At 40.6% G+C, this 72,089-nt stretch overlaps 1 protein-coding gene across 1 annotated transcript in view; it reads left to right on the top strand.

The window, feature by feature from the left end:
- Nucleotides 1-71,367: 71,367 nt before the first annotated feature.
- Nucleotides 71,368-72,089, top strand: part of LOC138886128 (uncharacterized) — a 2,314-nt gene continuing 1,592 nt past the window's right edge. Inside the window, exon 1 of the mRNA XM_070167162.1 lies at nt 71,368-71,758. Coding sequence (XP_070023263.1) covers nt 71,368-71,758 — 391 coding nt within the window. The remainder of the gene's footprint in view (nt 71,759-72,089) is intronic.

Genomic DNA, 72,089 nt, shown 5'->3' with positions numbered 1-72,089 from the left:
CAACCCTGCATCCTCAATACCCCATCATCACCAATAGTCACATCTTTGGCATCACCATGCTAAACCTTGTCCTTGAGGACAAAGAAATGAGGGTCATCATACTGACACTCCCTGATATGATCAAATAAGGAAGACTAAGAAACCACGCAAGCTAGAACCCAACTGGGATCCGAAAGATCCAACCTCACAAATTGGCTGGCTAAGGCATGAACATCCATCACCATAGGCCTCTCCGATGCTGGTAAATAAGACAAACTCCCCAAACTCTCTGCCCGAAAACTCAAGGCATCGACCACCACATTGGCCTTGCCCGGATGATACATAATAGTGATATTATAGTCCTTCAGCAACTCTAACCACCTCCTCTAACGCAAATTCAAATCCTTTTGCTTGAATAGGTGCTACAAGCATCGATGATTAGTATAAATCTCACAAGGAACCCCGTACAAATAATACATCCAGATCTTCAGGGCGTGAACAATGGAAACTAACTCAAGGTCATGGACAGGATAATTCTTCTCATGAACCTTCAACTGTCTGATTTTGAAAGTTTCACATATAGATTTCATCAAGTCGCTATTGAGGTTGGAGATATTATCAGTAATGATTGACTTTGGAATTTTGAATCGACAAACAATGCTGTCGCGGACAAAATCTACTACGACTTTCTTAGTTACTGCTCTGTAAGATGCTGGTTCGAGCCATTTTGTGAAATAGTCGATGGCTACTAGGATAAACCTATGTCTATTGTATGCGGCATGATTGATCGGTCCAATAACATCCATCCTCCAAGCAGCGAATGGTCATGGTGAGCTTGTTGCATTAAGCTTATTTGGAGGTACCTTTATCATGTCTACATGTATCTTACAATGGTGGCATTTCCGGACATACTGGATGCAGTCCGTTTCCATAGTCATCCAAAAGTAACAAACCCAAAGTATCTTATTTGCTAACACAAAACCGTTCTAATGTGGATCGTATGTCCCAGTTTGAATTTCCTTTAGTAGCGTGGATGCTTCTTTTGCGTCGACACACCTTAGTAATCCCAAATCAGGAGTCCTCCTATACAGGACTCCTCCATTGTGAAAGAAGTTGTTGGACAATCTCCGAAGTATGTATTTCTGAGTAGGATTTTCAAGCTCAGGGTACTCTCCTTTTGCCAAATATTCCTTGATATCATGAAACCAAGGCTTTTCGTCTGCTTCTTCTTCAATATGGGCACAGTAAGTTGGCTGATCATGGATCTTTACTGGAATGGGATCGATGAAATTTGTGTCTGGATGTTGTATCATAGATGATAGGGTAGCCAATGCATCGGCAAATTCATTCTGGACTCTGGAAACATGTTGGAACTCCGTCTTTGTAAACCTCTTTCTCAATTCCTATACATGATGCAGATATGAGAGTATCTTGGAGTTCTTGGTTGCCTATTTTTCTCGTACCTGATGTATAAGCAAGCCTGAATCTCCAATTATTAGCAGCTCTTGAACATTCATGTCAATGGCCATTTTGAGCCCTAGGATGCAGGCTTCATACTCGGCCATATTGTTGCTGCACAGGAACTTGAGTTTTGCAGACACCAGATAACGCTGACCTATTTCTGATACTAGGACTGCTCCTATGCCAATTCCCTTGAAAATTGCTTACCTATCGAAAAACATTCTCTAACCGTCATAGTATTTTGTAATATCTTCTCCTATAAATGATACCTCTTCATCAGGAAAATACATTTTCAGGGGTTCATATTCTCCATCCACGGGATACTCAGCAAGGTGGTGGGCCACTGCATGTCTCTTGACCACTTTCTGAGTTACGTAAACAATGTCAAACTCACTTAATAGGATTTGCCACTTGGCTAGCTTGCCAGTGGGCATGGTCTTATGAACGATGTACTTCATAGGATGCATACTTGATATGAGATAAGTAGTATAGGCACAGAAAAAATACCTCAGCGTCCGAGCTACCCAGGTCAAAACACAATAGGTGCATTCCAATAAAGAATACCGAGCCTTGTACAGGGTGAACTTCTTACTGAGGTAATAAATGGCCGACTCCTTCCTCCCCGTTTCATCATGCTGCCCCATAATGCAATCGAAAGTTCCAGCCAACACTACAAGGTAGAGTAGTAAGGTTCTAACTGGATCGGGCGGGACTAAAACTAGTGGTGTTGACAGGTACTCCTTGATTCTATCAAAGGCCCTTTGGCAATCATCAGTCCATTTTGTAGCGGCGTCCTTCTTCAATATCTTAAAGATTGGCTCGTAAATAACTGTAGACTTTTCTATGAATCGACTGATGTAGTTGAGCCTTCCTAAGAAACTCATTACATCCTTCTTGTTCTTTGACGATGGTAGTTCTTGAATGGATTTGACTTTTGATGGATCCAGTTCTATTCCTCGGCAACTCACAATAAACCAAAGTAATTTTTCAGCAGGAATCCCAAATGCGCACTTTGCGGGGTTCAGATTCAGGTTGTACCTCCGCAGTCTATTGAAGAACTTCCTCAGATCTTCCATGTGATCAGTGGCATTCTTGGACTTGATAATAACATCATCTACATATACCTCTATCTACTTGTGTATCATATCATGGAAAATGGTAGTCATGGCCCTCATGTCGGTGGCCCCTACATTTTTCAGGCTGAACGACATCATCTTGTAACAGTACATTCCCCACGGCATAATGAAAGTCATTTTCTCAGCATCTTCTTCACCCATCCAGATCTAATGATAACTAGCGAAACAATCTACAAATGACTGCAGTTCATGCTTGGCACAATTGTCAATCAGGATATGTATATTCGACAAAGGGAAGTCGTCTTTTCGACTGGCCCGGTTGAGATCCCAGTAGTCGACACAAACTCTGACCTTCCCATTCTTCTTTGGCACTGGCACGATGTTGGCTAACCATGTCGGGTATTCTACTACCATGAGAACCTTAGCTTTAACCTACTTGGTGACTACTTGCTTGATTTTCAAACTTATATCTGAGCTTCTGTTTTACCAGCGGACATGTCAGATCAGTCGGCAGTTTGTGAGCCACAATAGACATACTCAGACCAGTCATGTCATCATATGACCAGGCGAATATGTCCTCGTATTCCTTTAGAAATTCTGTGTATTCTTTCTTTTCTGCTGACTATAGGTGAACGCTGATTCGTGTTTCCTTGATATTTTCTGTATCTCCCAGGTTAATAGTTTCGGTCTCGTCCAGGTTGGACTTAGGCTTGTTTTCAAAATTCTCACCTATTTTGACAATATCGTCAAGTATGTCATCCTTCTCTGAATCATTGTCTATTTGTTGCATTGTCTCACTGCATGTCACAATCATTAGTCTATCAAGATAATAATAGTAATGCTGTATAATTAAAATAATGAGAGAAAACGATAATGAGTGTTAATTCATAAGAAAAGTCAAAATGCTTTGATAAATTGCATAACTATTTTGAACATTGAAGATCTTATTGCGGGAATTGAAAATGCGAAAAGAAAATCATTTAGTAAATAAAAACGGTGCATGATGCTTGTTTTAGCGTTGCTACCTTGAGGCTCGCCGGGCTCTGGTTGTCCTGATGGTCCAATTATTGAGGTGTGCCCCTCAGCTCGCATCCTGTATGGAAGGGACTTCCTCCCCTCCTCGTCGAGAACAACACAACAATCCATGTCATTGTCTTCTAGGAACAAGTTCTTCATCGCTGCAAGTGCTTCTTCTTCGTCTGACCCATAAACAATGTCAGCCTATTGGAAAGTCTGCTCCAGATGTGGTATTGGCTACTCCAGTGGATAGTAAGGACCGCGCCATGGTGGCGAACAGTTGTTAAATTCTTCTCAAGTGTAATTATATCCCATACCGAAAGTAGTGCCATGCTTCTTGTGTTTTATGGGTTTAGAGATTCCCTTTAGGTTCTTGCCGAGCCCTTTGCTGGGTTTATACCAGCTTCAATTAAGTATGCTCTCGATTTTATTATCCCATCACTTGTCTTTATCGATAACATTGACCCGTTCAATATTGTGATAAGTCTCTCCACCCAGCTTCCTTCTTCCCTCGATTGTCGGAATGGTCTGGCAACTATATATATGGTTGCTACCATCGCCATGAATGATCACTTCATGGTGATTTCATTCGAATTTTACTTCTTGATGCAGCGTTGATGCTACGGCCCCAACGACATGAATCCACGGCTGTCCCAGCAGAAAATTATAAGATGCTGACACATCTATCACCTGGAAATCAACGTTGAACCAAGTTGGTCCTATTTGCAAACATAGAACAATTTCACCAATGGTGGACCTCTGAGAACCATCAAAGGCTTTCACATTGATAGCTCCATCTTTTATTTCGTGTAGTCCTTTACCAAACTTCTTGAGTGTTACCAGCGGACAAATGTTGAGACTGGAACCTCAATCGATCAGGATTTTGGTGATGAAATAGTCTTCGTATTGCATGGTGATGTGCAGTGCCTTGTTGTGCCCTAACCCTTCAGGTGGCAGCTCATCCTCATGAAAGGTGATTTTATGGCTTTCCAACACTTGTTCTACCATGTTAGCCATTTCCTCGCCAGTGATGTTGCTTGGTACGTATGCTTTACTCAGCACCTTTAACAGAGCATTCTTGTGTGCTTCGGAGTATTGCAGCAAGGAGAGGATGGAGATTTGTGTTGGCGTCTTGTTTAACTAGTCGTTGACCGAATACTCCTTGGCCTATATTTTTCTCCAAAGGTCTTCTGGACCTGTCTCAATGATGGGTGGCCGATTGGAGGCCTGCTTGATTGACTCAGCTAGATGTTCAGAGGTATAAATTCTACCAGTTCTTGTCATACCTTGCGTTGCAATAGTCTCTTCGAATTTGACCTTGCCTTTCCTTCTAGCTTCGGCTGTATAGTCCTAGGGTACAACCTTTGTATGGAACAATGTCATGTTCGGCATTGCCACTGGGATCCGTATGGATATCCTTACTTCGAACGGAGCATGTGCCTTGGGTGGCAAAACTGCAACCTCAAATGGTACGGGTGCATTTACTGGAGACATAAATTTGACCTCAATTTCTGCTAGTGTCTTTGCATATTGCTTCAAACTCAAGTGGCACAGACATATTCACCTCAGCGTCCTCATATGGTTGAATATGGACTATGATGGGATTGAGAGTAACTATTGGCTTCTTTGGGTCGTCGCCTTCTGCGATCAACCCGATTGATCCCTCGAGATCCTAGTCATCTTCTATTTCAATCATGTGGATACCTCCACCCTTATGGTCTGGCAGAGGGTTGTTGCAGACATTTGGAGCGGGTTCCTTTGCCACAATAATCTTGTTATCAATCAAGGACTGTATCCTGTCCTTCAAGGAGCGGTACTCATCGATGGTGTGCCCTTTCATGCCGGAGTGGTATGCACAAGATTTGTTTGGGTTAACCCACTGAGAAGGATTCTCGGGGGTTGCAACAGGGATGGGGGTGACATAACCAACAACTTTGAGTCTCTCATACAACTGGTCAATAGGTTCAGCAATGGTTGTATATTGTTTTGGAGGTCTGCGATCAAAATTAGGTTGAGGTCTTGGGAAGTTTTGGCGTGTAGGAGGTGATTGATAGTGAGATGGTTGAGCATTATAGGTTTGGTGGACATGAGCAGGTTGGGAGTATCTCCGTGAAGTAGGTTAATATGTAGGAGGTGGAGCTTGGTATGAGGGTGAAAGTACTTGATAATTTGGGGTTGGCTGATATATAAGTGGAGGTATTGGGTAAGTTTGGTATTTGAGGGGAGATTTGGTCTGTTGTGCAACCATCACGGCCCCTACGTCCCTTTTCTTGGACACACCTCCTGACTGTAAGGCCTTATTTGTAGCTTGCAAGGCCTCAAAGTTTGTAACCATACCGCTTTTGATACCTTCCTCAATTCTCTCACCTAGTTTGATAATGTCAGAGAATTTGTGGTTCTCGATCATCATCAGCCGTTCATAATACTGCGGGTCCTAGGCCCAGACAAAGAACTTGTTCATATGTTCCTCCTCTAAGGCAGGTCTGACTTTAGCAGCTTTGGACCTCCAGCGAGTAACATACTCGTGAAACTTCTTTGTGGGCTTCTTCTTTAGATTCTGAATATAGAACTTGTCTGGCGCATTCTCTGTATTAAACCTGAACCTGTCCATAAAGTCGGATGTCATGCTTAACCAGTTTGACTACTTCTTTGGATCTTGGCTGATGTACCAAGACAACATATCTCGTTTCAAACTCCTCATGAATAGCTTCATGCGGATTCTCTCGTCTTTTCCTACTCCAACCAGCTTGTCGCAGTATGTTCTCAAATTGGCCCTTGGATCACCCGTACCACCAAACATTTCAAACTTAGGAGGATTGTACCCGTCGGACAATTCAACATCGGGCTGTATGCAAAGATCCTCATAAATCAGCCCCTTGATTCCTTTAGTTCCCTTAATGCCTTGAATCTGGCTAGTCAATTTCTTAAGCTCCTCAGCCAAGTTCTTGATAAGCAGATCCTTTTCATCAGACTCAGGTGTGGTTGAGATAGGTTGGGTGGAGTGTGACATGGTCTCCATGTAGATAGGGATGTTATAGTAGCTGGGTGTGTAGGTGTGGAAATGATCATTTGTGGAGTTCTGAGGTTTTGGGATGAGTAGTGGAGTGTTGTTTTGGATATGGCAAGTGTTGCATTGTGTCTTTGGTGGAACAATCTATTGCTTTGGGATGTTTTAAGGAGGTGTAGGGTTTTGAGTGTTGGGGAAATTGATATCTGGGGTGCTGAGGGAAAATGACAGGCTTGCCAAATTCCGAACCTGATCGAGTTCTTCTTGGAATTTTAGCAACTTCTGTTCCAGTTGTGACACTTTCTCCTTAGGAACCTGAGTACCATGGACATTAGTGGCTTCTACACGTTCAATTGGATTATCCTTCCTGACGTTGTTCAAATCTTCCACCTTGCCTTTGTTCTTGCTTTTGATAGGACTAAGAGGAGGAGTGGGTGGAGGGCCCCTAGGTCTTGTGAAATAAGATGACGATGTCAGAGTGCACGAACTTAACCTTTGGGGAGGGGAATAACAGAAGGAAAACAAAAATAAAAACTAAAAGGTAATCAAGTTAGTGAGGATTATAAAAGCATTGCAGTATTTAAACATATAGTGCGGAATGCAAAATGTGTCCTAATTTGGGAACCTCTTTGTGCCCAAGGTACGCCTAGTGACAAATTGGTTTGGAGAACTTAGAATGCTAAATGCCTCATTTTATTGATAAAAACAAGATGAATCCCAAATCGACACTAAATAAACAGGAAGTAAAAGTCACTAATGGCCATTGGCATTATTACATTCATAAAGCGAAAAGATAAACTCCTATCTACTTGGTCCCTAAAGGACCTTTCCTAGATTCGGCATCCTTGGCTCCTTCGAATAGCTTTCCCAACTCGCGAAGTCCCAACAACAGGTATGCTCTGGCTAGATGTCCACCTTCAGTCCCTTCAACATTTTGACAATCTTCGACCCTCTTGAGAAATTTTCTCTCTAGTTCCACTATGCCTCGCTCCAAGTGCCCCAGCCGCTTGTTGTAACCGACAGTCATGTCCTTCCATTCCTCAATCAGTTTCTAGCTGGACTTTTGTATTTCACGATGTTTGCTTTCGTACTCATGGATCCTTTTGTGCAACTGGTTGTACTTGACCTACACTTCGGCCTTTTCATCTATAATCCTATGACCTCGAACAAACCCTGGTTGGCCCAGACCATCATGATTGTCTTCCAACTAACTTGAGTAGAAAGGAGCACAACCGGCATGATACCTGTCTGGTTCGATGGTATCTCTCCCCATTATGATCTTATAGTGCCATATATGCTAAGCTTGGCACTTGTAGGGACTATCATCAATTTGGAAGTCAGCTCGCAAATGACTCCTCTTGTTGACCCTAGGTATAATTTGCTTCCTACCAGCTTGTCTCATAACTCGGAGAGGGACATAATGGTATGTTCCTCTCAGACCAATCAGTATCAGGAAAGGCACATCTCTGGATCGGGCGATGAATTCCTCATCAAAAACCACTCCAACATCCATTGAACCTATTCTTCAGTCAGATTATCAAATAGCTCAGCCCATCCCTCGGCATTCTCAGACTGAACGAACATATCGGGGATGTAATTCATTCGCTTTGGATGATGGAAAGCAATGTGATCATCCTAGTCCCTTCTCTGAATCTCTTGTCGGTATTCGCCCTTTTGGAGATGTTCCATGAGCTAGAGTTGGAGTAATAAATTGAAGCCTTTGAAGTGTTTTGCTACTCGTTGACACTTCTCCAAGGCTCGGTATATGTCTGAAATGATCATGGGAACGATGATGAATGGCTGCCTACCAATCCCTTCCATTAGGGTCATAGCCAGCCTGGTATGGATTCTCCCTTTTTTCATCGGAAACACGATCAGCCCCAGGAAACAAAAAAATGAAGACGAAAACACTTCGATGGATGTTCCCCAAGGATGTGATGGAAAACTTGTCAAGGTAGGTACGATAGGATTTGCTATGACCGTACCTTTCATACAAGTAGTCAAAAGGGATGTATGACTCCTTCAGGCATGTCAATTCTGTGTTCTTCTTCTGACCCATCATTTTGAGGTAACCCCTGCCTTTGCGGTTCTCAAGCATTAGCAAGCCCGGAGTTTCCCATACTAGACCGGCCAGTCCTCCTATCTCCTCCGACAATGGCGTCATTTCAATGTCCCCAAAGCGGAACACGGCCCTCACAATCCCAGAACAGTGTGGCAGCTTCTATGACATGTTGTTAGGTTGGATCTCTAGGAGGGATTGTAGATTTCACAGATATTTGCGAACGAGTGTTTGGTCATTAGAGGGTAAATCCCTCCACTATCTTAGCAGTCTTGGGTGGATGTTGGTGACCCTGCCGAATCTGGGGAATTCGTGCCTCATATTTCTGCAAGACAAATGCGGTTAGGCCCTTACCCCCACCAGACACGACTATTTAATACCAACAATTAGCATGAAGCATTTAGTTCTCCAAATAAATGCACAGAACATGGTGATGTCTATTTGGGTTCAGGGAAACCCGATGGACTTTGGACAAGGCTATCTTAAAGGATTGTTATGTGGACAACATTACTGACCCAGCTAGGGTTGACCATGATGCATGAACAATTTGAACAGAGTAAGGTTTCTATGGGGTTTTAGACTGCTACCCTTGAGCGGACAACTCAAGGGGGAAGACATGGAACTGTCGACTGACCGTTGATCAACTAGTTTTACCACAAATATACCTTTCTGAATTTAGGGGGTAATGATATAGGAAGAGCGCAACCACTCATTATAATCATTGCTATAGTATTTGTTTGGCACAAGTGGAGTATGACGTTGAGCATGATTATGCAATAACTAAAAACATGTTGACATGTATTTGCATGTTAAGAAAGCGATAAATACAACATTTTTATAATTTAAAGCGGCAATAAAGGAAAGAATCAAGAAAGACATGTCAGTTTCACATTTGAAAAAGAAATTAAATTCTTAAAGAAATTTAAACAAGTAATTGCACATAAAGGAGGTACAAATTCATAAGAACAATCTGAAATGGTAAAAGCCTAAAGATTCCCAGTAGAGTCACCATGCTGTCGCGCCCCCTTTTCCCCCCTTCCAAATGGAGAGCAGTTTTCGGGTTTCAACATTCATGGGTGTAATGACTCATTTCCTCTTTGGGAATTGGGTATTTTGAAGAGTCGCCACCTAATGGTTTGAGGCGCATTAGGACACCTATAGAGTTCATTTACAACTATGTTTGATAACCAGAGATTGGGTAGGGGCTAGAAATTATCCTAAAGGGAATGTGTTAGGAACCCCTCAGGATCCACTAGTGTAGTTCCCGGCTAGATAGTTTTTTGTGAATTTGTGCAATTAGCAAGTAAACAAGTAAGGCTCAAGTAAGAGGGGATTTAAGTTAAACACACAAGCGTTTGAAACAATTATTGAAAGGCAAGGTTTGAAAGAGTTATAGAAACATGCTTGTAAAAAATAAAAGGGATCCTAGGTTTGGATCACCTCAATGCAATACCCGGTATTACACTCCTCAGATGAAGGGATACACGTGGTATTAGCACATCGGTCATCATATACATATCTACCCTTCCCACCCCGTTAAGGTATTAAAGTGCAGATTGGTCTCGACCTCTATTGAATGTTATTACCCGTCCCATTCCTATCAGTCTCAGAAGAGTTTAGGACTACTATTCCTATAAGAGGGAGAGTTTTAAAGGTAAAAGGCTAAGGCGACATACAAGAACATGTAGGACTACATTTTAAAGGGGGAACATATAAACAATTAGAGGGCTCATGTATACCTCCGCAAACAATGTACATAAATAGCATAACTTAAACACAGTCAAGGTCTGAGTTTTAAAAATCCTAAAGCAGAGTTTGAGTCAGAACCAGATTCATTAAATAACTCAGAAAAGAAGTCCAAATTAGGCCTCCATGCTGGTTGTAGTAGTTGGTAATTAACAAAGGCAGTTTCAGTTGTATTTAAGTAGTTACCTAAGGCTTGCCTAGGCGTAACAACGATGTCCTACGAGCATGTTATCTATATTGATGCAGTAAAGCAGTGATTAATTTTAAACATGTGATTTGGATCCTATAGGAATGCTTTCTAATGATATGGATTAACACGAAAAGCGTAGGTTATTTAATCTAATTCAGACAGGCATGAGTCAAACTGATTTATAACTAAACTGGTTTTAGACCTTATAGGCATGATCTCTAAGGGAAACGATTCTGGATACATACTGTAGTGAAGATCGAACTTCAATTACTTTACAAACGATAGGCATGATATCTAATTACAAAGCTGATTTTTAACCCTATAGGCATGGTTTCTAATTGTGTGAAAGTGAAGCATGTAGAATTTATTTTAAACTAGAGCAAATCCTATAGGCATGATATTTAACATGCCACATTTGGAATTAAAATAGGCCCTATAGGCATGTTATCTACCCAATTTACCCCACAATATACAACTACCCACCCTTTTCACTAATCACCCCATAACTATTTAAAAGTTATTACAGCCCAAGTGATTAAATTACAAAAGAAGTGCAGAAATAAGAACTACAACCAAAGGAAACCTGATCTTGACTTTCTCTCTAAGTTATGTAATGAACCACTTTAGCCAATATTTCAAAAAGCCTTTTTCTTACCTGGGTGTGTCAAAGTTCCCTAAGGACCTCATGAGATCCCGGGTAGTGCTTACACTCAGGTTTGCATAGCAAGACAAAAATGAGTGTAGTGTGGAAGGGCCAGTCCTTATGTGTCCGAGTTCAGAGGGAGCTCAAGGGTCCCAAGGCAAGGCTCACACAAGAGGGGTAGAACCTAGGTTCTAAGAATATAGTAGAAGTGCAGAACATCAGTTTGTAGTACACAGAACTCAAAACCACACGGAATTAGTAGTTGTTCAAAGGGGGCAAGGGATTTTGGGGATACATTGTATGACCCCAACCGGGGTCTAGTTTGGTCATGCACATCAATAGCTGATGCTGACTTGACCACAAACCGGCCAAAGGAACACAAATACATAGAGGGGATATGGGGGTTTGGGGTTCATAAGATAGAGTATGCTTTAATGCACACATAGGGGAAGCATTAATCTAAAGGAAAAGGAAGCATATTGCAGCATGCTAATAATGTAACTTGACTGCAGAACTATAAACAAAAATAAGGAAATGAAGCAACTAAAGAAGCATATGTTGTTGAGGCTTAAACATTAACTAGGACATACCAGTAGAGAAACAAGGTGCAGAAAGGTAAAGCAACCAAGATTCCACAGTCTAGCCTTGGCTTTCAGCGGGTTAGATAAAGCAGCAGAACAAATATCAGTAAAAAAAGAGAGTTTTTGAGTGTAAGTGTGTGTTCTAACCTCAAATTGTTCGTGTCTTTGAAATAAGAGAGGTTAGAGTATTTATAGTTTTGAAAACGAGTTAAGAATAAGGTAATAAGTAAAGTCTTAACACAAACATGGAAATAATCACAACCAGAATAAATTAACACAAGTGATTCCCTTTAATTAAGGAATCACTGCTTAACGGATACTAACAGGGTTAATTAAGGAAATAAATCAGTTTGGGACAGATTGATTATTGCCATATAAGGGGGCAGTACAAGTATGAAGTAAATGATTGAGTCTAAATACAAAAATATGCTTAATTTTAGGGAAAGTATTCAGTAAGATCAAACATCACAGTAAAGGAAAGGAATCAATTAATTTAAACAAATGAGTAAAAAATTAGGGTTTATAAGGGAACCCTTTGCAATCAGTCGCAACATTGAGGGAGTCATAATCAATCTAGAATGGCTCATGATTTTGCACCTCATCATATAAATAGCAAGGAATGAACATGCATGCAGGGTCAAACATGATGACAAAAATAAGCAACACAAACATACAGTAGCAGTAGGATTAAGCTAGGATTCAATAGTAAAAGAGACCTATTTGAAGTACAGTAGTCAAGTAGGTCAAGTAGTCACATAGAATCAAACGTGAAGAAGAACATGGTAACAGGTAAGAGAGTCAGAAACAAGTAAAGACCTTCAGACTTATAGTAATAAGCGAGGAAAACTCTTTTAAGAAATTAGGGCTTCAACAGCAGTCGAATTTAAGAGATGATAAGAACTCAGAATCAGATAAATCAAGCAAGGAAAAGAGAGTCAGAAACAAAGAGCTTAATCGAACAAGTAGACATTCAAACAAACAAGAACAGTTTCAGAAATCGGATAAGACCAAAAAGGATCTAGTGTTTTCAACATGCTGAATCAAGTAGAAGGAAAGCATAAACAAGTTGTTTGAACATAGTAAAATCATAAACAATATTAAAAAATCAGAGAAGAGATCTTTAAAAGAATTTAAGAGAAACCTTAATCGTTAAAAAAATGAAGAGTCATTTTGAAAGGAAATCGAAGAACCCTCAAGAAAACACAAGAAGTTCGTAATAAGCACAGATCTAGGATAGATTTGGAAGAATATCAAAAGACCTTAGAGACTAGGGTTTTAGAGAACCCAGAAAAGGTGAGCAAGACCTTGAAAGTTACCGATCTAACCAGAAAAGTCAAGGATCTGACTTGAACAACAATGGCTGGCCGGAGAAAGGCCATGAATGGAAATTGAGTAAGGACTGGACAAGATTTACTCGAGGTTTGGCCATGAAATCACACAAACGTGCCACCAGAAGATGTAGGAGGACGGTATACATCTCAATCGCCTATGGGAGGCCATGGATTAGGTGGGGTGTAAGGTGGATTAGGTGGGGTGTAAGGTGGATTAGGGTGGAATTGGGTGGCGGTAGCTAGATTTCATGTGAGGCTACAGAGAGAATTGAGAGAAGAGGGATTCAAGGGCGGCATTTGGTGAAAAATGAATTAGGGTAAGGGGTCGATTAGGTTTATTTTAGGAAGGGTAAACGGTGGCTGTTGATCTGAATTTTCAATGACCTAGATTAAAAGGGTAGGTGGGGAATCCGGGTTTGGGTTGGTTGAAATTGGGTTGGGGTCGGGTTTAATTGAAATTGGGCCGGGGAATTGGGCTTAATTTGTGGTTAATATTAGGCAAAAATTGAAATAAAATCGGGCTATTATTTAAATAGCCAATTTTCCGCTTTTTAAATTACAAAAATAGTAAATAAATTTCTAAAAATAAATTGAAAGTACTAAAATGATTTATAACATATAAATAACAATTTTAAAATATAAGCCTTAATTTTATGAATATAAAACACAATTAAATATTAAAAAGGCTAATATTGTAATTATACGCAATTAGCTTGAAAAATACTAAATAAAATTGTAAAAATATGTTAAAATTACCTTAGCCATATTTTGAAATAAATATACAAATCCAACAAATGAATCATCAAAAATAATAATTTTTGACATAATTATTGGGATTTTATGGACGAAAAAGTGAGATAAATCGATTTAAAAACCTTACAAAAATTATGAAAAATAATAAAATATTGGGATATGCTATTTTTGAAGTTATTTTGTATATAGAAAATATATAAGGAAAAATTGGGTATCAACAGGGGCCAGAATGGAATTCCAGAGGTTGGAATAGGTTCTTTGTGTCATTTATGATGTTTGTGCAAAATTTCAGGTCATTCAGATGAGGTTTGATAGACTTTTTGATCGAATTCAAAATTCGGAAGTTTTTGAAATTCCTAGGCTTGAATCCAATGATGATTTGATGTTGTTTTGAGTGTTCCAAGAGTCGAAACAAGTTCGAATGATGTTATGGGATATGTTGGCATGTTTGGTTGAGGTCCCGAGGTCTTCGGGTGAGTTTTGGATGGTTAAATGGATCAAATCCTTGTTTTGAAAGTTGCAGATTTATCAATTCTTGTTGCAGAGTTTTTGCTCTTCACGTTTACGAGAGGACCCTCGCGTTCGCGAAGAGATGTTGAGTGAGGTTGGCCAGTTGCTCTTCGTGTTCACAATGTTGATCCCACGTTCGCGAAGGTTCAGATTGAGTGTGCATTGCGATCACAAAGAAGGTCCCGCATTCATGCAGAGTATTTGGGGGTAGCTAGGGGTCCTGGTAATTGTTCTTCGCGTTCGTGTTATGAAGGTCGCATTCGCGATGGTCTGGGAAGAGGAAGCTTCACGTTCATGGGCTGGAAGTCGAGTTCGCGTAAGAGAAATTTTGGTCAATGAGTTTTTATGTTTCGGGAACGCGAGGCTTTGGCCGCGTTCGCGAAGAACGAATTTAAATCGCTGGGCAGAATGTTTAGGGCTTGGAAATTGGAGACTTTAATCTAGGGATTTGAGGGGTCATTGTTGGTCGGATTCTGGTATTCTTGGTATGTATAAACTCGTGAGAGTTTAAGGATTCTAGTTTTGTAATTTTTATCGGAATCCGAGACGTGGGTCCAGGGTCAGGTTTTGACCAATTTCGGGATTTTGATGTAATTTGATTATTTTCGAGTGGACTTTATTCCCTTAGCATATTTTGATGGTTATATACTGATTTTGGTTAGATTCGGGGCATTTAGACGCCGAATCGAGAGGCAAGGGCGTCGCAGGCTATAGTTTGGCTTGAGCTAAGTAACGCTTAAAAACTTGGTTCTGAGGGTTTGAAACCCCGAATTGTGTTCTCTATGATTACTATTGAGGTAACGCAATGCCAAGTGACGGGCGTGTGGGCGTGCATCTTGAGAAATGCGGCCTTGATCATTCCATGTCACTGCTTAGTGATTTTTTATACTAATATTTGTGTCATAATTATTTGATTAAATTAATAAGCTGCAAATCATGCTAATTATCATGTTAAGGCTTCACGCCAATACTGTTGAGACCCGAGAGGTCGTTTCTTGATGTCATATCATTAGCTTCATTTATAATCTATATTCAGTCATGTTCATGCATATTATATCATGCCTCGGTCTCGATTATTGCTATTTGACATATCGTATCATTGTTTGGGATTGTATCATGACATTTTTAGCCCGTGTGTGTGAGACTGGAGAGTATTTACTAAGTGAGGTAGAGAGCTTGATATTGATTGACAGTATGGGATCGGGCTGCACACCGCAGCGAAATATTGATCATGCGTTCGCTGGCATTGATATAGTGCTTGGTCTTAGAGAAGCCCCTCCGGAGTCTTTAAACCCCTAGTGAGCGCAATTGATGATATTGAGGGATGGAGCTTCCCTGGGCATAGATATTGTCCGAAGTATTGGTATGGAGATGGATCTTCTCCATAAGGCTTGATTGGCCTGTTTCGTCGGTACTGGGTGACTTATAGTCTATGATGTATATACATTCCGGGATGGATCTTCCCTGGGCCATATACAGTACCGAGTGGTTGAGCACTGTGAGTGGAAGTATTATACATAACATTGATCATGCTATCTGTGCATTGGTAATTAGAGGCTCCTGAGCTTTATACTCTGTGTCATTCATACTGTGCTTAATTACTGCTGAGAAACTACATGAACTGTAAGCATGTCTACTTTTCCGCACAATTAATTGTTGCAACCTGTTGAGGTTTGGTTCATCACTACCGCCAGTCCATAGTTTGGACTTGTTACTTACTGAGTTAGTGTTCTCACGTTACCTCCTGCACCTCTGTGTGCATATCCAGGTATCTCGGGATATGGTAGCGATTGTTGATCACCCCAGTTAGAGGTTTTCTGTGGAGATTGCGAGGTAGCTGCTTGGCGACTGTAGTTCCACCTTCTCCTTTCCTTATCTTTCTTTAGTATATTTATTTGGATATTCTCAGACCGTGTTGGTCATGTTATTTTCGAACAAATGTAGTAGTTTTAGCTCATGATTTAGTGACACCCGAGGTCGGGATTATGTTTCTTTTTGCTGGATTTTGATTTTTACTTTTATCTTATTAAATTTCTGTTAAAATTATGATTTTCCTTAAGTTTTTATTTGAAAAATGGAGTATTTGGAAATAAGTGGCTGTCCTAGTACCACGATAGGCGCCATCACGACATGATTAGATTTTGGGTCGTGACAAATACAGTGAGGTATTGAAGACACTGTAGGTTCTAACACAAAGTATCATAACAATAAAAGAATTTAAACAGTTAAAACACTCTAATTGATAACAACAAATAAACATAGCAGCAGAAAGTGCATGGCATCACCCTTCGTGCTTTAACTCTCAATCCTCACCATGCAATAAATATTCACTTTTATTTTTTCATGTTGCGGCGTGCAACCCGATTCCAATCATATAATATTGTTGCGGCGTGCAACCTGATCCCAATCATATAATGATATTCCGGTGTGCAGCCCGATCAAAATCATATAATGATATTGCGGTGTGCAACCCGATCCTAATCATATAATGATGTTGCGGCATGTAACCCTATCCCAATCATATAATGATGTTAAGACGTGCAACCTAGTCCCATATAATATTTTTGCGGCGTGCAAACCGATCCCAATATACAAATCAACACCAATCACAAAAGAATTTCTGCAAGGAAACAATAGTATAACAACAATATCCCGGCAAGGGAAACAATATCATAAGCAAAAACATCCTAGCAAAGGAATCAACAAGTACATAATAAAAGTCACGGAAAAACCAAGAAACATGATAACCTCAACAAAACAACAAGACATAATAAGCACGTGATAACTAAACCGGTAACCACAACAATTGGACATGTAATCTATTTGCACTAAGTGATAGAGGAACTCACAACCAAGAAGTATCAAGACAATAAGGAAGACAATCACTTTAATTAAGGCAATTAAGGGTCAATGTAACACGTAAGAATTAGAAGAAAGCTAACAACATCATATGGAGAATATAGAGGCAATTTAAGCAATTAATAAACCCAATCATAACGAGATACTTTCCACGTAATGAACATAAGGACCTAAGAAATCTAGAGCAAATTTCCCACAAATAAGTCCGAGCACACACTCGTCACCTCGCATGCACGGACTAAAATTAGCATAAAAGACTCAGATCCTAAGGGGAAGTCCCCCACACAAGATTAGTCAAGATTCTTACCTCAAAGACGACAAACCAATACTCTAAAATGCACTTCTCGGGTGAAAAGACCTCCGGATGGCTCAAATCTAACCAATTTAACTTCAAAGCACAAATAAAACACATAAGAAACTATTCCGGACCATAAAGTCTCAATCTTTAACAAAATCCAAAAATCAGTCCAAAAGTCGACCCCCGGACCCGCGTCTCGGAACCCGACAAATTTTACAAAAACCGAATACCCATTCCAATATGAGTTCAACCATACAAAATTTATTAAATTTCGGCACCATTTGGCCCCTCAAATCATGATTTTTCTTCAAAATACCAACATTTTCTTCAACCCAAATCACAAATTAAATGATAAAAATAAAAACAAATTCATGAAATATAATCAATTATAGGTGAATAACACACCCAATCATTTTTCTTGAAAAACCCACAAGGAATCGCCCAAAACCAATCTCTAGAACTCAAAATATGGTGAAAATAGCAAACCCTCAGAATAGAGTACTATTTATTCTGCCCAGGTCCTAAAGCATCATGAGTGCGGAGGAAGTATCGCGTTCACAAAGAAGAAAAAAGAAGGTTCCCAGTTTACTTATCGTGAACGCGAAGAAGAAAAATATTATGGCCAGAGGTTGCCCTTCGCGTACGCGTGAACTAGTACGCGAACGCGAAGAGTGGAACAACATAACTACGGGAAGACGTGAGGGGGACGCGAATGCGATGAAGGAGAAAGCAGAGCTTCGTGAACGCGAGGTGTCAAAATGCAAACAAAAAGAAGGATTTCCAGGTGGTCAGCAACAAAGCTTCGCGAACACGAAAGGCGGTTCGCGATCGCGAAAAAGGATATCAGAAGCAGAAAGCAGCAGTGCAAAAACAAGGAAAAATGACCCGTAGCCCACCCGAAACACCCCCGAGTCCCCCTAGACCCCGTTCAAACACACAAACAATTCATATCACCTAAAACGGACTCGCTCGAGATCACAAATCACATTAAACAACACTAAAACGACAAATCACACCAATAATCAAACTTAGGAACTTTTAAACCTTCCAACTTCCAAAACTCGTGCCGAAACCTATAAAATCAACCGGAATGGCACTTAATTTTGTAGACAAGTCCAATATAACATAACAGAGCTGTTCCAACTTTCGGAATCGCATTCCGACCCTGATATCACAATAGTCAAATATGAGTCAAATCTCTCCATTTTCCAAACTTCGACTATTCCAACTTTCGCCGAAACACCTCAAACTATCCTACGAACCTCCAAATCTAAATCCGGATGCGCGCCTAAATCCAAAATCACCATACGAAGCTGTTGAGATCACCCACGACCCATTTCGGGGCCGTTTACTTAAAAGTTCAATTCCGGTCAAATTCTCACCGTTTAAACTTCCAAAACTAGTTTCCTTCTTCCAATTTGATTTTAAATCATCCATTAACTAAATTCAACCATGAATGCAAGTCGATACACATATTATGAAGCTGTCTGAGATCTAATGATGCCAAACCGGTCGCAATTGCTCAAAATGACCAGTCGGGTCGTTACATAATGAGGTACCTCTAGATAGATAGTAGAAGCTACATTTGCGATACTCTCATGCCTATTTGACACTATGCACATGCCATACCTAAGGCCATATGTATCCCTAAATTGTCTAAAGAACCATTTCTGGGATGCATCATTTTTTGAATCAACCATTGAATAAGCAAGAGGAAATTTTTTACCTGTATACAAAGATTTCAATTATTAGAAGTATACCATCGATTTAAGAAAAAAATAACTTTATAAACAATATGTTTTTGATGATCTATACTTACCTGATGCATCTTGCGTGCAAGCTGTGATTAAGATTCCTCTGTATGAGGCTTTAAAGAAAGTCCCATCAACTACTAGAATAGGCCAAAAATATTGCTATCCTTTAATTGTTGGATAAAGTGCCACAAATAGATACACGAAGTATCCATATTCCAACTTGTGTAGCTTGGTAACAAATACTAGATTTGTTACCTCCAACATATAAAGCTTATTTCGATAACTTCCCATATGAACTACTTGGGTTTTCTCTCAACAGTGCAAGAGCTTTTTCCTTTGTTTCCACGCTTGCTTGTAGTCCATTGTGATGCCATAATCATTTAACATGTCACATTGTATGTCTCAAGTAGTGTATACTGACTTTGGGTAAATATACTTATGTTTTACCAAGTTCGCCATAACCGTTGAAGTAGCCTGACATGTATCAAATATTTCATCAACATGGGCATGTGTGAAGTTTGTTGAAGCTTCTAACTTTGAAAACGTGATACTTGTTTAGCCTTGATGCGTTAAAACCTCAAGAACAATTATTATACACACAACCAATGAAGTACATATCATTCATATAAGTTTGCGTTATTTTGTAACATATACCAATTAAAATATGTTATATTATCACAATTTTGATCGTTAATAATAAACTGTAAACCTAATTTGTTGAAACCAAGACAACGAAAACTACACCAGGCCAAGCAGATTACATCATTAGCTAGTATCTTTTGGTGACAAAATCATTGTCATGACCCAAAATCCATGTGACCGACACCCGGTACACTATCCGATCCGAGCGAACCAACCCATAAGATGCACCCAAACCATATGGATGAAAATTAATTTAACTGCGGAAGCTCTTTGAAAATTTTATATTTTTTCAACATAAACAATTAAATAATTTTCCAATTCAAAATCATACATGAAGTCTTTCATAATAATAATAAGACCAAATATAATAAATGCCTTTTCATATGTATCATGTACCATCCCATTACTACAACTCGTCATAACTATCTATGGAGACTCTATACCAGGGAATAGAATTAAACACTTGAAATAATACCCGACTAGCATAAATAAAGAAAATTACATGATAGCTATTACTAAATAGGAGTGGTGCCTCATCATACACCTCATAAAGAGAGTCATCCTAGTCATGTTCGCATGCCACATATCATACCTTATCCTGAAATATATAAATTATATGGGGCCCTGGAGGCGGCCTTAAGGGATTAGTACACTACAACGGTACTCAATAAGTGTCATAGACTCTCTCTAAATCAAGTTCCCGGGACAAGATTTTATAAAAACTATGCAACTAATATTGGACATAAAGTGATAAACAGTTATATAAATCCTGCTATTTATCATCTTAAATAAAATAAAAGTAAAATGTAAATCATGCTATAAAGTTTTAGAACGTCTCTATCAACCCATTATTTTAATAGAAATCATATTAAACCATTTCAATCTCATTAAGTCATTAAGATTATTTTCGGCTCCTTAGGCCTTAACATAAAAAAGTTCTTTTTTACTTTTTACCGGAAGTACTATACCGACACCAACATAATGAACAACTACTAGGTGATCATCCTAGCAATAAGCATTTGATCCTACTTGTCTAGGCGGCTTCCCATAGTGTTGTTCGAGTCGATTTAACCTTATTACTTTAAGTAATGATCATTTTCCCTCTCAATGAGGAGCTTTATCCCACAAACCTCGACTTAGCCTTGGAATGTGTCCCTACAGTAGCACGTGTAGTTTCATGGTAACAAATTCAACATTCGAACCAATCTCAGTCGTCTCCACTAGTAACTCCCAAAATATTTTACTTATCAAAAATAGATTCATAGCATAATAGCATCAAATGATCTATTTTTATCAAATCATGATTTTCACAGTTAATCCAAATCATTTGAACAAAATCAAATGAATAACCTTTTTCATAAACCTTTAGCAATTTAACATCAATCTAAAGATACAACAAGTGCTACTCCTTTGTTGGAATTTCAAAAGACAAACTTTTTCATGAAAATATATCTTTAGCACTCAAGCATTTTATATTCTTATCAACATTATAATATTTTCATAAGTGTTAATTTGTCAACAAATTTTGAAAACAAGATTTTTTATAAAATTATATGACACTTCATAAGCAACAAATTTAGAAACACATGGTGATATCTTTCCCGCTCGTCCCCACAAGTACGTATGCACATTTACAAATACTACAATGTATCAACTCAAAATATGCTTTTGGAGAGAATCTCTCAAGAAGAGTAAGTTTTAATCGATTTACCTCAAATTTCAAGCTCCAAAAATACTACAATGCTCTAATTGATTAAAATGCCCAAATATCGCTCACAATTCAACATCTACTAGTAGATATACCAATAACATCAAAACAAATATGAAAATATTCATAAATATCTATTTAGGCTTCACAATTCTACAACCACCCTTCAACAATCCCAATTTATATAATAGGTTCACACATTAGTCTATTCAATTCCTTTCTTATCATTTGATACTCATTTGGAGTCATTAGTGATACTATGTTAATTATCCAACATCATCAAGTCACTATTCATTGCCTTCCCCAACAAAACCTTAGGTTCAAGAACACCCATTTCAAGAACTAGTGTTGTATCTTATTAAAATGGTGTTCCCTATTCAATTTATTCATCAATTAAGTTATCAAGTTTACTGGAATTATTAGAAACTCAAAACAATTCTATTATATCAATTCATCACTATTCATCTTCTTCATTGCCCAAAAATATCATTTTCATTGCTCTGATGGTAAGCACCCTCCATTTTCAACCAAGAGGTTGTGAGTTCGAGTCACCCCAAAATCAAGATAGGGAGTTCTTGGAGGGAAGGATGCCGAGGGTCTATTGGAAACAGCCTCTCTACCCTAGAGTAGGAGTATGGTCTGCGTACACACTACCCTTCCCAATTCCCACTTGTGGGATGGGTTGTTGTTGTTGTTGTTATTGTTGTTGTTGTACTCTTAGGGTTCCTATAATACTTCACTATAACCTCAAATAAACTTCATAAACATGCTACCCATACTTTAATATATCTATCATATATATAAAGCTCAAGTGAAGGAATTACCTCTTGGTAAAAGGATCTCAATTTTTATCTCTTTGATTTTCTTGAAGATTCAACCCATTTTTTATGAATTTGATCAATAATAATATTAGTATTATCACTAAATGATATTATATATTCATCATTGTACCAAAATAACTTACTTTGATTTGTATCCATGGTAGAAGAGCTCCTCTTTCTCTAAGAAATCAATTCCAAGTTGAAGAACTTACTCTTTCTCTCTCTAAATCCCTTGTTTCAGCCCTTATAAAATGGCCCCTAAACTTGCGTAGCCTACACATAAAACCTAAGTAGGAGGTCTTCCCTTGGCCAAAATTTGAAATTGGGCACACATGTTGCGTAGCCTGCTGCATAGCTGTATTATCACCTTCTGGTAAAAAGTCCATAACTCATTGTACAAATATCCAAATGACGAATGGTTTGAAGATTTAAAAATTAGACACATAGACCTTTCATTTGATACAGAATACACTCTATAACCCTTCATATCTTGAGATTTATGCTCGTTTGAAGTTAAGTCTTGTACGAACTCACTTGAAACTTTACCCCATCATATAATTTCCAACTTGACTTAGCCTTAGGGCTCTTATTAGACCATAAACAAATATTAATGCACCTCATACATACATTATCATGATCAGATGATATTGTTCATATTATTAGTCTTGTTCATACCCTAATTAATATAATTAGCACCTGTCAATCTTTTTAGTGGTCTTAAAACAATACAATTTTTTTCGAGGTATTACAATCATGTGTTTGTAAACCCATTCAAACTCTAATCTCATACACACCTTCTTGAACAAGATTTTTGAACTTTGAATTGGAAATTATTCTTCATTGTGTGGTATTTCATCACATTACATGTGGTCTCCTTATCTTTGAATAACTAACCCACTTCAACCTTTTTGTGTAAAGTATTTGTAATTATATTCATATCATTGACTTCCATATTCTTATAGTTCTCTGATTTCTTTGTTGTTATCATACCAACAGCTTCATCGTCATGATGCGATACTGCTATTATGGTCATGCTTTGTATTGTTATCCTTGGCGTTGCAACTGATCGTATAGTCGAGCAACTCGCATATGTATTATTTTCCTTGAATGTAAGACAAGGGAAAATTTGTCACATTAGAATTTGTCTATTTTAACATGATATACATCTTCAATGTGATATCACTATTTACTGTTACTGATAGATAACCATCTTTAACATCATACTTTATATCAACTGTAGTCGTACACTCCTTATGAAGATACTTTGAAATCTTGTATACGGCAAAATCGGAGGGTACATTTTTCGGTCATTACGAAGCTTCATAAGCATGTTTTTATAGGCTAGAGATTATGGTCGAGATTAGCATCCAAAAGGTTATCGACGACCAGCCTCGAGGCAGTGTAGACTGATTAGTTATGGTGAAAAAGTGAGAGGTTCCCAAGGCACACGACTAGAGCTGACAAAATCTAGTAGGCTGGTTTAGACCCAAATTAGGGCATTAAATAGTTGTACCAGCCCCATATCTTTGTAGTAAATATATTTGTACTATGTCGGGATTCCCCCTCATATAAAAAGGGGATCCTTATCATTTTGTAAACATCTGATGCAAAATATTGAATGCACAAAAATATTCTCTCTGCTCTCTAACATATTCTCTTGATCTCATTGCTTGCATTTATTTCTAATATTCATTGTGTTCTATTAATTGTTCTTCATTTATTGCTTATTATTGGCCATAAAGAGCCGTCATTGAGTTGTTCTCACAAGCTATCCGTCCGCCTTTCGCTATAGTATGAGCGTTAGCCCGAGGCTTTAACTCATCACGCTCACATTTGGCTTGGCTAACATCACTTCTAAGGCGTTCTAGGTCCTCCGTATTCTTCTACAACTAAAACAAATGAAACGTCAGCCTCAGGGATAGAGAAGGGAACATGCGCCTCATCGAGAGCAAAAATTACATGTTCCTCGAGGTAGCTTTTGTAGTTCAGGCTTCGACTCGCCTCGCATCGCAAGTGTGCCAGCTCGTCTTCTCTTATCAGAAAGAAGCCTGAGGGACCTCTCCCCATCCACAGCTTTTTGCAGCATGGTCTTGCAATGAAGCAACTCGGACTTGAGCTTGTTAAAGGCCTATGAAAGAGAAACTCTATAAGAGAGTAAAAATTAAAAAATTATAAAATCAACACAGACGACCAAAACTCACCTTAGAATAGAGTCGCTGAGCTTCCTCGAAAGTTGAGTGCACATCTACTAGTCTGGCTCCATCTACCCAGGAAGAACCACTCCCGGTTGAGGCATGATCGCTCAGTGCATGCGGCCCCTGGCTTCAAATATCCCTCAAAGTACCTTCGATGGGAGAAGAAGTGGGTGGCAGAAAACCCTCATTCCTTGAAATGCGTTCGACAATAAAAGAATATGACAAAGAAGGTGGAACCGTTTTTCTAAAGCCAAAGATCTCGGGTGTAGCAGGCTCAGCTGACACATCCTCTTCGACCCCCGCCTGGACTCGTCTTGCTACAAGCACCGTTGCCCTACAAAGGCCCTTTTTGCTTATTGTTATCATTCTGTATCCCAGAAGCTAGCGATCCTTCTCCCTCTCCGAAAGGGCACGGATTCACCTCGAAGGACTCCCCTATGCCTACGATTATGGTGTTAGTACGCGTAGAAAGAAAGTGCTCTCCAAAAAAAGGAGCAAGTCACATAGCACGTACCTTGCTGTTTGGCCTCCCATCTACCCTTCGACAAAGTTCGCCACTTACGCTCATTTTAAGCCGAGTGAGTTGCCATCTTCCCAACCCAGATCCAAGAAATTGTAGCAGAAAGGGAAAGGAAGGCACGTTTACGAAACTCGCCTATGCCATAAGCAAAACTACAAAAGCACAAGTACATCACTTATGAGTAAAAATCCATTCATCGGGAAATGGCAGAAACTCCACATGGATAATATAGACAGTTCATACTCAGACGAATCGACTCATCTACCCTCGATCCCCGTTTTCTTCATAATCAATAACAAATGGCATGGTTGATCAGCATCGTGGGGTTATCAGACCCTGATAGTGAAAAGGCCGATACAACCCGATGAGATGATTGAGAGTGAATTCAAGCCCAGCTTCTTCCGCAATGAACATAAGCATCAACACTATCCTCCAAAATGACGGGTGAACCTGCGCCAAGGTAACCTAGTACTTTTGACAGAATTCGAGCACAACCCTATCAGGGGGGCCCAGCGTAGAGGGTTATGTGTACATGTTCAAAAACCCCTCTACACGATCCATGATGCTCTCTTCCGGGGAAGGTGCCCTCAGTATTATCTTTTCCCCCTATCCTCAATCTTTCCTCACTAACTCAAGGTACCTGTTTCCTATCAAAGAAATAAAACTTCAATGCATACTCCCAATGACCCCGAGCATTTTAGTTCAAAAGTCCTTCAAGGGCGGAACTCCCCTATCCCCGTCGAGCGCACCCTGGTATAGCAGCCATAACTGGGGTAAAACTAGGGAATTGGAGTGGGAATTCGAGCAAGGGCTCCAAAGTCGAAATGGTGAAGGGCCTAATGCAGGAAAGGAAAACTCTATAGAGGAGGATAACTACTTTGAATAGCGGAATCCTCAAAAGAAGAAATACAACCCTATATATGGAGAAGGCGGTGACTATCCGCCTGCCTCGAAGGCCAATTAAAAATGCTAACTAAGCCATTTTTTCTTTGGGAAGATGTACCAGCGTAATTGCCTTAGTCGCTTCATAACCATGTCATGAAATTAAAGCTGTTGTACGATATTTCGGGGATCGAGAACCCCTGCATCATTACAAGCCTCGATATGGTCCCCGATCTCGAGGACTACTGTCAAAAAGAAGATAGGCTCGAAGAAGCCATTGACAATATTACAAGCCTCGAGATGGTTCCCAATCTCAAGGACTTCCGTAAAAAAGAAGATAGGCTCCAAGAAGCCATTGACATCATTAAAAGCCTCGAGATGGTACCCGATCTCGAGGACCTCTGTCAAGAAAAGGATATGCTCTAAGGAGCCATTGTCACACCTCCTTTTTGCGCGCCCGCCCCGAAGGGTAAAATGCGCGAGGGAGTTTTTCCAATTTAAGTGACAATATTCGAAATGGGATTATATATTTAATTCAGTGTAGCCACTTGGGAAAGGTTTGGCTTTTGGTGTCCCAAGTCACCGGTTTATCTTGAATCCCAATTCGAAGAAAATATTCGACTTTCCAAATGAAGTCTGCGAACTAGAAATTCTAAGTAAGGAATTCTATTGACCCGAGGGAAGGTGTTAGGCACCCCCGAATCCTGTGGTTCTAGCACGGTCGCTTAAATTGTTATAATGGCTAAATATCTGATTTTAAATACATGTTATAACTTGTGTGCTTTTATTAGATTTAAACCGCTTATTATTATTTATTTTTTATGGAATTGCAACGTCGTGAAAATGCATTTCGAACCACGTCACAATCAATGCGCCCGTAGTTGTTAATACATTCTAACTCCGTTGAGATTCGAATTTGGGTCACATAAATGTGCACCCGAATTTAAGAAGGTATTTTAATTAAAATTGCACCTAAAGAGTCTAACGCGTAATTATCTTCGGGGCAGGAAGTGAAATTCACTAAACAGTCCATCCCGAATTCTAAATATTTTATTTTTGACCAATTATTGAGGGCCCCGCAATTTGCATTTTTATTTGGCGAGGCTCGTCTCATTTTGAAAGGATAAACCTACAGCGACTACATTTTTCTATTATGTTTGTCTCTAAAATGGAAGAAAGAAAATACATGCTAATTAAATTACATGCTCGGCCAACTTCGGCTTCTTATTAATTATCGGATTAATTATTTATGAGGCGGGGAATTGTTTTATGCCTTATTCCATGAGCGAACATGCTTTTAATTTAATAAAGAAAATTGCATATAAGATTAATAAAATGCTAAACTCACGCTAAACATTCTTCAAGTTTGAATTTAAACTAACTTATTTAAACTAGATTAATGGAATTAACTACTAGAGGATGCTACTAATGGGATTCTACCCTTGTCCTATAAACTGCCTAATGGAATCCGATTCTGACAGAGTTAACTCAAATGATTAAAAGCTATATTGCGTTTAGCGAGGTTAGTAGCTGTCTACCCTATACATACAAAATATAACTAGAAATGAAGTCTAATTATCGATATACTAACTACTCGTGCATTCCACAAATTGCATGATTATATCATACGTACAACCAAACAATTGTAAATCACAATACTTTAAACAGACTAAGTTTCAATTAAGTACAAAACTACCTACTGTATTTTTCTATGGAGTTACAACCTAAAGAATTACACAAATCTACTAGCATTTTATAAGACTATAGGTACAACACCGAATGATTGAAAATTCTTCGCGTCTTTCATTTCATACTCATTGTTACTGCTACACAAGTGTGAAATTCGAGTGTGTACCTGGATGTTGAAGCACAACAAGAAGAAAGAGAAAGTAGAAAAATCAGCAGCAGCAAAAGAAATGGCAGTAGCAACAGCAGTAGTAACGAACAGTAGCAAATAGCCAAGAATCCAGTTGCAATTTCAGAATAAATCAAACAGCAAATAACAACAACCAACCAACCGTAAACGACCAAAGCCCAGGAAATCAAAATATGGCCCAGAAACACACATATTGCAGAGGTGAAAACTATTAATATTCGGATGAGTCCAAACAGCTTCAAAACTTCAAACACTGGATAGGATTCCCTATTTCAAACTATGCTTCTGTTCTTTTATTAGGTGCTGGAGTTGAAGTTTAGTTTTGAACCTCAATTTGAAGACTGACCCCTGACTTTAAAACCCAAGCAACACTGAATTTAAAGCCTCCCCTCTATTCTCACTCCAACTCCCCCCCCCTTTTCCATTCTGACCCCTTCTCCTTTTATCCTTATGGAAAGGAAGAAGATCCCCTTTAAGACAGGTTGCCCAAAGCTTAAAATAAGCCTTAAAGGCTGTCATCTTCACTTAGGGTTGTCTAGTCATGGGGTTTTTTCTACTTTAAACTGCTGAACTTTTAAAAATGCAGTGGATATCCTACTGTAAAGCAGGTTCCACTACTATTCTCATGTGCATTTTCAACTTTTTATCACCAAGCCCATGTTGTTACTGATTTCCAGCTGCTAAAGGTTCTTAATATATTATCAATCCCACTATTGGTCGAGTAACTTCATTAGTTTAATTAATATTTTAGTACCTTACTGTCAGTTCACTTGCCTTTAAACAACTCAGAACCTTTAAAACCCCAGAATACCCTTGAAACTCCCGTGATTTATTGTATTACCCTTAAGCTTAGAGGTTTGAAGTTATAGCCTATATAAACTTACACTAAATACTGATTTCAGGTTGAACTATCAGATTACTACAGCCATATCCAATTCTCCACTTAGGTTCAAACACATCATAACACAGAAGGGGTGTTAATCAAATGGCATGAGTTGGTCATATTGGGAACCAATCCTGACCAACTCAAAACCAAACTTGATCAACAAAGAGTTGATAATGCAAACTAAGGAATGAGGCAGTATCAATCAGGTCTTAGCACAGACAAGAGAAACATGCAAGTAATTACACTGACATGAGCAAACTCATGCTTCTCTAGTTTTTCAGATGATTTTAGTTAACAACATTTATATAATCGACTATACGAGCTATAATAGATAGCAAACAATCGATAAACAAGCTAGACAAAATAGGCTACCATGAGGCTTCAGTGACTTTAGACATCACAGGGAAACTATATGAACTAACTCTTCGACGACTCTGAACAGGTTAAACACATAACTCACAATAGGTACAATTAACAAACAAACAGAAGGATCAAATAAAAAAAGGTCTTATGAAGACATGTAGAATTAATAAAAAAAAATCATATAATCTAAACTAAACACATAAAGAGATACAAAGAGAATCACTAACAGAACATAAGGAAAGGAAAAATTACCTTGGAAGCTTAAGAACAAAGAAGACCCGAACTCGAACTGGACTTGACTTCTTTGAGGTCGAACGGACTTCAATCAAAATGTTCTCAACTGAGAACAACTCGATTGAGGTCTATTAGACCCCAAATCCTCTTTTAATTGGACAAACCCCCAGGATCTTGAGTTCTAGGGTTCATACAGGCCGATTTGGGACTCGGGGTTTTCTGGTAAGATTCGGACCAAACCAAGCTTGGTTTGGTCACGTGGGAGGTCAGGGGAGTAACTGGTTTGGATTTGGGGTGGTTTGGCATAGGATTCGAGACGATGGGGGAAGGTTTGACACCAACGGTTTGCAGATCCATGTTCAGGGGGTCGAGGTGCACTAGGGGTGTTAGTTTGGGGGTCACCGACGTTGTTGTCGTCGGGTTTACGGTGAAGGGAAAGGGGGGCGGCGCTAGGGTTCTAAAGGGTTTGGGTTTGGTGAGGGAGACGAAGAGAGAGGGGGGGTCTGGCTTAAGGAGCGGGGTGAAGGGTGATAGGCTTATATACGGGGTGAGTGGTTTGATCTTGGCCATTGGATCATCGATGATCAACGACCTTGATCTTTCTACTTAAAGGGGACAACGTCGTTTTGGTCTCTGTGGGGATTGGGTCGAGGATGGTGCTAGGTCGGGTTGGCTGAGATGGGTTAGGGTTTGTGATCTTGGCCGTTGAATCATTCTGAGATCAACAACCTAGATCAGCATAATCAAGACGACGTCGTTTGGACGTCCCTGAGGCCAACTGATCTGGACCGGGCAAAACAAATGCTTTGGGCCCAATTTTGGGTCCAATTTGAAATGGCCCAACCCCAATTTTATCCTATTCAACTTATTTCTTTTCCTTTCCCACAAAAATCCGAATTTACAAAATTCTAAAAATATTATAAGAAATATAAAAAATCAAAATTATATCACAAGACACCGATTGATTTTTCGTAATAATACACACATAATATCATATATTAATTAAACGAAAATCAACCTTTAAACGATAAAACGAAAAAAAATTAACAAGACAAATATTTTTGTGATTTTTTATTCATTCAAAACTAAATATGACTTTAAGTAATTCCTAATAGTAGCACAAAATCCCAACTTTATGGGCGACATACATTTTTGTATTTTCAATTGATAAAACTAAACAATCACAGGTAAAAACTACAAAAATGCCAAGCAAATTCACAAAAATTTGTACAACAAAATCATTTGTTTTATTTTTTCGATTTTCTTTTGGAGTAATTGTCGCGTAAACAAAAATCACATGCTCACAGCTGCCCCTCTTTGCCCGAAAACATGCGAGGTTTTCGTGCAAAGATAAAGTGAGCGGATATTAGCGATTTTTGCCCGTTGTACTACTCCTGTGTGAAGCGCATTTTTGGAAGATTTGACCGAATCTTTGCTTCAAAGATTTCCTACATATCCTGGGCTAAACAGGAATCAGGTCAATGTAGTTAGGAAAACTTTGGTAGCTGGGACTACCATGGGATTGCAATGTTTGTTGTTATTGCTGTCGCTGTTGCCACCACTGCTTTATTGACCTCCTTATTACAACCAAAGGAAATTGAAAACTGAACTAACTACTTATGCCTGTCAACCGCTAGTTACAAGATTTCTATCTATAATTCTTTTGCAATTTGATCTTAGATCTTAGATGATTCTGCTTGTAGAGTTCGATCCGAATCTTGATGCTCGCAAGTTGTAGGTGCTTGTTTATTTCTGCAGTATTGAGTGAAACGGGATTGGCGGAGCTCAGGAATTTGATCAAATTTTGAGCGACCTGCCCTTTGTTTGTTCCAACATTTGGGAACATCTTCTTTTTGTTCTTTTCTTTTTTCCTTTATTCTAGATTGAGACTCATCCCGTAGGTCGTCTTCGATCCATGCGCCTCGAGGTCAGACCTGCTGAGACGACAAAACAAACGAACGAAATTTTCTGCCCCAGTTTCACTAGGAAAATTTCGTGAGTTAAATGCCATAAAAATCTACAGGATTGATGAGGGGATTGGAAACCTCTAGTCTAAAAGGCGCAACTCAGGGAATAGAGCCCTAATGTCGCAAAAGGTAAAAATGCGCAACTCAGGGATTGGAGCCCTAATGTCGGCTAACAGAAAATTGCTCAACTCAGGGATTGGAGCCCTAATGCTGGCTAAAAAAAATTTGCTCAACTCAGGGATTGGAGCCCTAATATCGGCTAAAGGAAAGTTGCTCAACTCAGGGATTGGGGACCTAATGTTGGTTTAAAGAAAAACGCTCAACTCATGGATTGGAGCCCTAATGCTGGCTAAAAGAAAATTTGCTCAACTCAGGGATTGGAGCCCTAATGTCGGCTAAAGGAAGGTTGCTCAACTCAGGGATTGAGGACCTAATGCTTGTTTAAAGAAAAACGCTCAACTCAGGGATTGGAGCCCTAAGGTTGGCTAAAAGAAAGTCGCTCAACTCAGGGGTTGGAGCCTTAATGTTGGCTAAAAGAAAATGCTCAACCTAGGGATTGGAGCACTAATGTCGGCTGACTGGAAAAATCGCTCAACTCAGGGGTTGGAGCCCCAATGCCGGCTAACAGGAAAAACTCTCAACTCAGGGATTGGAGCCCTAATGCTGGCTAAATGGAAAAACGCTAAACTCAGGGATTGGAGCCCTAATGTTGGCTAAAAGGAAAAACCGCTCAACTCAGGGATTGGAGCCCTAATGCTGGCTAACTGGAAAAATCGCTCAACTTAGGGGTTGGAGCCCTAATGCTGGTTAAATGGAAAAACCGCTCAACACAGGGATTGGAGCCCTAATGCTGGCTAAATGGAAAAATGCTCAACTTAGGGATTGGAGCCCTAATGTCGGCTAAAAGAAAAAATGCTCAACTCAAGGATTGGGGCCCTAATGTTGGCTAAAGGAAAAAAGGCTCAACTCAGGGATTGGAGCCCTAATGTCGGCTAAACGCAAAACGCTCAACTCAGGGATTGGAGCCCTAATGTCGGCTAAATGGAAAACTGCTCAACTCAGGGATTGGAGCCCTAATGTCGGCTAACAGGAAAAACTCTCAACTCAGGGATTGGAGCCCTAATGTTGGCTAAATGTAAAAATGCTAAACTTAGGGATTGGAGCCCTAATGTTGGCTAACTGAAAAAATCGCTCAACTCAGGGGTTGGAGCCCTAATGCTGGCTAAATGGAAAAACCGCTCAACTCAGTGATTGGAGCCCTAATGCTGGCTAAATGGAAAAACGCTCAACTCAGGGATTGGAGCCCTAATGTCGGCTAAAAGAAAAATGCTCAACTCAGGGATTGGGGCCCTAATGTTGGCTAAAGGAAAAACGCTCAACTCAGGGATTGGAGCCCTAATGCTGGCTAACTGGAAAAATCGCTCAACTCAGGGGTTGGAGCCCTAATGCTGGCTAAATGGAAAAACCGTCAACTCAAAGATTAGAGCCCTAATGCTGGCTAAATGGAAAAACGCTCAACTCAGGGATTGGAGCCCAAATGTCGGCTAAAAGAAAAATGCTCAACTCAGGGATTGGGGCCCTAATGTCGGCTAAAGGAAAATTGCTCAACTAAGGGATTGGAGCCCTAATTTCGGCTAAAAGCAAAACGCTCAACTCAGGGATTGGAGCCCTAATATCGGCTAAATGGAAAACTGCTCCACTCAGGGATTGGAGCCCTAATGCTGGCTAAATGGAAAAACGCTCAACTAAGGGATTGGAGCCCTAATGTCGGCAAAAAGAAAAATGCTCAACTCAGGGATTGGGGCCCTAATGTCGGCTAAAGGAAAAATGCTCAACTCAGGGATTGGAGCCCTGATGTTGGCTAAAAACAAAACGCTCAACTCAGGGATTGGAGCCCTAATGTCGGCTAAATGGAAAACTGCTCAACTCAGGGATTGGAGCCCTAATGCTGGCTAAAAGAAAGTCGCTCAACTCAGGGGTTGGAGCCCTAATGTTGGATAAAAGAAAATGCTCAACCTACGGATTGGAGCCCTAATGTCGGTTGACTGGTAAAATCGCTCAACTCAGGGGTTGGAGCCCTAATGTTGCCTAAATAGAAAAATGCTCAACTCAAGTATTGGAGCCCTAATGTTGGCTAAAAGGAAAAACCGCTCAACTCAGGGATTGGAGCCCTAATGCTGGCTAACTGGAAAAATTGCTCAACTCATGGGTTGGAGCCCTAATGCTGGCAAATGGAAAAACCGCTCAACTCAGGGATTGGAGCCCTAATGCTGGCTAAATGGAAAAATGCTCAACTCAGGGATTGGAGCCCTAATGCTGGCTAAATGGAAAAACGCTCAACTCAGGGATTGGAGCCCTAATGTCGGCTAAATGGAAAACTGCTCAACTCAGGAATTGGAGCCCTAATGACGGCTAACAGGAAAAACTTTCAACTCAGGGATTGGAGCCCTAATGTTGGCAAAATGTAAAAATGCTAAACTCAGGGATTGGAGCCCTAATGTTGGCTAACTGGAAAAATCGCTCAACTCAGGGGTTGGAGCCCTAATGCTGGCTAAATGGAAAAACCGCTCAACTCAGTGATTGGAGCACTAATGCTGGCTAAATGGAAAAACGCTCAACTCAGGGATTGGAGCCCTAATGTCGGCTAAAAGAAAAATGCTCAACTCAGGGATTGGGGCCCTAATGTTGGCTAAAGGAAAAACGCTCAACTAAGGGATTGGAGCCCTAATGTCGGCTAAAAGCAAAACGCTCAACTCAGGGATTGGAGCCCTAAAGCTGGCTAACAGGAAAAATCGCTCAACTCAGGGGTTGGAGCCCTAATGCTGGCTAAATGGAAAAATAGCTCAACTCAAAGATTAGAGCCCTAATGCTGGCTAAATGGAAAAACGCTCAACTCAGGGATTGGAGCCCTAATGTCGGATAAAAGTAAAATGCTCAACTCAGGGATTGGGGCCCTAATGTCGGCTAAAGGAAAAATGCTCAACTAAGGGATTGGAGCCCTAATTTCTGCTAAAAGCAAAACGCTCAACTCAGGGATTGGAGCCCTAATGTCGGCTAAATGGAAAACTACTCAACTCAGGGATTGGAGCCCTAATGCTGGCTAAATGGAAAAACGCTCAACTCAGGGATTGGAGCCCTAATGTCGGCAAAAAGAAAAATGCTCAACTCAGGGATTGGGGCCCTAATGTCGCCTAAAGGAAAAATGCTCAACTCAGGGATTGGAGCCCTGATGTCGGCTAAAAGCAAAACGCTCAACTCAGGGATTGGAGCCCTAATGTCGGCTAAAAGCAATACGCTCAACTCAGGGATTGGAGCCCTAATGTCGGCTAAATGGAAAACTGCTCAACTCAGGAATTGAAGCCCTAATGTCGGCTAACAGGAAAAACGCTCAACTCAGGGATTGGAGCCCTAATGTTGGCTAAAAGGTACAACCGCTCAACTCAGGGATTGGAGCCCTAATGCTGGCTAACTGGAAATATCGCTCAACTAAGGGGTTGGAGCCCTAATGCTGGCTAAATGGAAAAACCACTCAACTCAGGGATTGGAGCCCTAATGCTGGCTAAATGGAAAAACGCTCAACTCAAGGATTGGAGCCCTAATGTCGGCTAAAGGAAAAACGCTCAACTCAATGATTGGAGCCCTAATGTCGGCTAAAGGAAAAACGCTCAACTCAATGATTGGAGCCCTAATGTCGGCTAAAGGAAAAATGCTCAACTCAGGGATTGGAGCCCTAATGTCGGCTAAAAGCAAAACGCTCAACTCAGGGATTGGAGCCCTAATGCTGGCTAAAAGAAAGTCGCTCAACTCAGGGGTTGGAGCCCTAATGTTGGATAAAAGAAAATGCTTAACCTAGGAATTGGATCCCTAATGTCGGTTGACTGGAAAAATTGCTCAACTCAGTGGTTGGAGCCCTAATGCTGGCTAAATGGAAAAACTGCTCAACTCAAGGATTGGAGCCCTAATGCTGGCTAAATGGAAAAACGCTCAACTCAGGGATTGGAGCCCTAATGTTGGCTAAAAGAAAAATGCTCAACTCAGGGATTGGAGCCCAATTGTCGGCTAAAAGAAAAATGCTCAACTCAGGGATTGGAGCCCTAATGTCGGCAAAATAGAAAACTGCTCAACTCAGGGATTGGAGCACTAATGTTGGCTAAAAGAAAGTCGCTCAACTCAGGGGTTGGAGCCCTAATGTTGCCTAAAAGAAAATGATCAACCTAGGGATTGGAGCCCTAATGTCGGTTGACTGGAAAAATCGCTCAACTCTGGGGTTGGAGCCCTAATGCTGGCTAAATGGAAAAACTGCTCAACTCAGGGATTGGAGCCCTAATGCTGACTAAATAGAAAAACGCTCAACTTAGGGATTGGAGCCCTAATATCGGCTTAAAGAAAAATGCTCAACTCAGGGATTGGGGCCCTAATGTCGGCTAAAGGAAAAAACGCTCAACTCAAGGATTGGAGCCCTAATGTCGGCTAAAAGCAAAACGCTCAACTCGGGGATTGGAGCCCTAATGTCGGCTAAAGGAAAAATGCTCAACTCAGTGATTGGAGCCCTAATGTCGGCTAAAAGCAATACGCTCAACTCAGGGATTGGAGCCCTAATGTCGGCTAAATGGAAAACTGCTCAACTCAGGATTGAAGCCCTAATGTCGGCTAACAGGAAAAACGCTCAACTCAGGGATTGGAGCCCTAATGCTCATTAAATGGAAAAACGCTAAACTCAGGGATTGGAGCCCTAATGTTGGCTAAAAGGTACAACCGCTCAACTCAGGGATTGGAGCCCTAATGCTGGCTAACTGGAAAAATCGCTCAACTCAGGGGTTGGAGCCCTAATGCTGGCTAAATGGAAAAACCGCTCAACTCAGGGATTGGAGCCCTAATGCTGGCTAAATGGAAAAACGCTCAACTCAGGGATTGGAGCCCTAATGTTGGCTAAAAGAAAAATGCTCAACTCAGGGATTGGGGCCCTAATGTCGGCTAAAGGAAAAACGCTCAACTTAGGGATTAAAGCCCTAATGTCGGCTAAAAGCAAAACGCTCAACTCAGGGATTGGAGCCCTAATGCTGGCTAATAGAAAGTCGCTCAACTCAGGGGTTGGAGCCCTAATGTTGGCTAAAAGAAAATGCTCAACCTAGGAATTGGAGCCCTAATGTCGGTTGACTGGAAAAATTGCTCAACTCAGCGGTTGGAGCCCTAATGCTGGCTAAATGGAAAAACTGCTCAACTCAGGAATTGGAGCCCTAATGCTGGCTAAATGGAAAAACGCTCAACTCAGGGATTGGAGCCCTAATGTTGGCTAAAAGAAAAATGCTTAACTCAGGGATTGGAGCCCAAATGTCGGCTAAAAGCAAAATGCTCAACTCAGGGATTGGAGCCCTAATGTCGGCTAAATGGAAAACTGCTCAACTCAGGGATTGGAGCACTAATGCTGGCTAAAAGAAAGTCGCTCAACTCAGGGGTTGGAGCCCTAATGTTGCCTAAAAGAAAATGCTCAACCTAGGGATTGGAGCCCTAATGTCGGTTGACTGGAAAAATCGCTCAACTCAGGGGTTGGAGCCCTAATGCTGGCTAAATGGAAAAACTGCTCAACTCAGGGATTGGAGCCCTAATGCTGACTAAATGGAAAAACGCTCAACTCAGGGATAGGAGCCCTAATGTCGGCTTAAAGAAAAATGCTCAACTCAGGGATTGGGGCCCTAATGTCGGCTAAAGAAAAAAATGCTCAACTCAGGGATTGGAGCCCTAATGTCGGCTAAAAGCAAAATGCTCAACTTAGGGATTGGAGCCCTAATGTCGGCTAAATGGAAAACTGCTCAACTCAGGGATTGGAGCACTAATGCTGGCTAAAAGAAAGTCGCTCAACTCAGGGGTTGGAGCCCTAATGTTGGCTAAAAGAAAATGCTCAACCTAGGGATTGGAGCCCTAAAGTCGGTTGACTGGAAAAATCGCTCAACTCAGGGGTTGGAGCCCTAATGCTGGCTAAATGGAAAAACTGCTCAACTCAGGGATTGGAGCCCTAATGCTGGCTAAATGGAAAAATGCTCAACTCAAGGATTGGAGCCCTAATGTTGGCTAAAAGGAAAAACCGCTCAACTCAGGGATTGGAGCCCTAATGCTGGCTAACTGGAAAAATCACTCAACTCAGGGGTTGGAGCCCTAATGCTGGCTAAATGTAAAAACCGCTCAACTCAGGGATTGGATCCCTAATGCTGGCTAAATGGAAAAACGCTCAACTCAGGGATTGGAGCCCTAATGCTGGCTAAATAAAAAAAAAACCTCAACTCAGGGATTGGAAACCTAATGTCGGCTAAATGGAAAACTGCTCAACTCAGGGATTGGAGCCCTAATGTCGGCTAACAGGAAAAACGCTCAACTCAGGGATTGGAGCCCTAATGTCGGCTAAAAGAAAAATGCTCAACTCAGGGATTGGAGCCCTAATGTTGGATAAACAAAAATGCTCAACTCAGGGATTGGAGCCCCAATGTCGGCTAAATGAAAACGCTCAACTCAGGGATTGGAGCCCTAATGTCGGCTAAAAGTAAAACGCTAACCTCAGGGATTGGAGCCCTAATGTTGGCTAAAAGGAAAAAACGCTCAACTCAGGGATCTGAGACCTAATGTTGGCTAAACGAAAACGCTCAACTCAGGGATTGGAGCCCTAATGTCGGCTAAAAGCAAAATGCTCAACTCAGGGATTGGAGCCCTAATGTCGGCTAAATGGAAAACTGCTCAACTCAGGGATTGGAGCCCTAATGTCGGCTAACAGGAAAAACGCTAAACTCAGGGATTGGAGCCCTAATATCGGCTAAAAGCAAAACACTTAACTCAGAGATTGGAGCCCTAATGCTGGCTTACAGAAAATTGAGGATTCTAACTAACCCTCTTTTTTTTGAGTTTTCTTCTTACTTCTTTTTCGTTTTTTTTAATTATTTTTGCTTAGTAAAATGGAGGAGAGAATTTTGGGGAAACTTCCCTTTTGGGTTGATTCCTTATTGCAAAGTTGTTTCTTGCATTCACGTATTTCTTTTCTTTTTGGGCGACACCTGCTTCTTGCACGGTTGCTTTGGATCACACCTGCTTCAATTTTCCAAACAAAGAACAATTATCAGTTTGAAAATGGTGGTTGGTTCGATGGCCTTGATTGTTCCAATTGCTTTGTCCCGTCCTTATTCCTGTTAAGAAACTCTGCCATTGAATGGATTCACAGGAAGAAACCTTTTAAACTGCTCAGACTCGCATTCCCGGATTTTGTGATGATTTGCCCGCGTAAGGCTTTGGTTCTTCCATCCCATTCTGCTTGGGGATTTTTATCGAGGCAGACTCAGTGGGAATTTTTATTGGGAGACTCTATGGGGATTTGTACAAGGCAGACTCGTTGGGGATTTGTACAAGGCAGACTCGTTGGGGGATTGTACAAGGGGAGACTCTGTGGGAATTTTTACAAAGGGAGACCCTGTGGGGATTTGTACAAAGGGAGACCATGTGGGGATTTGCCGGTTTTTTTTTTGGGCGACACCTGCTTCTTGCACGGTTGCTTTGGATCACACCTGTTTCAATATTCCAAACAAAGAACAATTGTCAGTTTGAAAATGGTGGTTGGTTCGGTGGCCTTGATTGTTCCAATTGCTTGGTCCCGTCCTTATTCCCGTTGAGAAACTCTGCCATTGATTGGATTCACAGGCGAACCCTTTTAAACTGATCAGACTCGCATTTCTGAATTTTGCGATGATACGCCCATGTAAGGCTTTGATTCTTCCATTCCATCCGGACTCAGTGGGGATTTTATTGGTGCAGACTCGTCAGGGATTTTTACAAGGCAGACTCTGCGGGTATTTGGCTGAGGCAGACTCTTTAGGGATTTGTACAAGGGTAGACTCTGTGGGGATTTTTACCAGGGGAGACTCTGTGGGGATTTTATAGAGGGAGACCCTGTGGGGATTTGTACAAAGGGAGACCCTGTGGGGATTTGCCGTTTTTTTTTTTGTGTGTGTGTGTGGCTCTACTTCAAAAGCAATCAGCATCATGATTTATACTTCTTACTAAACGGAGCTCCGTGAAACCGGGCCTGCAACCTTTTCCTTCCAACATACTCAGGGTGGAAACGAAAGGGATTCAAGGAAAGGTAAAACAAATAGCAGAGAAAAAGAATTTAAAAGAGAAGTGTCCCTTTCGGGACAAGAAAGACTTATCTGAGGCAAAAAATGCTGACTTTATATTGATATGACATGCTTTTTGGACTGGATGCTCGATCTTCGCAAACTTGCATTTCCTCATGAACCAAAGACGGATTTATGTTTCCAAACCAGGGAACCTTGCCAGAACTTTCTGAGGTGGAATCATCTTTTCGGCCGACAACGCACTTTGCGGGTTTTCGCTAGTCGACCTCTCTCATTTCTCTCCTTGATGTCGCTCGATAGCACTCTTTGCGAGTTTTTACTAAACAAGCTCTCTCATTTTTGATTTCTCTACTCCCGTCGCCTCACGATGCCCGAAGGTTTTCACCGACAAGACTCTCTCATTTTATTTCTCTTAATTTTGAATGTATTGGCCTCCAATCATGATATGTCTTGGTTTCCCCTGCCTTTGGCAATTGATCCGAAGGACTTGTGCTTGGTAAAAGAATTGTAGATGAAATTAAAACTTCTAAACCATTTGGTGTGCCCCGGTTTCAACTTTAGGGTAAATTGAATTTTATTTTTGGTGTGACTGAACCACAGAGAGAGGCTGCCTACATATCCTTTCGGAATCAAGTCAAACGTAGTTCAGGCCAATCATTTGTTTTTTTTACAAGGTAGCCAAAGAAATGTAACCGGCTCAAAAGGGCTTGTAGAGAGAGTTTATAGTGTTTGGTGTAGTGGGAATAAAACCTTCATCATCTCAAATGTGCCAAGACCACTGAAGTAAAACTCAGACATAGTACCTTTTGACGGCATCCGCATTCACTGCTGTTACACGATCATTTCCTTCAACAACACCCAGATACAATGCTCCTCTTGGCAATATCTTCCTGATGATATATGGGCCTTTCCAATTAGGAGCAAAGTTTCCTTTCGCTTCCTGGTGATGTGGCAGAATGCGCCTTAATACCAGCTGCCCTACTTCAAAATTCCTGGCTCGTACTTTCTTGTTGTAAGCACGGGCCATTCTATGTTGGTACAACTTTCCGTGACAAACCGCGGCCATTTGTTTCTTGTCAATCAAAGTCAACTGCTCCAATCGAGTCTTAACCCACTCGCTATCTTCAATTTCTGCTTCGACAATGGTTCAGAGCGAAGGAATTTCCACCTCTGCTGGTATCACAGCCCCGGTCCCATAAACCAACAAGTAAGGGGTTGCCCCTACTGACGTGCGTACTGTATTGCGATATCCCAGCAATGCAAAGGGTAATTGTTCATGCCATTGTCGGGAACTCTGCATCGTCTTCCTCAAAATCTTCTTGATGTTCTTGTTTGCTGCTTCAACAGCGCCATTGGCCTTGGACCGATAAGGAGTGGAGTTCCTATGCGTTATTTTGAGCTGTTTGCATACATCCCCCATCAAGTGACTATTCAGGGTTGCCGCGTTATCTGTGATGATAGTTGCAGGAATACCGAAACGACAGATAAGATTTGAATGTACAAAATCCACCACAGCCTTCTTAGTGACTGATTTAAGAGTGACAGCTTCTACCCATTTTGTGAAGTAGTCGATAGCGACCAATATGAACCTGTGCCCATTTGAAGCTTTCGGCTCAATCGGACCAATGACGTCCATGCCCCAAGCAACAAATGGCCAAGGTGAAGACATAGGATGCATTTCTGTGGGAGGTGCATGAATCAGATCGACGTGCACCTGACACTGATGACACTTTCGAATGAAACTAAAACAGTCCTTTTCCATGGTCATCCAGTAATAACCCGCTCGAAGGATTTTCTTTGCCAAAACATACCCGTTCATGTGGGGCCCGCATACTCCTACGTGTACTTCATGCATGATTCTTCCTGCCTCCTCGGCGTCAACACATCTTAACAAATTAAGGTCCGGGGTTCTTTTATACAATACCTCGCCGCTCAAAAAGAAACCACATGCATGCTACCTAATAGTCCTCCTTTGATCTCCAGTAGCATGTTCGTGGTATTCTTGTGTCTTCAAGAACCTCTTAATATCATGGTACCATGGGTGTGTACACGATCCTGCCTCGATTACATTACAGTAATCGTGTCTTTCCTTGATTTGGATTTCCAAAGGATCGACATGGGCGTTGCCTGGGTAGGGTAACATTGAAGCTAAGGTGGCAAGTGCATTCGCTAGTTCATTGTGACACCGCGGGATATACCTGGACTCTATTGATTTGAAACGCTTGCCTAGATCCTCCACATGTTGTCGGTAAGGAATGAGCTTGACATCCCGAGTTTCCCATTCACCTTGGGCTTACCGAATAATCAGGTCAGAGTCCCCCATAATCAATAAATCTTCAACATCCTGATCGATCGCCATATGCATGCCCATGATGCAGGCTTCATATTCAGCTGTATTGTTTGTGCAAAAGAAGCGCAACCTAGCAATAGCAGGATAGTGCAGACCAGAGGGTGAGATCAAGATTGCCCCAATTCCTACACCTTTGGCGTTTATGGCCCCATCAAAGAACATCTTTCAAACATGAGCATTTTCCGAGACTACTTCTATGGTGTTTATTTCTTCATCTGGAAAATAAGTACTCAATGGTTGGTATTCCTCATCAACCGGGTTTTTGGCCTAAAGATCTGCTAATGCCTGGGCTTTCATTGTTGTGCGAGTGACATAGACTATGTCAAATTCCGTAAGCAAGATTTTCCACTTGGCCAGTCTACCAGTAGGCATTGGTTTCTGAAATATGTACTTCAAAGGATCCAACCTGCTTATGAGGTAAGTAGTGTGAGCTTGGAGATAATGTCTCAATTTTTGAGCAACCCACGTCAAAGCACAACACGTTCTTTCCAGCAAAGCGTACTTGGCCTCGTAGCCGGTGAATTTCTTGCTCAAGTAATAGATTGCCTGTTCTTTCTTTCCGGTTATGTCATGTTGCCCGAGGACGCAACCGAAAGAATTTTCCAAGACTGTTAGATACAAGAACAGGGGTCTCTCTGGCTCTGGCGGGACCAAAACTGGAGGATTTGAAAGATATTCTTTGATCTTGTCAAAAGCTTCTTAACACTCAACCGTCCATTTGATTGATGCATCCTTCCTCAATAGCTTGAATATGGGCTCACACGTGCTAGTTAGTTGGGCAATGAATCGACTGATATAGTTTAACCTGCCCCATAGACTCATCACATCTTTCTTCGTTCTTGGAGGAGGTAGATCTCGGATAGATTTTATCTTTGTTGGATCTAACTCGATACCTCTCCTGCTTACTATGAAACCCAAAAGCTTGCCTGATGGGACTCCGAAGGCGCATTTAGCCGTGTTCAGCTTCAAGTCATACTTTCTCAGTCTCTCGAAGAATTTCCTCAAGTCTTAGATATGATCGTCCTGAGTCCTGGACTTGACTATCACGTCGTCCACATACACCTCTATCTCTTGATGCATCATGTCATGAAAAATGGCAGTCATGGCTCTCATGTAAGTTGCCCCAGCATTCTTCAGGCCGAATGGCATAACCCGATAACAGTAAGTACCCCAAGGTGTAGTGAAGGCAGTTTTCTCGACGTCTTCTTCATCCATCAACACCTGATGATATCCACCGTAACAATCTACAAAGGACTGTATTTCATGTTTGGCACAATTATCAACAAGGATGTGGATCTTGGGCAATGGGAATTGTCTTTGTGACTCGCCCTGTTCAAATCTCGATAATCCACACATACCCGAGTCTTCCCATCTTTTTTCGGCACTGGAACTACATTCACCAACCACGTGGTGTACTGGACTACCCGAATTACTCCTGTTTTCAACTGCTTGGTGATTTCTTCTTTAATTTTATCACTGACATCAGTTTTGAACTTTCTCTGCTTTTGTTGAACTGGAGGACAATCAGGGTGAATTGGCAATTTATGCACCACTATATCAACACCTAATCCTGGCATGTCATCGTATGACCAAGCAAACACATCTTTGAATTCAAAAAGGAGTTGAATTATTGCGTCTCGCGTTTTCTTGTCCGTGTGAATGCTTATTTTGGTCTCTCGGATTTCTTCGGGAGTTCCCAAATTAACCGGTTCAGTGTCATTCAGATTCGGCTTAGGTTTATTCTCAAAGTGTTCCAATTCTCGATTTATTTCCCTAAAAGCCTCTTCTTCGTCATATTCCGGTTCTTGGTTCATTATTTCACAATTAAACAGCTCGTTGTGATCTGGGAGTGAAGTCCGCAAGCATGTCATATTACTTAAAGCCGCATTATTATAACTAAAAGTAAAAGATAAAAGAAAAATAGCAAAAATCTGAATAAAGGAAAAAATGAGGAAATACTGATTTTTATTCCTTGGAATTTGGAAGATAACAAGGTTTATAATTCAAGAACTCAAAACAAGAAACTAAAGAAAAAAAACATCCGAGTTACATCCTGGGGATAACTCGTGATGCAGAAAGGTGGCAGGACAGGTCTACCCAGACTCCTGCCTAGTTGGGAACGGCGTGGCCTCCCAATTTCGAAGCTTGGCAGTTGGCCCCACATATAGCATCTCAACGGTGCTTGTGCCTTCTCCCGGTTGAACCATGTGAGCTTCGTAGAGCATTCCTCTCATTGCCCCACATATTTCCTCGATCTCTTCGGCCGTGAAAACCTCGTCGTCTTCTTCTTCGATGTATTTCGGTCCGACGAAAGTCTCGTATAAATTTGGCAATGGTCGAGGCAGCTTCCAACCCTCATTTTTCCTCTTCCTTGCCCACTCTTCATCTTTTGGAGTTGGTTGAAAACCTATCCCAAAAAGTTTCTTAGTGGAAGGCAAGGTGATGGGTTCTATTATTCCTTGCAGCGTTCGTCCAAGCCCTTTCCCTGGCCTGAATCCATGTCAGATCATTTCTTTAGCCACTATGATTGAGGCGTTGGACAGGAAAGGTTGGGGGAAAGGTCTTCCTTCTTCATACTGCTCCGCTAACACAACTTCGAAAGCCTGATAAACCGTGTGCTCACTCCCTTCCCTTGCTTTAAGATATGGGATGGATGGGTCCCGATAAATAGACTGTTCATCTTCTCCATGGACCATAATTTCCCGATCTTCGTATTCAAACTTCACCATTTGGTGAAGAGTGGAAGGTACAGCCCCTGCCGCATGAATCCAAGGTCTGCCGAGGAGAAAATTGTAAGACATATCCATATCAAGCACCTGGAAAGTTATTTCGAACTCCACCAGTCCTATAGTCAACACCAAGTCTATTTCCCCGAGGGTGTCCCTCTTAACGCCATCAAAAGCCCTTACGCAGACATTATTGGCGCGAATTCTTCCAGTCCCAATTTCCATTCTCTGCAGTGTGGAGAGCGGACAAATGTCAACACCTAAACCTCCATCCAACATTACCCGTTTGACGTAGTAGTCTTCGCACTTAACTGTCAGATGTAAAGCTTTGCTGTGAGCCGCTCCCTCTGGAGGTAAGTCGTTCTTGTTGAAAGAAACCTGATTAACTGCGAAGAACCTTTCTGTCATTCGTTCCAGTTGTTCAACGGAAGTCTCAGCCGGTATGTACACTTCGTTCAGGGTTTTGAGCAAGATCTTCTGGTGTTCGGCCGACCTCATCAGCAGAGATAGCAGACACTTGCTCGGGGCACTTGCGTAACTGATCCACCACATCGTAGTCGGGCATTTTCATCTTTTGGAAGAAAACTTCTGCTTCTTCAACACTTGCAGGCTTCTTGGGTGGGAGGCATTTCCGTGTGGCGTTGTTTAACTCTTGAGTGTTTGAATATCTTCCAATGAAAGTATTCTCCGGAAGTTCCCTCGTGACTTCTCTGCCTTTGTACGTAACCAATGTTCTTTGATAGTTCCACGGTACTGCGGACGGGTCTGTCATTGGCTTCTGTGGTACGCGTCCAATAACCACTGGCTCATTCAGCCGAGGTGGTTGAATCGTCCCCCGGACCACATAGGCCCCTTTCGGTACGTACATTGGTTTTGCCCTTTTGACTTCGAATCTCTGCGGCTTCTCTGCTCGACCTCGTGGAACGTAAAGAACTTCATTCCTCGTAGGCCCCATCGTTACTGTCTTTGTCTCGACCTTCTCTTCGGGCTCAACCTTGACAGTGCTAGTCTTCTTTCCCCCTTTCTCTAGCTTCGGGGTGGTTTTATGCTTTTTCCCTGCATCGACGATGGCGATTATGGCTTTTAAGGTAGGATCAAACTCTTTGTCCTCACAAATCATTCCAATCAACGGTCTGTTATTGTGAGCGGGCAACGGATTGTTAGTCACATTTGGGACCTCCTCGTCCCTTAGTATTATCTTCCCCTGCTCTATTAAGTTCTCAACCACCCTTCTCAAAGTCCAACAATCATTTGTATCGTGCCCTTCTGCTCCTGAATGATAAGCAAACCTAACACCGGCTTTGTAAGCAGGTGATGCCGGATTGTGCCTTGTCTGAGGGACTGGTTGCAGGAAACCCATCTGGACTAGCTTTGGGAATAAGTTAGAATATGGTTCGTCGATGGGTGTAAAAGTCCATCTTCTAGGTGGTTCCTGGGGGCGGAAGTTATTTTGAGGTGGTTGTGGATTATAGTGGTTCCGGTAAGGAGGCTGATTTCTAGGAGGTGGAGCTTGGCCTCGATTGGCTTGCTATGGTGGATGGACATAGGGCTGGGTATTCATGGCCATGTAGGGTTTAGGAGCATAGGTCACATTTTGGTGGGGGTAGTAATGTTGTGGGGTTCTTTCTGGAAAACGGGGCCTAGGATTACGATATTCCCTCGCTTCTGATGCTGCCATGGACGTTTCTTCCTTTTTCGTTCCTCTTGCCATTCCTCCGGACCCGCTTTGGACGGCTTGGGAGGTTGCCCTTATGGCTTCCTGACTTAAGATTCTACCCGTCTTCAAACCATTCTCTACCATCTCCCCGATCTTGATTGCTTCCGCGAAAGGCTTTCCCATGGCTGACATCATATTCTTGAAATAGTCTGATTCTTGAGCCTGGAGGAAAGTAGTGACCATTTCTATCTCGTCCATGGGAGGTTTTACCCTTGATGCCTTCTCGCGCCATTTAATATCATATTCTCTAAAACTTTCCGAGGGTTTCTTCTTCAAGTTTGACAGAGAATTTATGTCCGATGCGATGTCAATATTATACTGAAATTGCCCCACAAAATCTCTGGCAAGATCATCCCATATATGCCATCGAGATATGTCTTGGTCCATATACCACTCTGAGGCTATTCCTACCAGACTTTCCCCGAAGTATGCCATCAACAATTCTTCTTTGCCGCCGGCTCCCCGCAATTAGTTGCAATACTTCTTGAGATGAGGAATGGGGTCACCGTGCCAGTCATACTTTTCAAACTTTGGTGTTTTGAAACCCACGGGTAGGTGCACGTGAGAGAACATGCATAGATCGGTATAGGAAACACTCTTCTGCCCGCTTAAACCTTGCATGTTTTTCAAACTCTGCTCGAGGCTCCTCAATCTTTCCATCTCATCTTGTTCTGAAGCTTTGGGGTTTTGATCTTACCCAGGTGTAAACTCGTATTGAGGTTGTTGAGGATGAGTGCTGGTGGTGAACCGAGTTGGTTCCAGTGAGAAGGATGGTGCTTGAAATGTGAATGAGGACGAGTCAAAATTCGGCCTGTATGTAGCGGGTTGTGCCACAATTAGACAGGGCGGTGCAGTGAATATGTTCGTAGCTACATCTGTTGTTGACATCCGGGGATAAGAATCAGAGGGTGATCCAGCAGACTGGGTTGAAATGGCCGGGTACCCGAATGGGGTAGTTGGATAGCTTATGGGGACGTTGGAAGTCCGACTTGTCCTGGAGAACAACTCAGGGAACCCAGGGATTACACTCGGTGGCTCTTTCCCATTATTCCAGTAATCCAACATTTCCAACATGCGGAGCCTCAGGATTCTGTTTTCCTCAGCAGTTGCTGACTCGGGATTCGGGACGGCTGAGATTGAACTCTCCTCGGAGACAGGAATTGTCGGTAAAGGAATTTCTGAAGACATCTTTATACTTCCCTTTGATCTTGTGAAGTAAGTGTGAATACTCCCTCTCGACTTAACGACGGGCAACTGAACACTTCCTTTCGACCTCGTGAAGTATGAATGTGAGGCCAGACCTCCACCAAACCAAACCACCTTTTCTAAAAATCTGGAACTTAGCAGCAAGCAAAAGGTTAGTTTGAAACAAATAACAGATAAGTAATCTCACGTTGGGGCGTGATGCCTATACAGTTAAGTGAATTTCTACATGTTTGCAACAAAGTCATGCGTCATTCCGGCTTCTCTTTAGGCTTCCCTTTGTTTATCATGTATATTTTTTTTTTAATTTTATTATTTCCTATTATTATTATTTTCATTATTTGCAGTTAACAATGTGACCGGATCCGATGAGGATTGCCTACGTATCACGATGCCGCGTGAATCAGATCATTACATAGTTCAAAACAAACGAGTGTAAAAGAAGCACACATTTTATTACTGAAACAATCTATTACAAACTAACATTTTTGAGAAAGGGGAAAATAACAAGCCTAAGTACAGACTCAACAAACTAATACACCCTGATGCGAAAAGACAGACAGAAGATGCTAAGATGGAAAATACAGACTCGACCTATGAATTCATTAAGGTTTCGAGAATTGGCGCCTGCGGGGCATCGTTCGGCCTCGCCACAATCTTAGGTGTGAGGTTCCTTTCAAGTTGTTCCAGCTCATGCATGGTTTATTTGATCATTACGTACAGCTCATACATAAATCATCTTATTTGATCAAGTTGTACTAAGAGGTTCCTAAGTACAGCTCACACATAAATCATCACTGCCGAGAGAACGGTAATGCTGGTCATGTTTTCACATCGTAGACACCTTCTGATGATGGCATAGGAAATGGTCTTAATCTTATCCCTGGTTTGCCTCTTTTCTTTGAGTAGGTGCTCTATTTGATCATTACGGGCTGTCATAATCCGAGAATCCTGGAGGCATTGATTTTGCCACTACTGAATTTCTACTTCCATTTGGGCTAAGAGCTTGTGTAAATGTCTATTTTCGGCTCCAAGGGTTCGGGTTTGCTCAAACGCTCTGTCCACCTTTCCTTTCAGATTGGCAATGGTTTGCTCGTGATCCCTTTTCAACTGTTGCAGGTACCGATTACGCTTTTCTGTCCTTCTTGCCCAGTGTTCTTCGAGTACTGCTATGGTATTTTCAAGATTTTCTGACTCACTCCGGCACTCCCCAATTTCCATCCTTAAACCTTTTAACAATCGTTCATCTGACCGACTCATTTGCTGGTTATCAGCGTCTATCCTCATCTGTTTGATCTGGGCCCTTAGCATCTCGTTTTCCTGAGTCAACCTGTTCTTTTCTCCTAGATCAGTAGCAACTTGCACATTGTGCTCATATTTCAGACCTTCAACTTGTTGCTTCAATTTGCTGATTTCGGCACGATAGCCTCTTTCTTTTGCTAACCAATCGCACTGCTTTTGTGACGACTCGACGAAATTCAGGATGTGGGGTCTTTTAGCCAGCCTTTCGTGTTCAAGTTCTCTTCTGTACCACGTAAGGTAACCTAGCGCCATTTCACTTTTGGCCCGATCCTGCACACAAGTATCCGCTTTCAAATATTGACATTCATTCCAGATATGGGGGATTTTTGCTTCAAGAAATTGTCCGTCAGGGCTAATCTCAATTGTTTGAGCACTAAGATTTTCCTCGTGTGGCACTATCTGGCATCTCCCAAGTTGTCTCAAGACTCGGCAGGGCGCGTAAGGTTGAATGCTCTTAAGTCCCATCAGTAGAAAGTGAGTTCTAGCTGCTGGCATATACATGACCTCATCAACAGGCAACCATCCCAGTGTCCACTGTATTTGGCTGGCAGTGAGAGTCTGAAAGAATGAAGTCCATGCCATAACTCCTTTGGGCAGACTGATCTCTTTGGTTCTCGTGTAAAACTCTTCTATGCAAGTTTTCTTCGAGGAACCATGGCTCAAAAGCTCGGAACGATGGCAGAGATGTTCAGTCATCCATATTTGTAGCAGCAAGTTACACCCTTCGAAGAAATTCCCCCGGCTTTGCAGGCTGTGAGAGCTCGAAAGATATCAGATACCACCATAGGCGCAAGAGTACTATCATTCTGAGTGAGCAAAGTACTGATGACCCCGGATATTTTCAGATCAATATTTCCGTCCTTCCTTGGAAATACCAGAAGGCCCAAAAATGCTATCATGAAAGCCACCCGTCTGTGCTCATCCCACTTCTGACGACTACCTTTGCTGCATAGCTTGTTAATAGGATTATTGAATCCTCCTACATGACCATACCTGTCGTATATGAAGCATGGATTACAAAACCCGGCGGCCAAATCTGGGTTATGGACCGTCCTGGGTATTTTTAGTGAGTCTAGAAATCGATGCACCGTGACATCTCTTGGGGCAACAAGGTATTTTTGCCTTAATGGAAGTTCAGCATTTACGATGTACCCAGCCATTTCCTCCAGAGTCGGGGTGAGTTCAAAATCGGAGAAGTGGAAAACATTGTGCGCTGGGTCCCAGTAGGTGACCAAAGCTCTTATGATATCTCCCCGAGGCTGGATTTCCAATAAACCCGTGAGACCTTTCAGATATTTCTTGACCTCATCTTGCACTTCAGCACCTAGATCATTCCACCATAGCCGTAACTTGACAGGGATTTTAGTCATTATCGAAAAGTGTTCATTTTGCATTGTGCTCATCCTGCACGTTTATTAAGGTGACTTTAAGCAAAAAAAAATTGACTCAAAAAATATTTTGACTATATTTTTAAAAAGAAGATCTGATTTTCGAATACGGCCTTTCAGCACTTCGGGGATGAAGATTTTAAAGTTGTGAGGGTCAACCGATCAAAAACTCTAAAAGATGACCGAAAGTGGCCGTTTATGCAAAATCAACCTTCCGCCGTCCCTTTCGGGAACATTTGGCTATTTTTGACAAAAACAATCACTTGATTTATTTATGACTCTTTTTTAGTAATGAACCAACATGGGGAACACGGCCTCATAGAGCCTCGGGGACGAGGATCCTAAGGCCGTTGGGCAATTTGGTCAGAAAAAATAAAAATGACCAATAATGGCCGTTTGTGCAAAGTCAGCCTTCCGGCGTCCCTTTCGGGAACATTCGGCTATCCTTGACAAAACGGCATTACCCGACTCATTCATGACGAAATTAAAATTCTAACATTTTGGCTATTTTGAAAAGGGGACGTTAGACCCGATGAGGGTTGCCTACGTAGTGAGAATCAAACCGGCGTAGTTCGGGCCAAATAGGAATAGGGAAATAAACTAAACCCCCCTTTTTTGAATACAATCTTTTAAAGGAGAGGAGAAAATATTTTTTGGATTTTTATATTTTATATTTTTTTTAAAAGAAACGAAGACTAAGGAAATATTTTGAATTTTAAACTTCTTTTCACTTTTTTTTTTTGAAATTTCGAAAATCTTTTAAAGAGATACTACAAATGAAACAATAATTTTTAATTTTACCTTTTTTTTAAAACAAATACTTTTTTTTGGATTTTGAAAGTGATTAAAAGGAATTTTTTTATATATATATATTTTTTAATAAATCAAACTAAAAGACAAATTTTGTTTTCATTTCTTTTTCTTTTTTTTTTTAGAAAATTCCGGTGAGGTTTTGACACTACTTGGACATTGGTTTTATTTTCCAAAAGTAAGTAATTATCTCCCTACACTACTATTTTTTTTATTTTTTTAAATTTTTTTTTAGAAACTGGTCGGCATGCAGAACTGAAGCAAATAAATGCGCAAAACAAACGGGATGCAGCAGGATGGTCTTTTCATTTCGGGTTGCTTGTCCTAGACGGACCCAACCCCTGTGTTGAGTCCCCTATGTCAAATGCAACATGATGCAAATAAGCGTTCCTACTAGGGATCCGGCATGAGGTTTTGTTTATACTTGGTTTATAACCTGGGTATATGTTCTAGACTGTGTACCCGAGCGGACAACTCGAGTCGAGGAGGGGGCTACCTACTGGGGACCCGCGAGATCGTCCGGCTTTGTAACTTGTCCGGACTCTTTCTTATTTCAGGGTATGAAACTAACAGAATAGGGACTCTTGACCAGCAAGCTCCTCCCCGGAGGTAAGAAGAGAAGGGTTTCAGCACAGTTTATATACAATTCAGATAATATCAAAGCGGTAAAAGACAATATTTAGCCCGTTATGCCCAAACATGTAATAAAGATCAGATAATAAAGCCAAATATAACAATTATTCTAAGCTCGAATTCTGAACCCTGAACTAACGTTCTGGGTTCTTGTTCCCCAGCAGAGTCGCCAGAGCTGCCACACGTCCTCTTTGCGCGCCCGCCCCGAAGGGTAAAATGCGCAAGGGAGTTTTTCCAATTTAAGTGACAATATTCGAAATGGGATTATTTATTTAATTCAGAGTCGCCACTTGGGAAAGGTTTGGCTTTTGGTATCCCAAGTCACCGGTTTATCTTGAATCCCAATTCGAGGAAAATATTCGACTTTCCAAATGAAGTCTGCGAACCAGAAATTCTAAGTAAGGAATTCTGTTGACCCGAGGGAAGGTGTTAGGCACCCCTGAATCCCGTGGTTCTAGCACGGTCGCTTAAATTGTTATAATGGCTAAATATCTGATTTTAAATACATGTTATAACTTGTGTGATTTTATTAGATTAAAACCGCTTTTATTATTATTTATTTTTTATGGAATTGCAACGTCGTGAAAATGCATTTCGAACCACGTCACAATCAATGCGCCCGTAATTGTTAATACATTCCGACTCCGTTGAGATTTGAATTTGGGTCACATAAATGCGCACCCGAATTTAAGAAGGTATTTTAATTAAAATCGCGCCTAAAGAGTCTAATGCGTAATTATCTTCGGGGCAGGCAGTGAAATTCACTAAACAGTCAATCCCGAATTCTAAATATTTTATTTTTGACCAATTATTGAGGGCCCCGCAATTTGCATTTTTATTTGACGAGGCTCGTCTCGTTTTGAAAGGATAAACCTACAGCGACTACATTTTTCTATTATGTTTGTCTCTAAAAATGGAAGAAAGAAAATACATGCTAATTAAATTACATGCTCGGCCAACTTCGGCCTCTTATTAATTATCGGATTAATTATTTATGAGGCGGGGAATTATTTCATGCCTTATTCCATGAGCGAACATGCTTTTAATTTAATAAAGAATATTGCATATAAGATTAATAAAACGCTAAACTCACGCTAAACATTCTTCAAGTTTGAATTTAAACTAACTTATTTAAACTAGATTAATGGAATTAACTACTAGAGGATGCTACTAATGGGATTCGACCCTTGTCCTATAAACTGCCTAATGGAATCCGATTCTGACAAAGTTAACTCAAATGATTAAAAGCTATATTGCTTTTAGCGAGGTTAGTACCTGTCTACCCTATACATACAAAATATAACTAGAAATGAAGTCTAGTAATCGATATACTAACTACTCGTGCATTTCACAAATTGCATGATTATATCAAACAGCAAATAACAACAACCAACCAACCGCAAATGACCAAAGCCCAGGAAATCAAAATATGGCCCAGAAACACACATATTGCAGAGGAGAAAACTATTAATATTCGGATGAGTCCAAACAACTTCAAAACTTCAAACACTGGACAGGATTCCCTATTTCAAACTATGCTTCTCTTCTTTTATTATGTGCTGGAGTTGAAGTTTAGTTTTGAACCTCAATTTGAAGACTGACCCCTTACTTTAAAACCCAAGCAACACTGAATTTAAAGCCTCCCCTCTATTCTCACTCCAACTCCCCCCTCCCCATTTCCATTCTGACCCCTTCTCCTTTTATCCTTATGGAAAGGAAGAAGATCCCATTTAAGACAGGCTGCCCAGGGCTTAAAATAAGCCTTAAAGGCTGTCATCTCCACTTAGGGTTGTCTAGTCATGGGTTTTCTTCTACTTTAAACTGCTGAACATTTAAAAATGCAGTGGATATCCTACTGTAAAGCAGGTTCCACTACTATTCTCATGTGCATTTTCAACTTTTTATCATCAAGCCCATGTTGTTACTGATTTCCAGCTGCTAAAGGTGCTTAATATATCATCAATCCCACTATTGGTCAATTAACTTCATTAGTTTAATTAATATTTTAGTACCTTACTGTCAGCTCACTTGCCTTTAAACAATTCAGAACCTTTAAAACCGCAGAATACCCTTGAAACTCCTGTGATTTATTGTATTACCCTTAAGCTTAGAGGTTTGAAGTTATAGTCTATATGAACTTACACCAAATACTGATTTCAGGTTGAACTATCAGATTACTACAGCCATATCCAATTCTCCACTTAGGTTCAAACACATCATAATACAGAAGGGGTGTTAATCAAATGGCATGAGTTGGTCATATTGGGAACCAATCCTGACCAACTCAAAACCAAACTTGATCAACAAAGAGTTGATAATGCAAACTTAAGGAATGAGGCAGTATCAATCAGGTCTTAGCACAGACAAGAGAAACATGCAAGTAATTACACTGACATGAGCAAACTCATGCTTCTCTAGTTTTTCAGATGATTTTAGTTAACAACATTTATATAATCGACTATACGAGCTATAATAGATAGAAAACAATCGATAAACAAGCTAGACAAACTAGGCTACCATGAGGCTTCAGTGACTTTAGACATCACAGGGAAACTATATGAACTAACTCTTCGACGACTCTGAACAGGTTAAACACATAACTCACAATAGGTACAATTAACAAACAAACAGAAGGATCAAATAAAAAAAAGGTCTTATGAAGACATGCAGAATTAATTAAAAAAAAAGAAAAATCATATAATCTAAACTAAACACGTAAAGAGATACAAATAGAATCACTAACAGAACAAAAGGAAAGGAAAAATTACCTTAGAAGCTTAAGAACAAAGAAGACCCGGACTCGAACTGGACTTGACTTCTTTGAGGTCGAACGTACTTCAATCGAAATGTTCTCAATTGAGAACAACTCGATTGAGGTCTATTAGACCCCAACTCCTCTTTTAATTGGACAAACCCCCAGGATCTTGAGTTCTAGGGTTCATACAGGCCGATTTGGGACTCTGGGTTTTCTGGTTAGATTCGGACCAAACCAAGCTTGGTTTGGTCATGAGGGAGGTCAGGGGAGTAACTGGTGTGGATTTGGCATAGGTTGAGGTTTTAGCTCGAACCTTTAAATGAAGATTCGAGACGATGGGGGAAGGTTTGAGACCAACGGTTTACAAATCCATGTTCAGGGGGTCGAGGTGCACTAGGGGTTTTAGTCTGGGGGTCACCGGCGTTGTTGCCGCCGGGTTTACGGTGAGGGGAAAGGGGGGCGGCACTAGGGTTCTAAAGGCTTTGGGTTTGGTGAGGCATACAAAGAGAGGAGGGGGGGTCTGGCTTAGGGCGCGAGGTGAAGGGGGGCAGGCTTATATACGGGGTGAGTGGTTTGATCTTGGCCGTTGGATCATCGATGATCAACGGCCTTGATCTTTCCACTTAAAGGGGACGGCGCCGTTTTGGTCTCTGTGGGGATTGGGTCGAGGATGGTGCTGGGTCGGGTTGGCTGAGATCGGTTAGGGTTTGTGATCTTAGCCGTTGAATCATTCTGAGATCAACGGCCCAGATCAACATAATCAAGACGACGTTGTTTGGACGTCCCTGAGGCCAACTAATCTGGACCGGGCAAAACAAATGCTTTGGGCCCAATTTTGGGTCCAATTTGAAATGACCCAACCCCAATTTTATCCTATTCAACTTATTTCTTTTCCTTTCCCACAAAAATCCGAATTTACTAAATTCTAAAAATATTATAAGAAATATAAAAAATCAAAATTATATCACAAGACACCAATTGATTTTTAGTAATAATTAACACACAATATCATATATTAATTAAACTAAAATCAACCTTCAAACGATAAAACGAAAAAAAAATTAACAAGACAAATATTTTTGTGATTTTTTATTCATTCAAAACCAAATATGACTTTAATTAATTCCTAATAGTAGCACAAAATCCCAACTTTATGCGCGACATATATTTTTGTATTTTCAATTGATAAAACTAAACAATCACATGTAAAAACTACAAAAATGCCAAGCAAATTCACAAAAATTTGTACAACAAAACCATTTGTTTTATTTTTTCGATTTTCTTTTGGAGTAATTGTCGCATAAACAAAAATCACGTGCTCACAGCCATTAATTTCACTACCAATCTCGAGATGGTACCCAATCTTGAGGACCTTTGTCAAAAAGAGAACATGCTTTAAGGAGCCATTAATATCATTACAAGCCTCGAGATGGTACCCGATCTCGAGGACCTATATCGAAAAAAAGACAAGCTCTACAAACCCACTCATATGGTCTTGGCCTCGAGGTGATACCCTACCTCGAGGATTTCTACTATTGTAAGTACGGGTCATTTGCCCGACCCTCTAGCCCTCGAGCTACCTGAGTCCTTGGGTCAAAACAAGTTCAAAACAAGTTTCCAGGTCACCCGAGCTTGAACGAACTCTCTCGAGGACTGCTTTTGAAAGCCTAAAGGTTATCTTTTCCAAACAAGTTCCCCTTCAAGGGCTATCACCAGGGCCTAAAAGATTAAGCTTTGTTCTGAAAATTTCGAACCCCTATTTTCACTCGACTCGAAATTGGGGTCCCCGACGACCCGAGTTTATCAGTCCAATCCGGGCTGGTGCAAGGAATAGCAAAGGGTTCCACAGGGAGTCATGCTTATCAATCAAGAGCCAAAATAATACTTGCACCCAGGCTCGGTATTCGTATCGATCAGTAGAATCATACATTCAGATTTTTCACAAATGTAGATAAAGGGAAATATAGCATAAATCAGAGACAATTTGAAGAAACATCTTTGTATTCATAAACACATGGTCACAAAAGCCCACGAAGAGTCCTTACACATGATTACAAAAACCCACGAAGGGTCCTTACATAAAAACAAATAAACAAAAGCAATAGCTGAAAGTCTAATCTACTATCGAGGGTACATCCTCGGGAGCAGTACCCTCATAAATCAGTTCTTCGGGGCTTCATATCGGCCTCCCCAATAACATCTTCAAGGACGAGGAAGAGGCTGTAAAATGAGGCAGAAGAAGCAGAAAAAGATGACGAAAAAGCCATAGCCCGGCAAAGATCAAAAGCTTTACTAGGCCAAGAAGATCACGGCCAGATAGAAGACTTGGCGAGCTTCGACATTACCTACATGACTACTTTGAGTGCACTTCTTGGAACATTGTCCCAGCAAGTGAGTGGCCGGTAAAGCCACTTCACCCCACAGAAAGCAAAAGGGATGAAATGCTACACCAGGCCAGAGTAGGGATGAAATGCTACGACAAAATCGGAGGGTCCAATTTTTGGTCATTACGATGCTTCATAAGCACGTTTCTATAGGCTCGAGACTATCGTTGAGATTAGCACCCGAGCGGTTATAGACATCCAACCTTGAGGTAGTGTAGATCGATTAGTTATGGTAAAAAAGTGGGAGATTCCCAAGGCACGCGACTAGAGCTGACAAAATCTAGTAGGCTAGTTCAGACCCGAAACAGGGCATTAAATGGTTGTACCAGCTCCATATCTCTGTAATAAATGTATTTGTTCTATGTTGGAATTCCCCCTCATATAAAAAGGGGATCCTTTTTATTTTGTAAACATCTGAAACAAAATATTTAATATACAAAACATTCTCTCTGCTCTCTAACATATTCTCTTGATCTCATTGCTTGAATTTATTGCTTATATTCATTGTGTTCTACTTATTGTTCTACATTTATTGCTTATCATTGACCATAAAAATCCGTCATTGATTTTATTATAACTGTTAGTCATCCATAGACTACCCTAGGTGGAACATCAGACTCGACCACGAGGCCCCGATTAATAGCCATTATGTTTGATTATCACCTTGTTCTCAAAATCTTATCTTGTTTTCAAGTCTTTCACTTAACATCTATTACCTAAACAACTAACATAAAAATAGATCATGTATTTTTAGAACCACAAATCAAATTTAATTGTAATTACCATTTTCAAGGTAAACAAATCTCGAACTGAAAATCATCAAAATTCCAATTCGATTTGATTAGCATTCTATCAACTTCAAAATCTATAAATCGATTACCATCAGACCAATATCCACTATGTTGTTGCAACGTAGGTATTTCGACCATTGCTATATTTCAACTTTTAATCAAAAAATTGAATCCGAAACTTGTCAGGGCATCGATTTTCCCCAAAATTTTCTCCCAAATTCGTTTGCTCACCAACAAACGCGTAGGCATTAGGAAATCGACATAGGTATTTCAACCATTGTTTTAATACATTATTGAATAAAAAATTTCTCCCATATTTGTCAAAGCTTTAATTTTTCCCAAATTGTCTCCCAGATTCCTCTGCTCAACAACAAACACGCAGACACTAGGAAATTTCTTAAGTTTTATTTTGATTTGTGATTTATTGTAATGACACGACTGGTAGTTTTGAGAAATTGCAACTAGTTTGGCAGTTTGAGGTCACAAGTAGCTTCATTTATATGTATCGACTTGCGTGCGGGGTTGGATTATGTTTCCGGATGAATCAGAGTCGAATTGGAAGAAGGAATCTAGTTTTGGAAGCTTAAGTAGTGAGAGTTTGGCCGGAATTTGACTTTTGAGTAAACGGCTCTGGAATGAGTTTTGGATGATGTCAATAGATTTGTATTGTGATTTTGGACTTGGGCGTGTGTTCGGATTTTGATTTGGAGGCCCATAGGATAATTGGAAGCATTTCGGCGAAAGTTGGAAAAGTTGAAGTTTGGAAAATGGAGAGGTTTGACCCATGGTTGACTTTTATGTTATGGAGGTTGAAATGCAATTCTAAAAGTTGGAACAGCTTCATTATGTCATTTGGGACTTTCCTGCAAAATTTGGTGTTGTTTGGAGTTGATTTGATACGGTTCGGACGCATGATTCCAATTCTAGAAGTTCTTGAGGTTCCTAGGGAATTTCATGTGTTTTGACACCCAATTCGTGGTTTTAGAAGTTATCTAGATGATTTGAGTGTGCGAGCGAGTCCACGAGTTATTTTTAGACTTGTGTGCATATTTTGTTTATAGCTGGTACTGGTATCATCGCATTTGTGATGTATTAGTCGCAAATGCGACCTTAGCAGTGTCATTCTAGGATTCGCATTTTCTAAGCTATCTCCGCATTTGTGAGTTCACATTTGCGAACCGAGTGTCGCAATTTCGACATCTACATCCTGCTAAAAGCTGAGTATTCCGAGTTCTTGCTCATTTTTCATATTTTTGAACCCTAATTCCAAGAGGTTGAGATTTTGAAAGAAAAGTTTCATACCAAATCATTGGGTAAGTGTTTATATTGAATTTTCAACTATATTTTGTGATTATATCTTGGATTTAACATCAAATCATGAAAATCTAAAGGAAAATTTGGGGAAAATTGGGAAATCTTTCAAAAATGTAAAATGATAATTTGAATGACCAATCGGTGTCGGAATTAGATAATTTTCATATGGGTGAACTCGTATAGGAATGAGAATTCAGTTTTCATAAATTTTATCGGGTTTCAAGGTGCGGGCTCGGGGAGTTGACTTTTATGCAAATTGTATAAGAATCATAGTTTTGTTAATTGAAATTATTTTGTATTACATTGTTTGATGTATTCAAGTCATTTTTAGCTAGATTGAGCCGAGCGTTGATGAATTTGTAAAGGAAAAAGCTAAATTGAGTGTTGAATTGACCGGATTGAGGTAAGTATCTTGCCTAACCTTGTGTGTGGGACTCCCCCTTAGGATTTGAGTATTCTATGCTAATTGTAGTCCATGCATGCAAGGTGACGAGTGTGTGCTCGGACTTATTTGTGTAAAATTTGCCTTTAGGACTCTTAGGTCCTTATGTTCATTAAGTGAGGAGCTTTTCCAATATGATTGGGTTTCCTAATTTCTTTTTTCACCTCCATGTGCTCCATATGATGTTGTTCGCTTTCCTCTCACTCTTACTTGCTACTTGACCCTTATTTGCCTTAATTGAAGTGATTGCCTTCTTTATTGTTTTGATACTTCTTGATTGTGAATTACTCTATGACATCATGAAAATATGTTACATGTCCAATTGTTGTGATTACCGGTGTAGTTATTACATGCTTATTATGTCTTGTTGTTTTGTTATGGTTATTGTGCTTCATGATTTTTCCATGATTCTTATTACGTGCTACTCATGTTTAGATTGACAATTATTCATGTTGAACAAGACTTATGACATTCTCTTGGTAATTGACCATTGTTGAGTATTGACTCAAGTTGAGATCTATATTGCGAAGCTAACGGTTGCAATAAGATTGTCTATTGTTTATTCCCTTGCCCGGAGGTTATTGGTTCTATTGTTGATTCTCTTGCCGGGATGTTATTGTTTCTATCGTTGATTCCCTTGCTGGGATGTTATGGTTTCTATTGTTGATTCCCTTGCCGGGATATTATTGTTTTTATTGTTTGGGCGAGGGAGAGTGTGAAGCACGAAGGGTGATGCCGTTCATGATATTGCAAGGAAGAGTGTAAAGCACGAAAGGTGATGCCTTGCCGATATTGTGAGTGGAAAAGAATGAAGGGTGATGTTGTGCCACATGATTGAGTATAAAAGCATGAATGGTGATGTCGTACCACATTATTGAGAGTAAAAGCACGAAGGGTGATGTTGTGCCATGATTATGAGAGACTTAAAGCACGAAGGGTGATATCGTGCACATTTGTGTTTATGCATATGTTGAGGAAGAGTGATAAAGCACGAATCGTGATGTCGTGCACTTTCTGTTTGTTGTGTTTATTTGTGGTTATCAATTCAAGCGTTTTAGTTGTTCAGATTCCTTTACTACTGTGATCCTTTGTGATGGAACCCAATAGTGCTTTTAATACTTTGTCGTATTTATATACATATTTCAATACTTCAAGTTTCAATAATTGTTCATTTTTAATTCAATTATTCACTCAATTAAATTCCCTTAAACCATCTGAGGTTGTAATTTACTTAAAAAGTAATTTCTACTAAGTTAATTTATTAAATCCCATGTTATAGGTAATAATTCATTCGATGTTGTATTTTAATTGAAAATGGTATTTTCTTTATGCAAATGATTTATAAAAATAACTTCATCTTCTCTTGCTGAGTTCCTAACTGCCTTAGAAGTTGTACTCTACTTTATGTTATGTAAATGAGACTCTTTGAAAATCTTAATTGCATTGGTTATTGACCCTATGTATTGAGTAACATGAGAACATTATTATGCAAAGAGAGAGTATGTGGGCACAAGGTTCCTGATGTTCTAAAGGTTTGGTAATTGAGGTTATGATATGAGACATTGAGTTTGAGATGGCTGGAATTGTGCATCAGAAATTATATGATTGATTGAGCTGACATCGCCTTCCTTGTTGAGTACATTATTATTTGTCTGTGTTCCAGCTATGTTGGTGTTAATTTACTTGGTTATCTTTCGTTTCCATCCAAGTTTCCTTTTATTATTTCGACTGTTTGTAGTTTGATTTATCCCTGTTGTTCATATTACTTCGTTACTTTTATCTTGATATTTGTTATCATATCCTGTTTAACCTGTCTGACCAATAGGTGTCTCGACTGTTTCTCGTCACTACCCCACGAAGGTTAGTCTTGATACTTATTGGGTACCGCCGTGGTGTGCTCATACTACACTTCTATACATTGTTGTGTATAGATCCAGGAATTGATCGATGGTAGCGGTACGGATCGTCACGGTGGAGACTCAAGGTAACCTGCTTCTGCGTTCGTAGGCCTCGGAGTCACCTTCATTTGTAATTATGTTCCATTAATTCCTTCTCGTTGTGGAACAGTGTTGTATTTATTTTCTATAACTTCTCTTAGAAAGGCTTGTGACATGTTTGGAAAATTGTGATTTACTTAGAGTTATTTAATTTGAAGTCAGTAAATGTCAGAGTTGTTTCAGTTAATGTTAGGCTTACCTAGTTTAGAGACTAGGTGCCATCCCGACACATTCGGAGGGATTTTGGGTCATGACAAGTTGGTATCAGAGCTCTAGGTTCATGGGTGCTACGAGTCATAAGCATGTTTAGCAAAGTCTTACGGATCGGTACGGAGACGTCTGTACTTACTTTGAGAGGCTACATAACTATTAAGAAATTTCACTTCTTTCATTCCTTATCGTGCGGTATTGAGTCGGCTCGAAGTATATGACTCATGTTCCTTTACATCCACTCATGTATAATGTTATGCTCCCAGTGTCTGCTATGCGCTAGTGGTTCGCGATGCTATAGACGGGCTACGAGGTAGTCGAGGATGCTTAGACATTATCTCAACGTGTTGTCTAGACTGAAGATACAGAGGCATTGAGAGACTATTTAGTTGTTCATATGGAGGCGCAACGATTCTCGGTATCTAATTGATGAGTGTGAGCTTGAGAAGGTTTAGTTGGCTGGTTAGTCGTCGAGATTGAGGTAGCGTCGCGAGGTGGATGTTGATTGAGGATAGTTGGTGGTATTGGAGTACCTAGTTAATTGTGTTGTACGAGTTGTGAAGGTTAGTTTTACGGATCATGAGGTGATGTTTATTATGGCTTCTCGCCAAGTGGAGGAGTCCATTAGCGACATTCAGATTGTAGAGTCAAATTTACATCATTTTTAGCCTGAGATATATGCATATGTGGTATTGGCAGATTCCCAGAATTTGTATATGACCAAGGTTTGAGATCTTGCCGGGATGATGTTGGGGCTTACAGTATTTCTACGTCATTAATGGATCTACATTTCAGCATCAAGGGGAGTCGGAGGAACAACTTCAATTTTATAGGAGGTCTATTCAGCGTGGGTATCGTGGTTGCAGCAGAACATGGTGCTTAAGAGGAAATGTAGTGGTTTATAAGCTTTTGGGCCACATGGTTCGTGTTAGGATCATCTGTATTTTATGGCTTTGATTGGGACTATTGCATATCGACTATCTGAAGAAATGGGTCAGTACAGTAGTGTTGGGTCAGCATAGCAATGGAAGTAATTAGTCCTTTAGAATGGGAATTCTTTACTGGCATTTGTGATAGCACTCTTGGATTGGACTATTTGTGTGACTCAGTTGGGTTGGGGAGGTGGAGTCCTGATGGCTTAGTTGCGTGCGGGCAGATCTCGGAGGGTTCTCGACAGCTTGGAAATGGGTTGAGTTGGCTGTCTATCATAGGCATAAGGAAATATGTTGTGCATTGTTGTTTTCTCTTACATAAGTGTCAGAAATTAATTGAGTGTTGGCGTTGTTGGCTATCATGTGTGAAGAGTGTGCATTTTTGGAAAGGACCTTGAGTTTTGGTTTGTAGAGCGTGGCCGGTAGCAAGGTGATTACTGGGTTTTGAGGCTTTCAAGGTTCATTTTTTGTCACGCGGCCAGTAGTTCTATATGAATCCTTTAGCAGAATGATAGGGTCTGAGTAATGTATCAACCATTTGATTTGCGTAGTTGAGTTCGGGTATGGAAATTTGGTATTCATGAAGTTTTGGGGCTAGATGCCCTCATATGTGGATTATTTCCTATGGGTGGATTGTGAAGAAATCTTAGGAATGGAATAATTAATTGCATGTGTTATCGATAGGTTGCTATGGATCTTTTAAATGATATTTACCTATTTGGAAATAACCAGGATTTGGGTTGGGGGCTATTTGAAAGTTCAATGAGAATATGTATCTCGTGTCAGGTCAAGTTTGTGTGCTCCTAGGAGGTTGTCATTATGGTTATGCTATCAGGAAAAATAGATATTATTTGTGCCCCTAGCCTATGTTATGTGCTATTCTTTTATTCTTTGTTCGGCGGTGAGGTTGTATGATTATACCCCATACATGTTGTAATTCTGTTTAGGCCTTATGGTGAGGCGGGTGAGATAGCCCTCGCGATGTTGATTTGTTCATTGCACGTTAGCTGTGCTTGCTTCTTTTATTTTCCCACAATTTTATTTGTGCGATATGTTGTACTTGATATTAGTGTTCATACGATCAGTGAACCCGTGCATTTTGGACTTGATTAGCATTTGGGAGCGGGCAGCACGCTGCAGCGGATGTTATGTGGTATATCCCTTTCCTTATGTTTATTTGGTTTTGTGTTTTCCCTCTGTGGGATGATTTGATGAAAACTATACTTTTGTTATTACACATGTTGTATTTGTTAGATAATTCTTATACTTTGCTTTCCTTTATTTGTGCTCAATAATTGAGTTATTGCTGGTTTGGTACAAATTGTGTAATGTGAGAATCCGTGTAGTCCGTGGTGAGCTGTTAGTTAGTTTGCTTGTATTGGGTGAGATGAGATTCTTAGACCTGAGGTTAGTACTATGGTATTAGGGGTGATAAGTGTTTGGAAGTATGGGGGTGTTTCTGCTATGATTTGGGTAATGGCCCTTGGCAGGCGAGAGAGCTTCTTGATTTGTTCTCTTCATGGTTGGCTATTAGTTCCCGCATATTTCTTTATCATGAGCAACGATGTGGAGGTCCGAAACAATGTTATATTCAATGTGAAGTGTATTGCCGACATCAAGAATGTTATTTGAGCAGCTATGGTGGTCGGAGGTTATTGCTTTGGGCATTTGAGTTGTGTGGGGCAACATGTGACTATATTCTGGATTGCAATTTTGGCTCGGTTCAGCTTGTTCAGGTTCATCCAGTGTGATGACGTGGAATTCGCGTCCTATGATGAATTTTAGATGTTGAGGTTTGGGTTCTATTCTAAGGTTATGGGATAAGGAGGAGATGAGACCTTCAGTAAGTTGCATTGTCAGTTCTGCTTAGGTTGGGTGATGGGAAATAACCCCCGGTTGTATGTATGGTGAGGTCATACAGTGATTCGATGGCTTTGGAACAACTCCGGGCATGTTCGAGGACGAACGTATGTTTAAGTGGAGGAGGATGTAACGACCCGACTGGTCGTTTTGAGCAATTGCGACTGGTTCGACAATTGTGACTGCTTCATATTATCTATATAGACTTACGTGCATGTTTAGAATCTTTGTTTGGATGAATGGGAGTCAAATTGGAAGAATGAATCTAGTTTTGGAAGCTTAATTGGTGAGAGTTTGGCCGAAATTTCACTTTTGAGTAAAAGTCTCCGGAATAAGTTTTGGATGATGTCAATAGATTAGTATGGTGATTTTGGGCTTGGGCGTAAATACAAATTTTGAATTGGAGGCCCATAGGATAATTGGAAGCATTTTGGCGAAAGTTGGAAAAGTTGAAGTTTGGAAAATGGAGAGGTTTGACCTATGGTTGACTTTTGTGTTATCGAGGTCAGATGCAATTTTTCGAAAGTTGGAACAACTCCGTTATGTCATTTGGGACTTTCCTGCAAAATTTGGTGTTGTTTTGGATTTGATTTGTTATGGTTCAAACGTGTGGTTGCAATTCTAGAAGTTCTTGAGGTTCCTAGGGATTTTCATGTGTTTTGGCACCAAATTCATGGTTTTAGAAGTTATCTTGACGATTTGAGCATGCGAGCAAGTCCGTGATGTGTTTTTTTAGACTTGTGTGCATATTTGGTTTGGATCCCTGAGGGTTCGGGTGTGTTCCAGATTGGTTTCAGAATGATTTTTCCGCATAGTCTTGATAGCTGGTACTGGTATCATCGCATTTGCGATGTATTGGTCGCAAATGCGTCCTTAGCAGGGTAATTCTAGGATTCGCATTTGCGAAGCTATCTCCGCATTTGTGAGTTCGCATTTGCGTACCCAGTGTTGCAAATGCGACATCTGCAGCCTGGTAAAATCTGAGTATTCCTAGTATTTGCTCATTTTTCATAATTTTAAATCCTAACTCCGAGAGGGGAAATTTTGAAAGAATATTTTCATACCAAATCATTGGGTAAGTGTTTCTAACCAATTTTCAACTATATTTTGTGATTATATCTTAGATTTAACATCAAATTCAGGAGAATCTAAAGGAAAATTTGGGGAAAATAAGGAAATCTTTCAAAATTGTAAAATTATGATTTGAATGACCAATTGGTGTCGGAATTAGATAATTTTCATATGGGTGAACACGTATCGGAATGGGCATTCATTTTTTGTAAATTTTGTGGGGTTTCAGAGTACGGATTGGGGGAGTTCACTTTTCTTTACTTTTTTGCAAATTGTATAAGAATCATAGTTTTGTTAATTGAAATTGTTTTCTAATATATTGTTTGATGTATTCAAGTTGTTTTCGGCTAGATTGAGCTGAGCGTTGATGAATTGGTGAAGGAAAAAGCTAAATTGAGTGTTGAATTGGCTGGATTGAGGTAAGTATCTTGCCTAACCTTGTGTGGGGAACTCCCCCTTAGGATTTGAGTCTTATATGCTAATTGTAGTCTATGCATGCGAGGTGACGAGTGTGTGCTTGAACTTATGGGTAGGAAATTTGCATTTAGGACTCTTAGGTCCTTATATTTATTAAGTGAGGAGTTTTTCTGATATGATTGGGTTTCCTAATTGCTTGTTTCCCCTCCATATGCTCCATATGATGATGTTAGTTTTCCTCTCACTCTTGCTTGCTACTTGACCCTTATTTGCCTTAATTAAAGTGATTGTCTTCCTTACTATTTTGATACTTCTTGATTGCGAATTCCTCTATGATTTCGTGCAAATATGTTACATATTCAATTGTTGTGATTACCGGTGTAGTTATTACATGTTTATTATGTCTTGTTGTTTTGTTAAGGTTATTGTGCTTCTTAGTTTTTCCGTGATTCTTATTAGGTACTATTCATGCTTAGATTGACGATTATTCATGTTGAACAAGACTTATGACATTCTCTTGGTAATTGACCATTGTTGAGTATTGACTCAAGTTTAGATCTATATTGCCAAGCTAACTGTTGAAATAAGATTGTCTATTGTTGATTCCCTTGCCGGGAGGTTATTGGTTCTATTGTTGATTCCCTTGTCGGGATGTTATTGTTTCCATTGTTGATTCCCTTTCCGGGATATTATGCTTTCTGTTGTTGATTCCCTTACCGGGATGTTATTGTTTCTATTATTTAGGTGAGGGAGAGTGTAAAGCATCAAGGGTGATGCCATGCATGATATTGTGAGGAAGAGTGTAAAACACGAAGTGTGATGCCGTGCCGATATTATGAGTGTAAAGGCACAAAGGGTGATGCCATGCCACATTACTGAGAGAAAAAGAACAAAGGGTGATGTCGTGCCACATTATTGAGAAAAAAAGCACGAAGGGTGATGCCGTGCCACATTATTGAGAGTAAAAGCCTAAAGGGTAATGTCGTACCACTTTATTGAGAGTAAAAGCATGAAGGGTGATGCGGTTACATGATTATGAGAGAGTTAAAGTACGAAGGGTGATTCCCTCCACATTTCTGTTTATGTATATGGTGAGGAAGAGTGATAAAGCATGAAGGGTGATGCCGTGAACTTTCTGTTTGTTGTGTTTATTTCCGCTTATCAATTCAAGCATTTTAGTTGGTCAGATTCCTTTGCTGTTGTGATCCTTTATGATGGAACCCCATTGTTCTTTCAGTACTTCGCCCTATTTATATACATATTTCAATACTTCAACTTTCAATAATTGTTCATTTTAATTCAATTATCACTAAATTAAATTCCCTTAAACCGTTTGAGGTTGTATTTTACTTAAAATGGAATTTCTACTAAGTGAATTTATTAAATCCCCATGTTAAATATAATAATTCATTAGATGTTGTATTTTAATTAAAATGGTACTTTCTTTATTGAAATGACTTATAAAAATAACTTAATCTTTTCTTGTTGAGTTCCTAATTGGCTTAGAAGTTGTACTCTACTTTATGTTATGTAAATGAGACTCTTTGAACATCATAATTGAATTTGTTATGGACCTTATGTACTGAGTAACATGATAACGATATTGTGCAAACAGAGATAGAAATATGTGGGCACAAGGTCTGGGCATGCTAATGGTTTGGTAATTGAGGTTATGATATGAGACATCGAGTTTGAGATGGCTGGAATTGTGCATCACAAATGATATGATTTATTGACTTGACACCGCCTTCCTTGTTGAGTACATTTTTACTTGTCTGTGGTCCATCTATGTTGGTGTTAATTTACTTGGTTATCTTTCGTTTCCATCCAAGTTTGCTTTTATTATTTCGACTGTTTGTAGTTTGATTTATCACTGCTAATGATATTACTTCGTTACTTTTATCTTGATATTTGTTATCATATCCTGTATAACCTGTCTGACTAGTAGGTATCTTGACTGTTTCTCGTCACTACCCCATCGAGGTTTGTCTTGATACTTATTGGGCACCGTCTGGTGTGCACATACTACACTTCTGTATATTTTTGTATACAGATCTAGGTATTGATCAATAGTAGCTGTACGGATCGTCGCGGTCCTCGGAGTCACCTTCGTTTGTAATTATGTTCCATTGATTCCTTCTCGTTCTGGAACATTGTTGTATTTATTTTGTATAACTACTCTTAGAAAGGCTTGTGACTTGTACCACCGGTTTTGGGAAATTGTGATTTACTTAGAGTTATTTAATTTGAAGTCAGTAAATGTCAATGTTATTTCAGTTAATGTTAGGCTTACCTAGTTTAGACATTAGGTTCCATCACGACTCCTTCGAAGGGATTTTGGGTCATGACATTTATATGATCAATAGGCAACGCGAAATACAACAAAATCACGCATAGGCGTCGGGTGATCACAAGTATTGTATTTAGCCCTAGTTACTTCACCGCTCGCCCAGCCAGCTCGGGATGGATCTTTGTCAGCTAGGGGTCATCCTAGAGGAGGAGGCCGATTAGGCGGCGCTCAGTCCCATTTCTATGCACTCCCTGCCAGACGAGATGCTTCTGTATTATTGATTACATGTATTGTCTCAGTATTGTCTCAGTATGTCATCGAGATCCTTCTGTATTATTTGACCCTAGTTCCATCTATTCATATGAATCCTCGTATTTTTTTCATTATCTGGATATGCCCTGTGAGTATTTAGCTTCATTTGTTCATGCATCTACTCCGGTGGGCTATACTGTTATTGTAGACCGTGTTTATCGGTCGCGTGTAATGACTATTACGGGACTAGAGACTAGAGTTGACCTTCTACTGCTTAGTATGGTTGATTTTGACATGATATTAGGTATGGATTGGTTGTCTCTCTGTCATGGTATTTTAGACTACCACACTAAGATTATAATGTTGGCGATGCCGGGGTTGCCTCGGATCGAGTGGCGAGGTTCTTTAGATTATGTTCCCAGTAGAGTGATTTCATACTTAAAGCCCATCAGATGGTTAGGAAGGGTTGTTTACCCTATTTGGCTTTTGTGAGGGATGTTGGTGTTGAGGCCACTACTACTGATTCTGTTTCGGTGGCGAGAGATTTTCCGGATGTGTTTCCTGCAAACTTGACGTGCATGCCGTCAGATAGGGATATTGACTTCGGTATTGATTTGGTGCCGGGCGCTCAACCCATATCTATTGCTCTATACAGTATAGCACCGGCTGAGTTGAAGGAGTTGAAAGAGTATCTTCAGGAACTCCTTAAGAAGGGGTTTATTAGGCCTAGTATGTCACATTAGGGTGCACCAGTTCTATTTGTGAAGAAGAAGGATGGCACTATGAGAATGAGCATTGATCATAGGTAGTTGAACAAAGTCATAATCAATAACAAGTATCCGTTTCTGCGTATTGATGATTTATTTGACCAGCTTCAGGGAGCGAGGGAGTTCTCCAAGATCTATTTGTGGTCAGGGTATCACCGGTTGAAGATTCAGGACTCAGATATTCTTTAGACAGCTTTTAGGACCAATTATGGTCATTATGAGTTCCTTGTGATGTCATTTGGCTGACCAATGGCCCAACAACGTTCATGTATCTAATGAACAGTGTGTTCCAGCCTTATCTCGACTCATTTGTTATTGTATTCATTAATGATATCCTTGTGTACTCTCGTAGCCAGGAGGAGCAACCCAGCATTTACGGATTGGTTTGTAGCGGTTGAGAGAGGAGAAACTCTATGCTAAGTTCTCTAAGCGTGAGTTCTGGCTCAGTTCAGTGGCATTCTTGGGGTACGTGGTGTCCAGTAAGGGTATTCACGTTTATTTGAAGAAGATTGAGGCCGTTTAGAGTTAGCCCAGACTGTCATCAGCCACAGAGATTTGGAGCTTTCTTGGTTTGGCTGGTTATTACCGTCGGTTCGTGCCAGGTTTCTCTTCTATTGCATCGCCCTTGACCAAATTTACCTAAAAGGGTTCTCCTTTCAGGTGGTCGGACGAGTATGAGGTGAGCTTTCAGAAGCTCAAGACTGCGTTGACCACAGCTCTAGTTCTAGTCCTACCATCAGCCTTTAGTTCATATATAGTATATTGTGATGCTTCTCGGATCGGTATTGGGTGTGTCTTGATGCAGGAGGGTAGAGTGATTGCTTATGCTTCGTGTCAGTTGAAGCCCCATGAGAAGAATTACCATGTTCATTATTTGGAGTTGGCTACCATTGTTCATGCATTGATGATTTGGAGGCACTATCTCTATGGTGTGTCTTGTGAGGTATTTATTGATCATTGTAGCCTCCAGCACTTGTTCAAACAGAAGGAGCTCAACTTGAGGCAACGAATATGGTTGGAGCTGCTAAAGGACTATGATATTACTATTCTATATCATTCGGGAAAGGCCAATGTGGTGGCTGAATCCTTGAGTAGGATGGCAGTGAATATGGGCAGTCTTGCATTTATTCCTGGTGGGGAGAGACATCTCGTAGTTGATGTTTAGGGTTTGGCCAACAAGCTAGTGAGATTGGATATTTCGGAGCCTAGTTGGGTTCTATCTTGTGTGGTTTCTCGGTCTTCCTTGTTTGATCATATTAGAGAGCGCCAGTATGATGATCCTCATTTGCTTGTCCTCAACAACAAGATGCAGCATGCTGATTCCAAATATGTGACTATTGGGGATGATGGGGTGTTGAGGATGCATGGCCGGATATGTGTGCCCAATGTAGATGGGCATTAAAAGTTGATTCTTGAGAAGTCCTATAGCTCGCGGTATTCCATCCATCTGGGTGATATGAAGATGCGCCATGATTTGAGATAGCACTATTAGTGGAGGAGAATGAATAAGAATATAGTTGGATTTGTAGCTCGGTGTCTCAACTGTCGGTAGGTAAAATATGAGTATCAGAGACCAGGTTGCTTGCTTCAACAGATAGAGATTCCAGAGTGGAAGTGGGAGAGGATCACCAAGGATTTCGTAGTTGGGCTCCCACAGACTTCGAGAAAGTTTTATGCTATTTGGGTGGTTGTGGATCGGCTGACCAAGTCCGCCCACTTCATTCCTGTGAGTACTACCTATTCTTTAGACCGGTTGACTGAGATTTACATCAGCGAGATTGTTCGCCCGTACGGTGTGACAGTTTTCATCATATCAGATAGAGACACGTAGTTCACATCGCAGTTTTGGAGAGCCATGCAGCGAGAGGTGGGAACTCAAGTTGGGTTGAGCACAACATTTCATCCTCAGACGGACGGACAGTCCGAGTGCACTATTAAGATATTAGAGGATATGTTACGTGCGTGCGTAATTGATTTTGGTGGTTCATGGGACCTATTTTTGCCACTCGCGAAGTTTGCCTACAACAACAATTATTAGTCAAGCAATTAAATGGCTCCGTATGAGGCTTTATATGGGAGGCAGTGTAGATCCTCAGTGGATTAATTTGAGTTGGGCGAGGCTAGGCTATTAGGTACTGACTTGGCTCGGGATGCATTGGACAAGGTGAAATTGACTCAGGAGCGGCTTCGCACGGCGCAGTCGAGACAGAAGAGTTATGCTAACAGGAAGGTCCGTGATGTGTCTTACATGGTTGGGGAGAAAGTTTTGCTGAAGGTTTAACCCATGAATGGTGTTATCAGATTCGGGAAGAAGGGCAAGTTGAGCCCTCGGTTCATTGGGCCTTTTGAGATACTTCAGAGGATTTGGGAGGTGGCTTACAAGCTTGACTTGCCACCTAGATTGTCGAGTGTGCATCCAGTAATTCATGTTTTTATGCTCTGGAAGTATATCGGCGATCCGTCTCATGTTTTGAATTTTAGCACGGATCAGTTGGATGGTGATTTGACTCATGATGTAGAGCTGATGGCTATTATGGAGCGGCAAGTCCGAAAGTTGAGATCAAAGGATATAGCTTCAGTGAAAGTGAAGTGGAGAGGTCAACCCGTGGAAGAGGCTACTTGGGATACCGAGCGGGAGATGTGGAGCAGATATCCACACCTATTTATGGCTGCAGGTATATTTCTAGACTTGTTCGAGGACGAACATTTTTCTAAGAGCGGGAGGATGTAACAACCCGACCGGTCATTTCGAGAGTTGTAGCCCTGTTCCCCTATGTCCTGCTTATTTTTTTGTTCTACATATATATTTTGACTTATTGGGTTAGTTGGTTCACGTCAGGAGTGATTTCAGAGTGAATTGAGATACTTATTCTCTTATTTGAAAGTTTAAGTCGGAAAAGATGACCGGATGTTGACTTATGTGTAAAAGACCTCAGATTTGAATTTTGATGGTCCCGTTAGCTCCGATAGGTGACTTTGGACTTAGGAGCGCGTTCGGAACGAGAT

Source organism: Nicotiana sylvestris, chromosome 2 (assembly GCF_000393655.2).
Source record: "Nicotiana sylvestris chromosome 2, ASM39365v2, whole genome shotgun sequence".
Lineage (NCBI taxonomy): Eukaryota > Viridiplantae > Streptophyta > Magnoliopsida > Solanales > Solanaceae > Nicotiana > Nicotiana sylvestris.
Note: the sequence above shows the minus strand (reverse complement) of the source record. Positions and strands in the feature narration are given on the sequence as shown.